General features: G+C 42.6%; 1 pseudogene; it reads right to left on the reverse strand.

Annotated features, from left to right (window-relative positions):
• Window positions 1–14,384: 14,384 nt before the first annotated feature.
• Window positions 14,385–46,051, reverse strand: LOC139558918 (low-density lipoprotein receptor-related protein 12-like; annotated as a pseudogene).
• Between the last annotated feature and the right edge of the window lie 26,038 nt (window positions 46,052–72,089).

Genomic DNA, 72,089 nt, shown 5'->3' on the forward strand with positions numbered 1-72,089 from the left:
CATGAAATACAGGTATAAACAGTTTTCTATAAACAAGGTCTAAATCATGTTTGATGAACTTTGTAAGTAAAAATGTGTATAGTAGTGGGTAGTCGAGATAATAGGAACGCTGTGGACAACTTTCAGCAAGTTGCAACCATGAAATACAGTTATAAACAGTTTTCAACAAACAAGGTCTTTAAAATGTTTAATGCACTTTCTAAATAAAAATGTGTGCAGTACTGGATAGTCGAGATGATAGGAACGCTGTGGACAATTGTCAGCAAGTTGCAACCATGAAATACAGTTAGAAACAGTTTTCTATAAACAAGGTCTAAAACATGTTCGATGCACTTTGTAAGTACAAATGTGTGCAGTACTGGTTAGTCGAGATGATAGGAACACTGTGGACAATTTTCAGCAAGTTGCAACCATGAAATACAGGTATAAACAGTTTTCTATAAACAAGGTCTAAATCATGTTTGATGAACTTTGTAAGTAAAAATGTGTATAGTAGTGGGTAGTCGAGATAATAGGAACGCTGTGGACAACTTTCAGCAAGTTGCAACCATGAAATACAGTTATAAACAGTTTTCAACAAACAAGGTCTTTAAAATGTTTAATGCACTTTCTAAATAAAAATGTGTGCAGTACTGGATAGTCGAGATGATAGGAACGCTGTGGACAATTGTCAGCAAGTTGCAAACATGAAAAACAGTTAGAAACAGTTTTCTATAAACAAGGTCCTAAACATGTTCGATGCACTTTGTAAGTACAAATGTGTGCAGTACTGGTTAGTCGAGATGATAGGAACACTGTGGACAATTTTCAGCAAGTTGCAACCATGAAATACAGTTATAAACAGTTTTGCATAAACAAGGCCTAAATCATGTTTGAAAGTAAAAATGTGTGTAGTACTGGGTAGTCGAGATGATAGGAACACTGTGGACAATTTTCAGCAAGTTGCAACCATGAAATACAGTTAAAAACAGTTCTTATAAAACAAGGTCTAAATCATGTTTGATGAACTTTGTAAGTAAACATGTGTGCAGTACTGGTTAGTTGAGATGATACGAACACTGCGGACAATTTTCAGCAAGTTGCAACCATGAAATACAGTTACAAACAGTTTTCTATAAACATGGCCTAAATCATGTTTGATGCACTTTGTAAGTAAAAATGTGTGTAATACTGGGTAGTCGAGATGATAGGAAAACTGTCGACAATTTTCAGCAAGTTGCAACCGTGAAATACAGTTATAAACGTTTTTCCATAAACAAGGTCTAAAACATGTTTGATGCACTCTGTAAGTAAAAATGTGTGCAGTACTGGGTAGTCGAGATGATAGGAACACTGTGGACAATTTTCAGCAAGTTGCAACCATGAAATACAGTTCTAAACAGTTTTCTATAAACAAGGTCTAAAACGTGTTTGATGCACTTTGTAAGTAAAAATGTGTGCAGTACTGGGTAGTCGAGATAAGAGAAACGCTGTGGACCATTTCAGCAAGTTGCAACCATGAAATGCAGTGATAAACAGTTTTCAATAAACAAGGTCTAAATCATGTTTGAAAGTAAAAATGTGTGCAGTACTGGGTAGTCGAGATGATAGGAACACTGTGGACAATTTTCAGCAAGCTGCAACCATGAAATACAGTTATAATTTTTTTTCCATAAACAAAGTCTAAAACATGTTTGATGCACTCTGTAAGTAAACATGTGTGCAGTACTGGGTAGTCGAGGTGATAGCAACACTGTGGACAATTTTCAGCAAGTTGCAAACAAGAAATACTGTTATAAACATGTTTCCATAAAAAAGGTCTAAAACATGTTTGATACACTCTGTAAGTAAAAATGTCTGCAGTACTGGGTAGTCGAGATGATAGGAAAACTGTCGACAATTTTCAGCAAGTTGCAACCATGAAATACAGTTATAAACAGTTTTCTATTAACAAGGTCTAAAACGTGTTTGATGCACTTTGTAAGTAAAAATGTGTGCAGTACTGGGTAATCGAGATAATAGGAACACTGTGGACAATTTTCAGCAAGTTGCAACCATGAAATAAAGTTATAAACATTTTTCCGAAAACAAGGTCTAAAACATGTTTGATGCACTCTGTAAGTAAAAATGTGTGCAGTACTGGGTAGTCGAGGTGATAGAAACACCGTGGACAATTTTCAGCAAGTTGCGAACATGAAATACAGTTATAAACATGTTTCCATAAACAAGGTCTAAAACATGTTTGCTGCACTCTGTAATTAAAAATGTGTGAAGTACTGGGTAGTCGAGATGATAGCAACATTGTGGACAATTTTCAGCAAGTTGTATCCATGAAATACAGTTATAAACTGTTTTTAAAAAACAAGGCCTAAATCATGTTTGAAAGTAAAAATGTGTGTAGTACTGATTAGTCGAGATGATAGGAACACTGTGGACAATTTTCAGCAAGTTGCAACCATGAAATACAGGTATAAACAGTTTTCTATAAACAAGGTCTAAATCATGTTTGATGAACTTTGTAAGTAAAAATGTGTATAGTAGTGGGTAGTCGAGATAATAGGAACGCTGTGGACAACTTTCAGCAAGTTGCAACCATGAAATACAGTTATAAACAGTTTTCAACAAACAAGGTCTTTAAAATGTTTAATGCACTTTCTAAATAAAAATGTGTGCAGTACTGGATAGTCGAGATGATAGGAACGCTGTGGACAATTGTCAGCAAGTTGCAACCATGAAATACAGTTATAAACAGTTTTCAACAAACAAGGTCTTTAAAATGTTTAATGCACTTTCTAAATAAAAATGTGTGCAGTACTGGATAGTCGAGATGATAGGAACGCTGTGGACAATTGTCAGCAAGTTGCAACCATGAAATACAGTTAGAAACAGTTTTCTATAAACAAGGTCTAAAACATGTTCGATGCACTTTGTAAGTACAAATGTGTGCAGTACTGGTTAGTCGAGATGATAGGAACACTGTGGACAATTTTCAGCAAGTTGCAACCATGAAATACAGTTATAAACAGTTTTGCATAAACAAGGCCTAAATCATGTTTGAAAGTAAAAATGTGTGTAGTACTGGGTAGTCGAGATAATAGGAACGCTGTGGACAACTTTCAGCAAGTTGCCACCATGAAATACAGTTACAAACAGTTTTCTATAAACATGGCCTAAATCATGTTTGATGCACTTTGTAAGTAAAAATGTGTGTAATACTGGGTAGTCGAGATGATAGGAAAACTGTCGACAATTTTCTGCAAGTTGCAACCGTGATATACAGTTATTAAAGTTTTTTTAAAAACAAGGTCTAAAACATGTTTGATGCACTTTGTAAGTGAACATGTGTGCAGTACTGGTTAGTCGAGATGATAGGAACACTGTGGACAATTTTCAGCAAGTTGCAACCATGAAATACAGGTATAAACAGTTTTCTATAAACAAGGTCTAAATCATGTTTGATGAACTTTGTAAGTAAAAATGTGTATAGTAGTGGGTAGTCGAGATAATAGGAACGCTGTGGACAACTTTCAGCAAGTTGCAACCATGAAATACAGTTATAAACAGTTTTCAACAAACAAGGTCTTTAAAATGTTTAATGCACTTTCTAAATAAAAATGTGTGCAGTACTGGATAGTCGAGATGATAGGAACGCTGTGGACAATTGTCAGCAAGTTGCAACCATGAAATACAGTTATAAACAGTTTTCAACAAACAAGGTCTTTAAAATGTTTAATGCACTTTCTAAATAAAAATGTGTGCAGTACTGGATAGTCGAGATGATAGGAACGCTGTGGACAATTGTCAGCAAGTTGCAACCATGAAATACAGTTAGAAACAGTTTTCTATAAACAAGGTCTAAAACATGTTCGATGCACTTTGTAAGTACAAATGTGTGCAGTACTGGTTAGTCGAGATGATAGGAACACTGTGGACAATTTTCAGCAAGTTGCAACCATGAAATACAGTTATAAACAGTTTTGCATAAACAAGGCCTAAATCATGTTTGAAAGTAAAAATGTGTGTAGTACTGGGTAGTCGAGATAATAGGAACGCTGTGGACAACTTTCAGCAAGTTGCCACCATGAAATACAGTTACAAACAGTTTTCTATAAACATGGCCTAAATCATGTTTGATGCACTTTGTAAGTAAAAATGTGTGTAATACTGGGTAGTCGAGATGATAGGAAAACTGTCGACAATTTTCTGCAAGTTGCAACCGTGATATACAGTTATTAAAGTTTTTTTTAAAACAAGGTCTAAAACATGTTTGATGCACTTTGTAAGTGAACATGTGTGCAGTACTGGTTAGTCGAGATGATAGGAACACTGTGGACAATTTTCAGCAAGTTGCAACCATGAAATACAGGTATAAACAGTTTTCTATAAACAAGGTCTAAATCATGTTTGATGAACTTTGTAAGTAAAAATGTGTATAGTACTGGGTAGTCGAGATAATAGGAACGCTGTGGACAACTTTCAGCAAGTTGCAACCATGAAATAAAGTTATAAACATTTTTCCGAAAACAAGGTCTAAAACATGTTTGATGCACTCTGTAAGTAAAAATGTGTGCAGTACTGGGTAGTCGAGGTGATAGAAACACCGTGGACAATTTTCAGCAAGTTGCGAACATGAAATACAGTTATAAACATGTTTCCATAAACAAGGTCTAAAACATGTTTGCTGCACTCTGTAATTAAAAATGTGTGAAGTACTGGGTAGTCGAGATGATAGCAACATTGTGGACAATTTTCAGCAAGTTGTATCCATGAAATACAGTTATAAACTGTTTTTAAAAAACAAGGCCTAAATCATGTTTGAAAGTAAAAATGTGTGTAGTACTGATTAGTCGAGATGATAGGAACACTGTGGACAATTTTCAGCAAGTTGCAACCATGAAATACAGGTATAAACAGTTTTCTATAAACAAGGTCTAAATCATGTTTGATGAACTTTGTAAGTAAAAATGTGTATAGTAGTGGGTAGTCGAGATAATAGGAACGCTGTGGACAACTTTCAGCAAGTTGCAACCATGAAATACAGTTATAAACAGTTTTCAACAAACAAGGTCTTTAAAATGTTTAATGCACTTTCTAAATAAAAATGTGTGCAGTACTGGATAGTCGAGATGATAGGAACGCTGTGGACAATTGTCAGCAAGTTGCAACCATGAAATACAGTTATAAACAGTTTTCAACAAACAAGGTCTTTAAAATGTTTAATGCACTTTCTAAATAAAAATGTGTGCAGTACTGGATAGTCGAGATGATAGGAACGCTGTGGACAATTGTCAGCAAGTTGCAACCATGAAATACAGTTAGAAACAGTTTTCTATAAACAAGGTCTAAAACATGTTCGATGCACTTTGTAAGTACAAATGTGTGCAGTACTGGTTAGTCGAGATGATAGGAACACTGTGGACAATTTTCAGCAAGTTGCAACCATGAAATACAGTTATAAACAGTTTTGCATAAACAAGGCCTAAATCATGTTTGAAAGTAAAAATGTGTGTAGTACTGGGTAGTCGAGATAATAGGAACGCTGTGGACAACTTTCAGCAAGTTGCCACCATGAAATACAGTTACAAACAGTTTTCTATAAACATGGCCTAAATCATGTTTGATGCACTTTGTAAGTAAAAATGTGTGTAATACTGGGTAGTCGAGATGATAGGAAAACTGTCGACAATTTTCTGCAAGTTGCAACCGTGATATACAGTTATTAAAGTTTTTTTTAAAACAAGGTCTAAAACATGTTTGATGCACTTTGTAAGTGAACATGTGTGCAGTACTGGTTAGTCGAGATGATAGGAACACTGTGGACAATTTTCAGCAAGTTGCAACCATGAAATACAGGTATAAACAGTTTTCTATAAACAAGGTCTAAATCATGTTTGATGAACTTTGTAAGTAAAAATGTGTATAGTACTGGGTAGTCGAGATAATAGGAACGCTGTGGACAACTTTCAGCAAGTTGCAACCATGAAATACAGTTATAAACAGTTTTAAACAAACAAGGTCTTTAAAATGTTTAATGCACTTTCTAAATAAAAATGTGTGCAGTACTGGGTAGTCGAGGTGATAGGAACACTGTGGACAATTTTCAGCAAGTTGCAACCATGAAATACAGTTATAAACAGTTCTTAAAAAACAAGGTCTAAATCATGTTTGATGAACTTTGTAAGTAAACATGTGTGCAGTACTGGTTAGTCGAGATGATAGGAACACTGTGGACAATTTTCAGCAAGTTGCAACCATGAAATACAGTTATAAACAGTTTTCTATAAACAAGGTCTAAATCATGTTTGATGAACTTTGTAAGTAAAAATGTGTATAGTACTGGGTAGTCGAGATAATAGGAACGCTGTGGACAACTTTCAGCAAGTTGCAACCATGAAATACAGTTATAAACAGTTTTCAACAAACAAGGTCTTTAAAATGTTTAATGCACTTTCTAAATAAAAATGTGTGCAGTACTGGGTAGTCGAGATGATAGGAACACTGTGGACAATTTTCAGCAAGTTGCAACCATGAAATACAGTTATAAACAGTTTTCCATAAACAAGGTCAAAAACATGTTTAGTGCACTTTGTAAGTAAAAATGTGTGCAGTTCTGGGTTGTCAAGATGATAGGAACACTGTGGAAAATTTTCAGCAAGTTGCAACCATGAAATACGGTTATAAATATTTTTCTATAAACAAAGTCTAAAACGTGTTTGTTGCACTCTGTAAGTAAAAATGTGTGTAGTACTGGGTAGTCGAGATAATAGGACCACTGTGGACAATTTTCAGCAAGTTGGATCCATGAAATAAAGTTATAAACAGTTTTCCATAAACAAGGTCAATAACATGTTTAATGCACTTTGTAAGTAAAAATGTGTGCAGTTCTGGGTAGTAAAGATGATAGGAAAACTGTGGACAATTTTCAGCAAGTTGCAACCATGAAATACAGTTATAAACAGTTTTCCATAAACAAGGTCTAAAACATGTTTAATAAAATAGCTTCTGAAAACACTGATCCCAGTAATCAGTAATCAGTACCTTATTGAATATTGATGTAAAAAATCCACTGGGGCGGCCTCACTTGATCCCTTTTTGCTTTCTGCCCCACTCATTGCAGAATCATAAACCAATATTTTTCACTCAACACTTGTTTATTGGGTTATCCCTAAGATCTGGAAAATGGCACAAGTCCTCCCCTACACAAAGGCGGAGATCCTTCTGACATGGATAACTATTGTCCAATTTCCAAGCTATTTTGTTGCCAAAGTTTGAGACCCTGGCCAACTCTCACCTTAGTAGTTGTTTAACTTCTCATTCTATTCTTAATGAGAACCAATCTGGTTTTATACCTGGACATAGCACTGTTTCAACTGCTACACCTGTCTTAGATGATGTGCTATCTTGTTTAGAACATAACAATTATTGTGTTTCCTTATTTATTGACCTGTCGAAGGCGCTTGATACAGTTGGCCATTTCTTACTTGTTCAAAAGTCTGAGATAGGACTAGATCAGGCATCTTGCAATTGGTTCAAAAACTATTTAATGGACAGAACACAATGTGTGCTTACTGATGGTATCAAATGTATGTTTCTCAATAATATGAAAGGTATGCCGCAGGTGTCGATTTGGCGCGCTGTTCTCTTTCTCTGTTTATATACATTTCATTTTTTATATTTTTTTATTTCACCATGTAAGCTAGTTGAGAACAAGTTCTCATTTACAACTGCGACCTGGGCAAGATAAAGCAAAGCAGTGCAACACAAACAACAACACAGAGTTACACATGGAATAAACAAGCGTACAGTCAATAACACAATAGAAAAAATATATAAAGTCTATATACAGTGTGTGCAAATGGTGTGAGGAGGTAAGGCATAAAATAGGCCATAGTAGCGAAGTAATTACAATTTAACAGATTAACACTGGGGTGATAGATGAGCAGATGGTGATGTGCAAGTAGAAATACTAGTGTGCAAAAGAGCAGAAAAGTAAATAATAACAATATGGGGATGAGGTAGGTAGATTGGGTGGGCTATTTACAGATGGGCTATCTACAGCTGCAGCGATCGGTTAGCTGCTCAGAGTGCTGATGTTTAAAGTTAATGAGGGAAATATAAGTCTCCAGCTTCAGCGATTTTTGCAATTCGTTCCAGTCATAAATAATATTGGTCTCTGTCAAAACCTGTAACATTCATCTCTACGCGGATGATACATTATTTACTTCTGTGCCTCCCTCAGTACAGCAGGCCATTCACGACCTTCAACATGGTTTTGACTCAATTCATAAATTGCTTACTGATCTTAAACTAGTGCTCAATGCAAATAAAGCCACATTTATTTTGTTCTCTTTGTCTCATAATATTGACCCTGAGGACCTGTGTATTTGCAGATTAAAGAAAGCCCAAATTGAGCAAGTTCCCCATTATAAATACTTGGGTATTTGGATTGACGATAAAATATTTTAAAACACACATTAAAAACGGACAAAAAAAATGAGAATTAAGATTGGTTTCTCTTATAGAAATACATCTTGCCTCACTTTGGAAAGTAGAAAGAAGATTGTTCGAGCAATGCTTCTCCCAGTACTTGATTACGGTGAGATAATCTACATGTATGCTGAAGCCTCCATTTTAAAACCTTTTGACTCAGTCTATAGCTCAGCACTGTATTTTATCACTTGGGACAAAGTTCGTACACATCGCCCAGCATTGGCAACTTTTTGTATATAAAGCAGTTCTTCAGACCTATTTCAGGTCACGTATTATTTGGAGCTCCAGCAATTTTCAGACCCGTTCTCTGGACTGTCTGGTTCTAGAGGTCCCGCTGGTCTCCACTGAGCTGGGCAAAAATACTTTTAGTTTTAGTGTTGTACATACTGTATTGTGTTGTTATTTTTCTTAATGTTGTATTGAATTGCGTGTTCATGTTCACAGGGCTCCCTTGAGAATGAGACCCTGGTCTCAATGGGGACAGTTTTAAAGTTAATTTCCTGCAATTCTACACATTTTGCCATGTGTTGTCCATATGAAACCTGATTGACTCAACAAAATCAATGGGGGCTCCTGGGCATACATCTCGGTTTCAAAATGCTAATTTTTTAACATATCAGAATGTATCCTTCAACTCCTGTTCATATGATAGATCTGCTGATTCTGAGGTCCCTCGATTCCCTCCATAAGAGAGCATAGTATTGATCTTCCTCTGATTTGTATTCAACAAACTCAGTGTTTTTTGTGTCCTACCACTAGAGAGCAGTAGATATCTTCCCACAGTATGCATGCATCATGACCAGGCTAACGTACAGAGTACTCAAATGCCAGATGTACGAGTCTGTTCTGTCGTACAATATTAAGGTTGTACAGCAACAACAAAAAATTCCCTCAATACACTGTGTTGGCAGCATATCAAAGGGACAGGAACTAGAGGTTCATCTACCCAAGCCTTGCTTTTTTAACAGAGGACAAACATAGCAGGTTATGTCCCAGAGTCAGGGGCGTTCTGGCCATAGGGAAATTCTGGCAAATGCCAGATGGGTTGGTTCATCTTTAACCCTGTGGGCCTGTCTAAATACGGGGGTTTGCATAAAATGATAATTACTTGGCTAATAATGGCAGCCTCGAGGAAAAACATTTACCGGTCTGGGGGCCTTAAGGGGGAAAAAAGGGCCGGGGTGTTAAAAATGCCTGGGCAGATTTTTGGTCCCTGCCCATAGTTGGAACTAGACATGGACTTTTCCCTAAGATTGTTTTTTGCTGTTGTTGTTAAATTGACTACATTTAGATAGATGTGGCCCCAACTTTATTATGCACCAGTATACTAGCTTGTAGGCCTATGACATGTCATATGGAACATTGGCTAAACAAAGCATACACCAAACCAAAGTTTACTTATTGGCTCACATCCAAAGCAACTTACAGTACAGGCAGTGCATAAGGCCTACATTTTCAGTATGTGATCCCTGCGGGAATTAAACCCACAACCTTGCCAATGCTAGCAGTCTTACCGACAGAGCCATACATTAAGACCAGTTAACTTCTTCTTAATAGGGGGGCACTGTTTTCACTTTGGGAAAGAATCGTGCCCAAATTAAACGGCCTCGTACTCTGTTCTAGATCATACAATATGCATATTATTATTACTACTGGGTAGAAAACACTCTGAAGTTTCTAAAACTGTTTGAATTATATCTGTGAGTAAAACAGAACTCATTTGGCAGCAAACTTCCAGATTAGAAGTGAAAATTCTGAAAAAGGGGCTCTGTGTCAGGGCCTGCCTATTCAACTGGCTTATATTTATGGATCTATATGCACTTCATACGCCTTCCACAAGATGACAACAGGCAGTAGAAGGTTGAATGTGGTGATGTGAGGCCGAATGAGAGCTTTTGGAGTGACAGGTCCGCTCTTTTGTCAGTAGTCAGCTGCGCACAAGGGAACCTAACATTGTCTTCTGAAATGCGTTCGGTTTACACGACGAAATGCTCCGGCTCTGATTTTATTGGATACATATGAGAAAAACATCATAAAGTAGGATTTTTCAACCGAGTTTGACCAGTTTATTCAACGTTTATTGGGACTTTTGGAATTTTTCGTTCCAGGCGCAAACATTTCTTGGACACGTGAGCTCCACATGGCTAGCCAAAGTTGCTAATTCGACAGAAGAAATGGACATTCTAAAACCAAACAACGATTTATTCTGGAACTAGGACTCCTTCAACATTCTGATGGAAGAACATCAAAAGTAAGAGAATATTTATGATGTTATTTCGTATTTTTGTATTTTATGTTGGCTCCAACAAGGCGGAGAATTGTAGGGCGCTGTCTCACAATATTGCATGCTGTATGTTGTACTAAAGTTATTTTTTTAAATCTAACACAGCGGTTGCATTAAGAACCAGTGTATCTTTCATTTGCTGTACAACATGTATTTTTTAGTAAAGTTTATGATGAGTTCTTTGGTTAGATTAGGTGACTGTCCAAAATATCTCCAGACATTTTGGTGCTATTTGTGAGGATGGCTGCGTTGTAAAAGCCAGATTTGTAGCTCTAAATATGCACATTTTCGAACAAAACATAAATGTATTTCTGGGTTTTGTGAAAGCTATGTTGGCGGTGAATAAATGGCGTTGTGTGTTTGGCTATTGTGGTGAGCTAATAGAAATATATTACATTTACATTTAAGTCATTTAGCAGACGATCTTATCCAGAGCGACTTACAAATTGGAAAGTTCATACATATTCATCCTGGTCCCCCCGTGGGAATTGAACCCTGGTCCCCCCGTGGGAATTGAACCCACAACCCTGGCGTTGCAAGCGCCATGCTCTACCAACTGAGCCACACGTATTGTGTTTTCGCTGTAAAACACTTAAAAAAATCAGAAATATTGGCTGGATTCACAAGATGTTTATCTTTCATTTGCTGTACACCATGTATTTTTCATAAATGTTTTATGATGAGTATTTATGTATTTCACGTTGCTCTCTGTAATTATTCTGGCTGTTTTGGTGCTATTTGTGATGATGGCTGCAATGTAAAACTACGATTTATACCTCAAATATGCACATTTTCGAACAAAACATAAATGTATTGTATAACATGATGTTATAAGACTGTCATCTGATGAAGTTGTTCAAGGTTAGTGATGAATTTTATCTCTATTTGTGGGTTTTGTGAAAGCTACCTATGCGGTGGAAACATGGTGAAAACATGGCGTTGTGTGTTTGGCTATTGTGGTGAGCTAATATAAATACATATTGTGTTTTCGCTGTAAAACATTTTAAAAAATCGGAAATGATGGCTGGATTTACAAGATGTTTATCTTTCATTTGCTGTATTGGACTTGTGATTTCATGAAATTATATGATATCCCTGTCCCGTTAGGCTAGGCTATGCTAGTCAGCTTTTTTGATGAGGAGGATCCCGGATCCGGGAGGGTGACTCGTTAGAGAGATAAGTCCCCGATTTCTTTTCCACATTTTGTTACATTACAGCCTTATTCTAAAATGTATTAAATTGTTTTGTTTTTCTCATCAATCTACACACAATACCCCATAATGACAAAGCAAAAACAGTTTTTTAGAAATGTTTGCAAATTCCTGACCAAGGCCCTGCTCCCCTTTTTTGCTCAGTTTGGCCGGGTGGCCAGCTCTAGGAAGAGCCTTGGTGGTTCCAAACTTCTTCCATTTAAGAATGATGGAGGCCACTGTGTTCTTTGGGAGCTTCAATACTGCTGAACATTTTTTGGTAGCCTTCCCCAGAGCTAAGCAGACAATCCTGTCTCGGGGCGCTACGGACAATTCCTTCGACCTCATGGCTTGGTTTTTTCTGACATACACTGTCAACTGTCGGACCTTATATAAACAGGTGTGTACCTTTCCAAATCATGTCCAATCATTTGAATTTACCACAGATGGACTCCAATCGAGTTGTAGAAACATCTCAAGGATGATCAATGGAAACAGGATGCACCTGAGCTCAATTTCAATTCTCATAGCAGAGTCAAAATACTTATGTAAATAAGATATTTTAAATGTTTAATAAATTATTAACAAAATGTGGAAAAAGGGAAAGGGTCGGAATACGTTCCGAATGCACTGTATCTACAGCCATCGGAGGCTGAGATGTTCCGCCTAAACTTTTAATTCGCTGGTCGAACTGACAGTCAATTTGTGGCAGAAGGATACGTCACACCCGCATATGCAGCACAGTGTTGGAAAGCTAAGAACCTTCCGCAACTAGTCCCATCTATGAAAAACACATGGTTTTATATCTAATTTAATGGAAAAAAAATTGTAGATGTGAAACAATTTTTTTAGTCATTAGCCAACTGTGTGGTTCAGGAGGTAAGGAAGACAAGAACAAATGCAATCAGTGCCCCTGAAAAGAAAAGATACCTTTCCCTACAAACTAGTTAGATGATGAATTATTACAGTAAGGATGTCATTTGTAAAGTTGATTGTAAATATATGTAGATTATATAAAAATAAGACATGCCGTATTCACCAATTTTCACAAATAGGTTGTTTGTGGCATATAAAATCATATTTTCACTTTCAAAATGTGAAAAGTGAATAGAAATAAAAATCACCTGAAAGCTGAAGATTTGAGCTTTCTAGTAGTATACAGCATTACTAGGTACTGTTGATGGCCCTTATAATAATAGTTTTATTCTGGCATAGCGCTACAGGTGCAAAAATAAATCCTGAATTGTTTAACCACAATTTTTTGTTGACTTTGAGCATTATAAATTTCACCTCATATCCCAAAGAAGAAACAAGCAAGTTAGCAGGATGAATGCTTTATATTTTCTTCGTGCAGTAAACAGTTATGTTTATATACTTTTTCCCCCAACACCACTTTTCCCCCAACACAACACTTTTACAAAAAATAGCAATTTTTTACATACATTTTTTATTGACCCTTTATTGAACTAGGCAAGTCAGTTAAGAACAAATTCTTATTTACAATGATGGCCTACATGCATCTTCTCAAGTAACAGCTAGTGGAATTAAAATAAATATACAGTCACAAGTATTCTCAGTACCAAAACATTGAGGTTACCAATACAATAAATACAACAAACATCTGTAGCATTTTACAATGTTTTGTTTTTAGAAAGAGGTTATTTGCAATTAACTTTTCCTTTTTATAAATAAAATGCTCTTGCCATGATGACGCGTTGAGAACACATCAGTACCTTTCAATAGGAAAGGAGCTCCACTGCCTCCCACTGAACTGAAATAAACATACCATCACATGATAAGCCACAGATACTCAGAGCCCTCACCCTCAGATTCCCTATGCTGAAGGAGAAGGAACTGACATTAAATAAATCTGACAGACATCTTTAAATCTCATCCATCTTTTCACAGGCTCTAGATCTTAATTTCGTCTGTACTCATCTGTACTCTATAGTTGTCTCTCGTAAGATTATTCTTAAACATAAAAAGGCATCTTATTTATTCTGCTTAATGCCAAATTAGTGAGAAGAAGAACAGAATGGCAGCTGCTGTGGCTGCATTGTATGGAAGCCATTCAACTTTTCCTAGACAAAGTTAAGGTTGAGTAGTTCGAGCCGCTGTTACCGCTGGCATAAACTCTGATGGTGCTCCTTCCCAGTCCCCAGGCTGAGTTGGAACTCCCAAGGGAAAAGTCGAACTGGAAGAGGGTGGGCGAAATCGTGCCATCTGATGAATACAGAAAGAAGACAAATACAGTACGAACTACAGGCTTTTCAAAAACAGACTTGACTTAAACATCTTAAAAAAGGGAATAAAAATTACATTGTCTCCCCTTCGGGAACCCCTGTTCTTCCAGAGAAAAGAAATGGCAAGCTTTGACAGGGAAGGTCCATGTTGACAGTCAGTTGAGTCATACTGTAACTTCCTTTAGGTCCAGAGACTACTTAGCAGAGCAGCAGTAACTCGTCATCACTATTGGCTCTCCGTCTTGCCTGTGGCCTCCAGACAGGCGTCTGGGATATGTGCAGTGTGAACTATGCTACAGTGTTCACAGGGCCCGGCCAGGGCCAGGGATACCCAGCCTGACCCGAGGGCGGTTGGGGATGATAAGTGGCGGGCAGCCTGATCCGGGACTACCTCCAGGTTGAGGAGCCTGGAGGTCTCGCTGGTGGAGTCCGTGTCCGAGGCAGCATCCGACAAGGGGATGAGCAGCTCCACGTCGTCTTCGTCCTCCCTTGTCCCTGCTCCATGCTCTAGGTGCCTAAGAGGGCTGTGGTTGTGGGTCGCCCCACCTGAGGAGTCTCCGGAGCGGCCCAAGGGAGAAACGTACCCAGCGCAGGGTGCGGGCGACCCGGTTCAGAGCACTGCTCAGCTGGCTCCTCCCGACCAAAGCACACTGAGGCTCTGCTGCATCTCCCCCCTGGGGTGTCCATGGTGTGGGTCTCCACCACTCCTGGGGCTGGCCCTGTGCCTGGCCCGGTGGCTGTTCCTGCTGCTGGGCAGAGGGGCTGGGGTGGTGGAGCTCGTCGACACCGAGATGATGGCCTCCACTGCGGATGCTGGAGGGGTCTTTGCGGGGAGGGGGGCTGCCAGGCCCCCCATGGCCCCGGGGACGTCCCGGCGCTCGTTCTCCGTATCCGTGTCGTCCAAATCGAGGGGCAGCAGACCCCGGTGGGGTGCCAGTCCTTTCGGGGTTCGCGGACCGAACTACCGCCGTTACCGCTGCTGGTGTTCTGATCCTCGGCGTCAGCAGACACTAGGGCCAGCGAGCCAGAGCGCCGTGAGCGTGTGAAGTTGAAGAGGCGTCGCCAGATGTTGCTGTGGCGACCGGAGGTGGGCAGGCAGATGGAGGTGAAACCCAGCTGGGAGCGAACCGCCAACCTCAGGCTCTCCAACACAGACACCTGAACCACACACACACACACACAGAGAGAACAGCAAAACTTTTAGTATCATCAATCAATCAAATAATAAAGCCCTTTTAAAAATCATCAGTTGTGACAAAGTTCTTTACAGTAACCCAGCCTATTACAGATGACAATAAACATCATACTCCTCAAGGGCTGACCCCGACAAAAAATAAAAATATTGGTTGACTGTTCTTTCGACCAATTGATTGAAATTTTAAAGCGCACTGTTTGTTTAAATAATTAAGGACACACAAATGACTCAAGAGGGAGCCCGATGGCCATGCTGTTTTGAAAAAAAAAAATCCTGTGTGAATGTTACACAGCAAGTGTTTATCGCGCTGTCCGTTTTGAAGCTACAACATAATTTCAGCCATTTTGTTTCTTACATGTTTCTCTGACTGAAAAGCTATTTTACCGAAATCCCTCATTTGTTTAGGAAAAACATTCTCTATTCCCTCAACCCTTGCTCTCTTTAAGTGAAACATTGCATGCATGTGACCAACAGGGCCTGACCTATGGCCCATAATCACATCAATAAATTGGTTATAACAAATTCCGAACATCGTAAAAACATGACAGCGACGTGGATGTGGAGGACGTGAAAAATATACTTGAGAAACGGGCGAATATTTACAAGTTGCTCAGGAGGGAAAGGGGAAGTCAGATCTGTGGAAGACATTTTACTTAGTTGTGGAAACTACTGGAGATTAAGAAAAAGGAGGGTATAGGAGCAAGCGGTGCAGTTCCTAACTACTTTAATCAACTCTTAATTTTCGCCTAAAATCTTACTTTTCTTTTGGTCTATATACTGTAATTCAGCTTTCAGCTGTGAATGTGTACAAGCTAAAAAAAAACTTACTATACAGTGCATTCGGAAAGTATTCAGACACCTTGACTTTTCCCACTTTGTAACAGCCTTATTCTAAAATTGATTAAATAGTTTCCCCCCCTCATCAATCTACATATCATACCCCATAACAACGAAGCAAATTTTATTTTGATTTTTTTTTCTTTTTGCAAATATTTTCCTAATAAAGAACTGAAATATCACGTTTACAAGAGTATTCAGACCCTTTTACTCAGTACTTTGTTGAAGTACCTTTGCCACTGATTACAGCAGAGTTTTTTTGGGTATCGCGTCACAAGTTTCTGCCAATCTGCAGAGTCTCTTAAGATCTGTCAGATTGGATGGGGAGACGCTCCCCGCAGAGTTTTTTGGGTCTCGATGTCACAAGTTTCTGCCAATCTCATCTGCAGAGTCTCTTAAGCTCTGTCAGATTGGATGGGGAACGCTCCCCCCCCCCGCTGCCAGTTATTTTTAGGTGTCTCCAGAGATGTTGAGATGGGTTCAGAGCTTGGGCGACTCAAGGACATTGAGAAACTTGTCCCGAAGCCACTCTGTGTTGTCTTGGTTGTGTGCTTAGGGTCGTTGTCCTGTTGGAAGGTGAATCTTGGTGGCATCCAGACTCCATTCCAGTTAGGATTGATGGAGGCCACTGTGTTCAATGCTGCAGAAATGTTTTGGTACCCTCCCAGATCTGTGCCTCGACACAATCCTGTCTCGGCGCTCTGCGAAAGTCCTTCGACCTCATGGCTTGGTTTTTGCTCTGACATGCAATGTCAACTGTGGTACCTTATATAGACAGGTGTGTGCCTTTCCAAATCATGTCCAATAAATTGAATTTACCACAGGTGGACTCCAATCAAGCTGTAGAAACATCAAGGATGATCAACGAAAATAGGATGAACCTGAGCTCAATTTTAAGTCTCATAGCAAAGGGTCTGAATACTTATTTACAAAAGGTATGTGCTTTGTTTTTTTTAAATAGATTTGCAAACATTTCTAAAAACCTGTTTTCACTTAGTCATTTGGGGGTAGATTGATGAGGAAAACATTTAATACATTTTTAGAATAAGGCTGTAAAGTAACTAAATGTGGAAAAAGAGAAGGGTTCTCCAATCAAAATCAATTAGTTACATACACATAGTTAGCAGATGTTATTGAGAGTGTAGCGAAATGCTTGTGCTTCTAGCTCCGACAGTGCAGCAATATCTAACAAGTAATATCTAACAATTCCACAACAATTACCTAATACAAATCTAAGTGAAGGAATGGAATAAGAATATAAAAATATATGAATGAGCAATGACAGAGCGGCATAGGCTAAGATGCAATAGATAGTATAGAATACAGTATATACATATGAGATGAGTAATGCAAGACATGTAAACATTATTAAAGTGACTAGTGTTCCATTTATTAAAGTGGCCAATGATTTCAAGTCTGAATATTTTCCAAATGCACTGTATAAACCTTACTATATACTGTAAAAGTCCATAATGGTCCCCATGAAGCAGTTAGTGTTTAACTATACAATCACAGTCACTGAGTAACTCATTCACAGTGCTTCAGAAGGAAGTTAAAAATAACTTCCTCACAATGAATCACAGTTTAACTTCTTCAACATCTCTTTTGTTACAGAGGTCCGGTTGTTAGATATTACACAGTTGATCCTTGGTGTCAAGAATCCTATGTCAAAGATAGGCATTCATGGCCTTACTTGAAATGTGCACTCTTAACAGAGAATTAAGCGCAAGTCATGCATGGATAAGAGGATAACATCTTCTGAGGAGAACAAGAGAGGGCAGTGTGATCTAGATGTAGACTTGCCTGGTTGCCAGAGCAGACAGGGAAGTCCTCCACCGGGGGTATAAGGCCCTGGGAGATTAGCTGGCCATACGATGGGGGAGCCTCCCTCCTCAGGAGCTCAGCCTCAACCCTGGACAGCTGGGTCTCAAATGACCTGGGGAAACACAACCAGTTAGAGGGACTCAAAGGACTGGAGTAAACTCACACACACACCAGATCAGTTAGAGGAACTCGAGAAATGGCATTTCAAAGTTATTTCAGTGTCTTTTTTGATGAAGATCAAAGACAGAAATTAGAGAGCTAACTAGCTACATGAATCCAAAGAAAGCATTTATAAAGGCCTAAGGACTAGTCTGGATTACCAATCATCTCTCAAAGTATGTGTGAGACATACTAAAGCTGTCATAGCAAACCACACAGACAGAAACAGTCTTATGACTTATGTGGGATTGTATAGTTGTTTAATAACAAGAGTAATAGCATGGGGTCTAAGTTTCTTACCTGCGCTCAAACATCCGGAGGGAGTAGAGTTGCAGGTGCAGCCCAGGGCGATAACCAGCAGCAGGCCACAAATAAGACTTCCTATAACTGCCGCCGTGATGACCCGTGTGGGCACGATGACCGGACAACTCTCCTCGTCGCTCCCGTCGCCGCAGTCGTCCTGCGCATCGCACACCCAGCTCTCGAACACACCAGCGGTTGTTCTTGCAATGGAAGTTGCCCGGCTGGCAGAAGAAGCAGTTCTTCTCATCCGAGCCGTTGGGGCAGCGGTTCTGGTAGTTGCAGCGGTCCGAGCGCGGGTAGCAGGCATCGTTCCTGGAGCAGGGGAACTCATCCTCCTGGCAGATGCTGCAGTTGACCTCGTCGCGGCCATTGGGGCAGTGCCAGTAACCGTCACAGCGCTGCTGCTCCGTGTAGCAGCCCCAGTTGCCCCCACACGGGATCTCCCAAGGCAGACAGAAACCGTCCACCTGGCAGGAGAGATGAGGTAGATTTCATTCATTAGTCGATCGAGGGTGTCCGTAACGATTCCAAAATCAAGAAACCGAAAAAGCAAAGAAAGCTTAGTGATATTTTCAAGGGAGAGCTTAAAAGGTAAATTTCATGAACATATGACTCTGGGTTTGTTTTGATCTTGTCCGAAGAACTTCTAAGTCAGTGAGATGTGTTTTACACATAACTGACCACACAGGCAGCGAGTCTGGGTTTTGTGCACCGAACGATACACCCGACGACACCAATACGGTGTATTGATGGGGTGGACGAGATCAGAAAATGAAAGTAGTCCTGCTTTATGGCATTTCACGAGGCCTATGTTATACTGATCACACTACACATTTGCGTGTGTGCAGATATGGTTGTTCTCGTTCAATAGAGCCATTAGACGTCTTTCAGCGATGTTCCTATCTGCTACAGTGTCTTGCGAAAGTATTCACCCCCTTGGCATTTTTCCTATTTTGTTTTCTTACAACGTGGCATGAAAATCGATTTTTGGGGGGTTTGTATCATTTGATTTACACAGCATGCCTATCACTTTGAAGATGCAAAATATTTTTTCTTGTGAAACAAACAAAGAAATAAGACAAAAAAACTGAAAACTTGTGTGCATAACTATTCACCCCCCCAAGGTCAATACTTTGTAGTGCCACCTTTTGCAGCGATTACAGCTGCAAGTCTATTGGGAGTATGCCTCTATAAGTCTGGCACATCTAGCCACCGGGATTTTTGGCCATTCTTCAAGGCAAAACTGCTCCAGCTCCTACAAGTAGGATGGGTTCCGCTGGTGTACAGCAATCTTTAGGTCATACCACAGATTCTCAATTGGATTCATGTCTGGGCTTAGACTAGGCCATTCCAAGACATTTAAATGTTTTCCCTTAACTTCTTGTGAATAGGGGGCGCTGTTTTCACTTTGGGAAAAAATCGTGCCCAATTTAAACGGCCTCGTACTCTATTCTCAGTCGTCGTACAATATGCATATTATTATTACTATTGGATAGAAAACACTAAAGTTTCTAAAACTGTTTGAATTATATCTGTGAGTAAAACAGAACTCATTTGCAGCAAACTTCCAGACAGGAAGTGAAAAATCTGAAAACGATGCTCTGTTCCAGGGCCTGCCTATTCAATTGCCTAATTTCTATGGATTTGCATGCACTGCATACGCCTTCCACTAGATTTCAACAGGCAGTGGAAGGTGGATGGGGGTCTCTAGCTTGATCTGAGGTCGAACAAGAGCTCTTGGAATGACGTGACCAGAATTTCCTTTCTCTACCTAGGCGCGGGAAGGACATCGAACATTGGCTTTTCTGAAAATCGTTCGGCGTATACACGGTAGATATCTCGGGCTCTGATTTTATTTGATAGATGTGATAAAAACATCATAAAGTATGTTTTTCAACCGAGTTGCATCAGTTTATTCAACGTTTATTGCAGAAGTTTTGGAATTTTCCTTTCTTTTGCGTACAGGAGAATTTGCGGGCATGTTCGCGCCACATGGCTAGCTAAGGTTGCTAATTCGACAGGAGAAGAGGACATTCTAAAACCAAACAATGATTTTATTATTCTGGACCTCAGGACTCCTTGTACAAGATTCTGATGGAGGCTCAGCAAAAGTAAGAACCATTTATGATGTTATTTCGTATTTCTGTGGAAAATGTTTAGGTCCTGTTTTCCGCCCTTTCTGCGGGCGCATGTTCTCGCTATCACGTAAGCTGTTTGTTATGGTAAAGTTATTTTTAAAAATCGTAACACGGCGATTGCATTAAGAACTAGTGTATCTTTCATTTGCTGTCCAACATGTATTTTTTTGTAAAGTTTATGATCGAGTTGTTCTTTGGTCAGATTAGGTGACTGTCCAAACTATCTCCGGACAATTTGGTGAATCGATGCTACATATTCACAAACGTATAACCACGGTTTGCAGCTTCAAAAATATTAGCAAATTTTCAGCAACAAAACATGAGTGTATTGTATAACCTGATGTTATAAGACTGTCATCTGATGAAGTTGGTCAAGGTTAGTGATTAATTTTATATCTTTTGCTAGTTTTTGCGAATGCTATCTATGCAGGTGAATAAATGCGGTTGTGTGTTTGGCTATTGTGGTCAGCTTAATATAATGCTACACTGTGCTTTCGCTGTAAAACACTTAAAAAATCTGAAATATTGGCTGGATTTCACAAGATGTTTATCTTTGATTTGCTGTACACCATGTATTTTTCATAAATGTTTTATGATGAGTCTATTCAGGTATTTCACGTTGCTCTCTGTAATTATTCTGGCTGCTTTGGTGATATTTTTGATGGTAGCTCTGCAATGCAAAAGCTATCGATTTATACGCTGCAAATATGCACATTTTCGAACAAAACATACATTTATTGTATAACATGTTATAAGACTGTTTCATACTGATGAAGTTGTTTCTTGGTTAGTGACTTAGTACTATTATTCTCTATTTGGTCGGTTTTGTGATAGCTACCTATGCGGTAGAAAAATGGTGAAAATATGCTGAGTCGATGTCTTTTGCTATTGTGGTTCAGCCTCATAGGAATCCATCAGTGTTTTCGCTGTAAAACATTTAAAAAATCGGAAATGATGGCTGGATTCACAAGATGTTTATCTTTCATTTGCTGTATTGGACTTTGTGATTTCATGAAAATTATGTTATATGATATCCCTGTCGCGTCAGGCTCGCCGGGATCCCGGGGTTCCCGAGTGCGTGAGAGAGAAGCGGTAGAGGTTCAACCCACTCGAGTGTTGCTTCCAGCAGTATGCTCAGGGTCATTGTCCTGCTGGAAGGTGAACCTCAGTCCCAGTCTCAAATCTCAAAGACTGAAACAGGTTTCCCTCAAGAATTTTCCCTTGTATTTAAAGCCATCTACCAGTCATTCCTTCAATTCTGACCAGTTTCCCAGTCCCCAGCCGATGAAAACCATCCCCACAACATGATGCTGCCACCACCATGCTTCACTGTGGGGATGGTGTTCTCGGGGTGATGAGAGGTGTTGGGTTTGCGCCAGACATAGCGTTTACCCTGATGGCCAAAAAGTTACATTTTTGTTTCATCTGACCAGAGTACCTTCTTCCATATGTTTGGGGAGTCTCCCACACGCCTTATGGCGAACGCCAAACGTGTTTGCTTGTTTTTTTTTTCTTAAGCAATGCCTTTTTTCTGGCCACTCTTCCGTAAAGCCCAGCTCTGTGGAGTGTACGGCTTAAAGTGGTCCTACGGACAGATCTCCAATCTCCGCTGTGGAGCTTTGCAGCTCCTTCAGGGTTATCTTTGGTCTCTTTGTTGCCTCTCTGATTAATGCCCTACTTGCCTTGTCCCCGAGTTTTGGTGGGCAGCCCTCTCTTGGCAGGTTTGTTGTGGTGCCATATTCTTTCCATTTTTTAATAATGGATTTAAATGGTGCTCCGTGGGATGTTCAAAGTTTCGTTAAAAAATAAATAATCCAACCCTGATCTGTACTTCTCCACAACTTTGTCCTTGACCTGTTTGGTGAGCTCCTTGGTCTTCATGGTGCCACTTGCATGGTGGTGCCGCTTGCTTTAGTGGTGTTACAGACTCTGGGGCCTTTCAGAACAGGTGTATATCTGCTGCGATCATGTCACTTAAATAAAGTCCACATTTGTGCAATCTAACTAATTATGTGACTTCTGAAGGTAATTGGTTGCACTAGATCTTATTTAGGGGCTTCAGTAGCAAAGGGGGTGAATACATATGCACGCACCACTTTTCTGTTTAAATTTTTTCCCGCGAATGCGCTTTTGTTAAATCATCACCTGTTTGGGCGAAGGTAGGTTGTGATTCGATGATAAATTAACAGGCACCGATTATATGCAGACACGGGACAAGCTAGTTAGAACTAGCAATATCATAAACCATGTGTAATTAACCAGTGATTATGTGAAGATTGATTGTTTTTTATAAGATAAGTTTAATCCGAAATGTCTTTTTGATACTGTCGCAAAGCTTAACTAAAAAGCAGCATTCCCCAAGTGAGGATGGCTTTCACTTCCAGCGGTGAATACATTCATGAACTTCTTTGAGGGTCAGATCGATGATCATTAGAAAGCAAATTACGGACTCCTCTTTAAATCTGCGTATTCCTCCAAAGCTCAGCTTTCCTGAGTCTGTAACAACTCTGCCAGGACCTAGGATCAAGAGAGACACTCAAGTGTTTTAGTACTATATCTCTTGACACAATGATGAAAATAATCATGGCCTCTAAACTCTTCAGAGCTGCATACTGGACCCTATTCCAACTAAACTACTGAAAGAGCTGCTTCCTGTGCTTGGCCCTGCCTATGTTGAACATAATAAACGTCTCTCTATCCACCGGATGTGTACCAAACTCACTAAAAGTGGCAGTAATAAAGCCTCTCTTGAAAAAGCCAAACCATGACCCAGAAAATATAAAAAACTATCGGCCTATATCGAATCTTCCATTCCTCTCAATCTTTTTTGAAAAAGCTGTTGCGCAGCAACTCACTGCCTTCCTGAAGACAAACAATGTATACGAAAGGCTTCCGTCTGGTTTTAGACCCTATCATAGCACTGGAGACTGCACTTGTGAAGGTGGTAAATGACCTTTTAATGGCGTCAGACCGAGGCTCTGCATCTGTCCTCGTGCTCCTAGACCTTAGTGCTGCCTTTGATACCATCGATCACCACATTCTTTTGGAGAGATTGGAAACTCAAATTGGTCTACACGGACAAGTTCTGGCCTGGTTTAGATCTTATCTGTTGGAAAGATATCAGTTTGTCTCTGTGAATGGTTTGTCCTCTGACAAATCAACTGTACATTTCTGGTGTTCCTGCAAGGTTCCGTTTTAGGACCACTATTGTTTTCACTATATATTTTACCTCTTGGGGATGTCATTTGAAAACCGTAATGTCTAACTTTCACTGCTATGCGGATGACACACAGCTGTACATTTCAATGAAACATGGTGAAGCCCCAAAATTGCCCTCGCTAGAAGCCTGTGTTTCAGACACAAGGAAGTGGATGGCTGAAAACGTTCTACTTTTAAACTCGGACAAAACAGAGATGCTTGTCTTGGTCCCAAGAAACAAAGAGATTCTTCTGTTGAATCTGACAATTAATCTTGATGGTTGTAAAGTCGTCTCAAATAAAACTGTGAAGGACCTCAGCGTTACTCTGGTACCCTGATCTCTCTTTTGACGAACATATCAAGACTGTTTCAAGGACAGCTTTTTTCCATCTACGTAATATTGCAAAAATCTGAAACTTTCTGTCCAAAAATGATGCAGAAAAATGTATCCATGCTTTTGTTACTTCTAGGTTAGACTACTGCAATGCTCTCACTTTTCCGGCTACCCGGATAAAGCACTAAATAAACTTCAGTTAGTGCTAAATACGGCTGCTAGAATCCTGACTAGAACCAAAACATTTGATCATATTACTCCAGTGCTAGTCTCACTACACTGGCTTCCTGTTAAGGCAAGGGCTGATTTCAAGGTTTTACTGCTAACCTACAAAGCATTCTACATGGGCTTGCTCCTACCTATCTTTCCGATTTGGTCCAGCCGTACATACCTACACTTACGCTACGGTCACAAGACGCAGGCCTCCTAATTGTCCCTAGAATTTCTAAGCAAACAGCTGGAGGCAGGGCTTTCTCCTATAGAGCTCCATTTTTATGGAATGATCGGCCTACCCATGTGAGAGACGCAGGACTCGGTCTCAACTTTTAAGTCTTTACTGAAGACTCATCTCTTCAGTGGGTCATATGATTGAGTGTAGTCTGGTCCAGGAGTGTGAAGGTGAACGGAAAGGCTCTGGAGCAACGAACCGCCCTTGCTGTCTCTGCCTTGCCGGTTCCCCTCTCCTCCACTGGGATTCTCTGCCTCTAACCCTATTACAGGGGCTGAGTCACTGGCTTACTGGTGCTCTTTCACGCCGTCCCTAGGAGGGGTGCGTCACTTGAGTGGGTTGAGTCACTGACGTGATCTTCCTGTCTGGGTTGACGCCCCCCCCTTGGGTTGTGCCGTGGCGGAGATCTTTGTGGGCTAGACTCGGCCTTGTCTCAGGATGGTAAGTTGGTGGGTGAAAATATCCCTCTAGTGGTGTGGGGGCTGTGCTTTGGCAAAGTGGGTGGGGTTATATCCTTCCTGTTTGGCCCTGTCCGGGGGTATCATCGGATGGGGCCAGTGTCTCCTGACCCCTCCTGTCTCAGCCTCCAGTATTTATGCTGCAGTAGTTTAGGTGTCGGGGGGGCTAGGGTCAGTTTGTTATATCTGGAGTACTTCTCCTGTCTTATCCGGTGTCCTGTGTGAATTTAAGTATGCTCTCTCTAATTCTGTCTTTCTTTCTCTCTCTCGGAGGACCTGAGCCCTAGGACCATGCCTCAGGACTACCTGGCATGATGACTCCTTGCTGTCCCCAGTCCACCTGGCCGTGCTGCTGCTCCAGTTTCAACTGTTCTGCCTGCGGCTATGGAACCCTGACCTGTTCACCGGATGTGCTACCTGTCCCAGACCTGCTGTTTTCAACTCTCTAGAGACAGCAGGAGCGGTAGAGATACTCTTAATGATCGGCTATGAAAAGCCAACTGACATTTACTCCTGAGGTGCTGACTTGCTGCACCCTCGACAACTACTGTGATTATTATTATTTGACCATGCTGGTCATTTATGAACATTTGAACATCTTGGCCATGTTCTGTTATAATCTCCACCCGGCAGAGCCAGAAGAGGACTGGCCACCCCTCATAGCCTGGTTCCTCTCTAGGTTTCTTCCTCGGTTTTGGCCTTTCTAGGGAGATTTTCCTAGCCACCGTGCTTCTACACCTGCATTGCTTGCTGTTTGGGGTTTTAGGCTGGGTTTCTGTACAGCACTTTGAGATATCAGCTGATGTACGAAGGGCTATATAAATAAATTTGATTTGATGCTAGCTAGCAACTTACCTTGGCTCCTTGCTGCACTCACATAATAGGTGGTCAGCCTGCCACGCAGTCTCCTCGTGGATTGCAAAGTAATCGGCCATAATCGGCGTCCAAAAATGCAGATTACCGATTGTTATGAAAACTTGAAATTGGCCCTAGTTAATCCGCCATGCCGATTAATCGGTCGACCTCTACTCAAAAGACATCCAGCCAACTTGACACAACTGTGGGAAGCATTGGAGTCAACATCCCTGTTCTGTGGAAAAAGAGGGTGCAAAGGTGTTCCTAATGTTTTGTGTATATATAAAGAATTTTTTCCCAGCCTCTGAAATAAACAGCTCCGTGTGGGGCAGTGCTTCCTTCTCTGGCCCATGGTGCATTCGCTATGACTGCGAGATCTTGTGGTACACTATGAGCAGATGAATAGACAGAAAGTCAAAACTTCCTGATTCTATCGGTGAAATGAAAATGCGCTCCTTCTACCTTGGGGTGAGGAGATTATTTGTTTATAACAAAACAATGTTGATAATATTGTTATGACTATATACACTGTGTACAACACATTAGGAACACGTTCCTAATATGGAGTTGCACTCCCTTTTGCCCTCATAACAGCCTCAATTCGTCAGAGCATGGACTATACAAGGTGTCGAAAACGTTCCACAGGGATTCTGTCCCATGTTGACTCCAATGCTTCTCACAGTTGTCAAGCTATGCTGCACCTTAGAAGTGGAACAATTTACAAAAAGCTCTTAGAATGGATGTTATGGTGCCCCATGGGCAATGCAAAAATGTATCTCTAATCTTTAAATTGTTAATTGTGATTGTTCTTAATGTCTATATGTCTTAATGTATATGTCTTAATGTGTCTGTATTTGTGCATATGTATTTTTTTAAATTTGCATTGAAAACAGGGCTCTACTGCAAATGAGACCTTGGTCTGAGTTGATCCCCTGTATAAATAAAAGTATAAAATACTTTTAAAATATATATACACACACACAAAAGTTTGGGGTCACTTAGAAATGTCCTTGTTTTTGAAAGAAAAGCACATTTTTTGTCCATTAAATTAACATCAAATTGATCAGAAATATGTTGTAAATGACTATTGTAGCTGGAAACGGCAGATTTTTTAATGGAATATCTACATAGGCGTAGAGGCCCATTATCAGCAACCATCACTCCTGTGTTCCAATGGCACATTGTTTATTTAAAACATATATATATATATTTCACCTTTATATCCAGAGGCGGCGCTCCTAGTGGCCGAGGACTTCCATGCAGGGAAACTTAAATCCATTTTACCTAATTTCTACCAGCATGGTACATGTGCAAACAGAGGAAAAAAACACTAGACCACCTTTACTCCACACACAGACACGCGTACAAAGCTCTCCCTCGCCCTTTGGCAAATCTGACCATAATTCTATTCTCCTGATTCATGCTTACATGCAAAAACTGAGTTTGAAGGTACACCTCCAATTGAATCAAACTATGTCAATTAGCCTATCAGAAGCTTCTAAAGCCATGACATCACTTTCTGGAAATTCTCCAAGCTATTTAAAGGCACAGTCAACTTCGTGTATGTAAACTTCTGACCCACTGGAATTGTGATACAGTGAATTATAAGTGAGATAATCTGTCTGTTTACAATTGTTGGAAAAATGACTTGTGTCACGCACAAAGTAGATGTCCTAACCGACTTGCCAAAACTAGTTTGTTAACAAGAAATTTGTGGAGTGGTTGAAAAACTAGTTTTTATGACTCCAACCTAAGTGTATGTAAACTTCCGACTTCAACGGTAGATATTTTTAAAAAGCATTAATGATTTGCGTAAATGTAATATACTAACTATTCCTCTTGTTAAAAATATTAAATGGTATTACATTTGGTGAAGAGCACATTATGACTTGTTTAGGACTCGAAACTCAAAGTTAAAGACTCGAGACTTGACGGTCTTGACTCTCCGACTTGCCTGTCTTGACTTGGAACTTGAGTGCTAAGACTTGAGACTTACTTATGACTTGGTCCCACCTCTGTATACTGTTCTGCCAAGGCAGCAGCTACTCTTTCTGGGGTCCAGCAAAATTAAGGCAGTTTATACAATTTTTTAAACATTACAATACATTCACAGATTTCACAACACACTGTATGCCCTCAGGCCCCTACTCGACCACAGTACTAAATCCATGTGCATGTATGCATGTGTCTGTGCCTATGTTTGTGTTGCTTCACAGTCACCGCTGTTCCATAAGGTGTTTTTTTTAATGTTTTTTTTAAATCTAATTTTACTGCTTGTGTCAGTTACTTGATGTGGAATAGAGTTCCATGTAGTCATGGCTCTATGTAGTACTGTGCACCCCCCATAGTCTGTTTTTGACCTGGGGACTAGGAAGGGACCTCTTGTGGCATATACATGGGTGTGTGAGCTCTGTGTGCCAGTAGTTTAGACAGACAGCATTCAACATGTCAATACCTCTCATAAATACAAGTAGTGATGAAGTCAATCTCTCCTCCACTTTGAGCCAGGAGAGACTGACATGCATATTATTAATATTAGCTCTCTGTGTACATCCAAGGGCCAGCTGTGCTGCCCTGTTCTGAGCCAATTGTAATTTTCTTACGTCCTTTTTTGTGGCACCTGACCACACGACTGAATAGTAGTCAAGGTGCAACAAAACTAGGGCCTGTAGGACCTGCCTTGTTGATAGCGTTGGTAAGAAGGCAGAGCGTTGCTTTATTATGGACAGACTTCTCCCCATCTTAGCTACTACTGTATCAATATGTTTTGACCAAGACAGCTTACAATCTAGGGTTACTCCAAGCAGTTTAGTCATTTCAACATGCTCCATTTCCACATTATTTATTACAAAACTTAGTTGAGGTTTAGGGTTTTGTCCCAAACACAATGCTTTTAGTTCTAGAAATATTTAGGGCTAACTTATTCCTTGCCACCCACTCTAACGGCAGCTCTTTGTTAAATAACACCCTCTGTGTTCTGTTAGACAAGTAACTCTTTATCCACATTATAGCAGGGGCTGTAAACACATACGTTTTTCCAACAGCAGACTATGATCGATAATGTCAAAAGCTGCACTGAAGTCTAACAAGACAGCCCCCCAAAATAATTGTATCATCAATTTCTCTCAGCCAATCATCAGTCATTTGTGTAAGTGATGTGCTTGTTGAGTGCCCTTCCCTATAAGCGTGCTGAAAGTCTATTGTCAATTTGTTTACTTTGAAATAGCATTGTATCTGGTCAAACAATTTTTTCCAGAAAATTACTAAGGGTTGGTAACAGGCTGATTAGCTGGCTTTTTGATCCAGTAAAGGGGGCTTTACTATTCCTGGGTAGCGGAATGGCTTTAGCTTCCCTCCAGGCCTGAGGGCACACACTTTCTAGTAGGCTTCAATTGAAAATCTGGCAAATAGGAGTGGCAATATTGTCTGCTATTATCCTCAGTCATTTTCCGTTCAGATTGTCAGACCCTGGTGGCTTGTCATTGTTGATAGACAATTCCACACTGACTTTACGGAATTCACAAGTACAATTCTTGTCTTTCATAATTTGGTCTGATATACTTGGATGTGTCAGCATTTGTTGCTGGCATGTCATGTTTGCTAATCTTGCCAAAGAAAAAAAATCATGCCAGTAGTTGGCAATATCAGTCGGTTTTGTGATGAATGAGCCATCTGATTCAATGAATGGAGCTGAGTTTGCATTTTTCCCCAACATTTCATTGAAGGTGCTCCAAAGATTTTTACTAAATTTTTTTAGGTAATTTCTCTTTGTTTCATAGTGTAGTTTCTTCTTTTTTTAATTCAGTTTAGTCACATGATTTTTCAATTTGTAGTATGCTTGCCAATCGGTTGTCAATCCACAAGGGTTTAACAGTTTTTAAGTCATTTTCTTGATGGGTGCATGCTTATTAGTAACTAGGAAATGCAATCTCATAAATGTGGCAAGTGCAGCGTCTGTTTGCCCCTCATTACAGACCCCGGATCAACAAATTCCTTACATCAAATTTGGAATCGCTACAAAACGTATTGTATGACCTCTTATACAGTATATTAGACCCAGCCTTTAGAACTTTGGTTTTCCTAGATATGGCTACTATATTGTGATCACTACATCCAATGGATCTGGATACTGCTTTCAAGCACATTTCTGCAGCATTTGTAAAGATGCTGCTGTTTGTAACTACCCTGGCAGGTTGACTGATAACCAGATTGCAGGCACTGGTTAGTTTGAAGCTTCTTCAGTGGGCAGCTTGATGAAAGCCAGTCAATATTTAAAAATCACCCATAAATATACCTCTGTTGAAATCATATACATTATCAAGCATTTCACACGTTATCCAGATACTGATTGTTAGCACTTGGTGGTCTATAGCAGCTTCCCACAAGAATGGGCTTTAGGTGAGGCAGATAAACCTGCAGCCATATTACTTCAACAGTATTTAACATGAGATCCTCTCTAAGCTTTACAGGAACGTGGTTCTGAATATAAAAAGCAACACCTCTACCGCTGGCATTTGTCTGTTCTGTAAATGTTATAACCTTGTATTGCTACCACTGTATCAAAGGTATTATCTAAGTGAGTTTCAGAGATAGTCAGAATATGAATGTCATCTATTAATAGCAAGTTATTAATTTCATGAACCTTGTTTCTAAAGCTACATATGTTAACGTGGGCTATTTTGAGCACTTTTCTGGGATGCTTGCTTGTTTTCATTGCTTTACTGGGAAGCCTAGCAGAAGTAGATATTCTCATGTTATTTATGTTAGTGCAGTGTGGGGTGCACACCGTGGAATACCTACTAGGGCACACTGTCTCAGTGCTAACAGCATAAATTTGCAAACAATAGCTGTAGGATCAGCAGAGGCATTCAGGGCAGTTAGAGGGACATAAATTAGGTTACTTATCAATGCCCCTGGTATAATGTACATTTGTTAAAGCATTATGATGACTCAGCAACACAATGGTAGGGATTAACTGAGCTGGGCTTGGGTCATTGACAAGTCATTGTCTCAACACAGCCTTATAATACTGTGAAAGGATCCATGAACCCAAATGATATGGGTGGATCCCATCCTCCTTATAAAACGTGTTTTGTTTCCAAAATATATTGAAATTATCAACAAAAGTTACACCCATTGAGCTGCAATAATCACGTAGCCAGTTGTGTAGAGAAAGAATCCTGCTAAACCGTTCAATGCCATGATTCAGAGGGCACAGGGCCAGATATGATTTCCATGTCCTGATGTAGTATATTCAGGACCAGCTTAGTAATGTAATTTACTCGAGCTCTGGGATAGGACATTGTTTTTATAAAACATTTAATAGCATAGGTGGAGCCAACAGCAGTGGGTACCTTACAGAAGCTGAGAGCTATCAATTGAAATTAATTTAACAGGCACAGAACTACTATTTACAATACCCCTATCAACATGGGAAGCTGTGGCAGAATGAAATCGCTGCAATTGTAATGTTTGGACAGGATCTATCCACCCACATGATTAGGGTGGATCCCATCCTCCTTATAGAGCATCATCTGCTACGAAAATATGTCAAAGTTGTCTACAAAAGTTACACCCAAGGAGTTGGAGAAGTCACGTAGCCAGTTGTGAAGTGCTAGAAGCTTGCTAAAATGTTCACTACCTCGACCCAGCGAGGGCACCGGGACAGAAATAATAGGACGTTTTTTGGTATCCAGCAGAGACCTATCCATTCTTCAAAATCCTGTCATCCGTTCCAAGCTACAATTCCTAATGTCATTAAATCCCCCATGCACTACAACCACATCAATTTCTGTGTGCTGACGTAGAAAGGTGGGGAGCATTCTAGTAATATCCTGTACTCAAGCCCCAGGGTAGAACAGGGTTTTTGCTCCAAAAACCGAGACGTTTCTCACCATAGAGCTGCTTAAGACAACAGCCAGCGAGATGGAATAGGAAATACGCCCATTCCTACACCTTGCATGACTTGAAAGACCCATCAAGGATTTACAAGAGGCGGAACCTCGCAAGCCAGCATGTTCCGGGCATGCGAGATGCCAAAGCACCCAGTTTGATCATCCTATAACCAACGAAGACTCTTTCACCAGGGATGAAGGCGCCAGAACATCTAGATCCAGGGCGGCGAAGCTGTTTGAAGTCTGGCTTCCCACCACCAAGGAGGCCCCAATTGCCAAAGGCAGCTGGTTTTGACCTTTCACGTTGAGTGTCTTGACTCCATGGCTGGTTGGCAGGGTCAAGAATAGGAACATCCACTAAGTCCTCCAGAAGCATCGGACTAACTCCACCTTCCTGGGAAGTGGAGACCCCTTCTGGGAGGGATCCCTGCGGAGCACCAGCCAGTTGGTTATGGCGAGACTAAACAGTGGCAACACTCCCATCAAGTCAGAATGGCGTCCAGCTACTGGAGTAGAAGAGAAATTTGGGCGGACGTGGATTCCCCAGTAGCTTGTGTAAGTTTGCTACTTGTTCGCTAAGAGTAGCAACTTCGCTTCTGTAGTCCTCAGCGGGCAAACAGCTGCTACATTGAAAGTCCGGGTGGTCCGCATTGTCCCCTGAATAGAGCAAAATAAACACAGCACCTGCAGCGTTGAAACCGTTTGTTAGCGACCTCCACTTGAAACGCCAGGCTAGCTAGGCTAACTGGGCTTCCGTGTCGCTCTTCTTGACAGGAATTTACTAAAAGTTTGCTGTAAGCTACAGTGGGTTTGCAAATACAGGCTGCACCACACCTCCTGAAACAAACACAGCCTGTGAAATGGCAAAACCCCAAGCAATCACACATGAGTCACACACATACACTATTTGAGCGGGAGATGTCCAACTCGCAAGTTGGTGCTGTAGAAGCAAGCAATAAATTGCAGGGCATTGAGCCAAAACACCAGTCAACAAGTTAAGGAGAGACAGGTAGCAGGAGCATTCGCTTACCAATGAGCAGTGTGGTGTGAGCGAGCAGCATGGCGCGGAAATATATGTATAGGGAAATATAAGGATAGGATATCATTTTAGACAAATAGGATTTCATTTTAGACAAAAGATAGTTGTCTCAGCCATGTGAATACAGTACAACAATACACAAACAAAATACAATTAACAGTCCTGGCCACATCCATTTTGGTCAGTCCTCGTTCTCAAACAGGCAAAAGAATCAGTACCAACCTTGCGGTGGTCGCCCGTGTCGATGAGCCAGGTGCAGTTGCTGCCTGGTGGGTAAAAGTCAGGGTAGTTGGGCGAGCTGAAGGTGCCATAGAAGTTCCGCAGCCAGTCGCCGCAGGTCGGCACGTCGCAGTCAATCTCGTCACCAAGGTCCTGGCAGTCGATGCTGCCGTCACATTTGAGTGACTCGGGCAGGCAAGTGTAGACACGGGTATAGCGGGACAGGCAGGGAAACTGAATAAATAAAGACATTTTATTTGACAAATTTAAACATATATACACTGCTCAAAAAAATAAAGGGAACACTAAAATAACACATCCTAGATCTGAATGAATGAAATATTCTTATTAAATATTTTTTTCTATACATAGTTGAATGTGCTGACAAAATCACACAAAAATTATCAATGGAAATCAAATTTATCAACCCATGGAGGTCTGGATTTGGAGTCACACTCAAAATTAAAGTGGAAAACCACACTACAGGCTGATCCAACTTTGATGTAATGTCCTTAAAACAAGTCAAAATGATGCTCAGTAGTGTGTGTGGCCTCCACGTGCCTGTATGACCTCCCTACAACGCCTGGGCATGCTCCTGATGAGGTGGCGGATGGTCTCCTGAGGGATCTCCTCCCAGACCTGGACTAAAGCATCCACCAACTCCTGGACAGTCTGTGGTGCAACGTGGCGTTGGTGGATGGAGCGAGACATGATGTCCCAGATGTGCTCAATTGGATTCAGGTCTGGGGAGCGGGCGGGCCAGTCCATAGCATCAATGCCTTCCTCTTGCAGGAACTGCTGACACACTCCAGCCACATGAGGTCTAGCATTGTCTTGCATTAGGAGGAACCCAGGGCCAACCGCACCAGCATATGGTCTCACAAGGGGTCTGAGGATCTCATCTCGGTACCTAATTGCAGTCAGGCTACCTCTGGCGAGCACATGGAGGGCTGTGCGGCCCCCCAAAGAAATGCCACCCCACACCATGACTGACCCACCGCCAAACCGGTCATGCTGGAGGATGTTGCAGGCAGCAGAACGTTCTCCACGGCGTCTCCAGACTCTGTCACGTCTGTCACATGTACTCAGTGTGAACCTGCTTTCATCTGTGAAGAGCACAGGGCGCCAGTGACGAATTTGCCAATCTTGGTGTTCTCTGGCAAATGCCAAACGGCCTGCACGGTGTTGGGCTATAAGCACAACCCCCACCTGTGGACGTCGGGCCCTCATACCACCCTCATGGAGTCTGTTTCTGACCGTTTGAGCAGACACATGCACATTTGTGGCCTGCTGGAGGTCATTTTGCAGGGCTCTGGTAGTGCTCCTCCTGCTCCTCCTTGCACAGAGGCGGAGGTAGCGGTCCTGCAGCTGGGTTGTTCCCCTCCTACGGCCTCCTCCACGTCTCCTGATGTACTGGCCTGTCTCCTGGTAGCGCCTCCATGCTCTGGACACTACGCTGACAGACACAGCAAACATTCTTGCCACAGCTCGCATTGATGTGCCATCCTGGATGAGCTGCACTACCTGAGCCACTTGTGTGGGTTGTAGACTCCGTCTCATTCTACCACTAGAGTTGAAGCACCGCCAGCATTCAAAAGTGACCAAAACATCAGCCAGGAAGCATAGGAACTGAGAAGTGGTCTGTGGTCACCACCTGCAGAACCACTCCTTTATTGTGGGTGTCTTGCTAATTGCCTATAATTTCCACCTGTTGTCTATTCCATTTGCACAACAGCATGTGAAATGTATTGTCAATCAGTGTTGCTTCCTAAGTGGACAGTTTGATTTCACAGAAGTGTGATTGACTTGGAGTTACATTGTGATGTTTAAGTGTTCCCTTTATTTTTTTGAGCAGTGTATAATAATAAAAAATCTGCGCCTAAAAATACTGATTTCTGATTGTTATGAAAACTTGAAAATCGGCCCTAATTAAATCAGCCATTCCGATTAATCGGTCGACCTCTAAAACATACCCTCGTAAAACTGACTATCCTACCGATCCTCGACTTTGGGCGATGTCATTTACAAAATAGCCTCCAACACTCTACTCAACAAATTGGATGTAGTCTATCACAGTGCCATGCGTTTTGTCACCAAAGCCCCATATACTACCCACCACTGCGACCTGTACGCTCTCGTTGGCTGGCCCTCGCTTCATACTCGTAGCCAAACCCACTGGCTCCAGGTCATCAACAAGTCTTTGCTAGGTAAAGCCCTGCCTTATCTCAGTTCACTGGTCACCATAGCAGCACCCACCCGCAGCACGCGCTCCAGCAGATATATTTCACTGGTTACCCTCAAAGCCAATTCCTCCTTTGGCTGCCTTTCCTTGTCCTATATTATTATTGTATTTATTTATTTAAATCGCAGGCCCCCGTAGGAGGCCTTTTGGTAGGCCGTCATTGTCAATAAGAATTTGTTCTTAACTGACTTGCCTAGTTAAACAAAGGTTAAATAAATACAAATACAAATTCACAATCCCCTTGACCTAGACTACACAAAGTCAGTAATCTCTACCTGACTGAAGGCACAGGGCTGGAAGGAGAAGGCTGTGGAGGGGTTGGACTGGACGCACAGCTCCTCGTCAGAGTTGTCACCACACTCGTCCATGGTGTTGCACTTCCACGACTCTGGGATGCACTTTCCGTTGGAGCAATGGAACTGGTCCGAGTCACAGCTGATCATCGCCGGTTTTCCTGAAATTGAGAATATTAGGAAATACCGCCATTTAATGCACTTTGTGACCACTTACAAATATTTTACCATTAGTGACAATCGAGGGAAAATAATGTGGGATCATTTAGTTTAATTATGTACAGTGCTTATGCTTATTGATCAAGCTGTGCACCATCAACATTATATAAGCAGTGCCTGATAGTCATTTATAGACGTTCAGTCCATGAGCCTCTGTCACATTTGAAAAGCCAATGCTTGGAGACAACAGAGAGAGAAAGGCATAGCGAGAGAGAGGAGGACAAAAAACTAAAGGCTGCTTCAAGTGCATAAAGTGCCAAGCAAGCCAATTACTGACTTTCAGTTTTTCCAGAGGACGCAGCGTTCGAGAAGAGGCTCACACTGCAGCTGTAAGCCATTTACAACCCGACCCGTCATCATTCTCTCCTCCGAGCTAGTTAGGATACAAATGTCTATTTGTGTCCAGTTAAAATGTGCATGTGGGACAAATACGTGACTAATTAAATTATTTGATCAATAGCATGACTCTGCGAGCGGTGCTACCTGTTATATAAGACAGCCTGAAGCCCTTGCCGGTCATGATGTCGTCCGAGTGGAACTTGATCCACACGTGGTCCTGGGAAGAAATGTAGGGGGCTGGGATGGACGAGCCACATGCGCGGTAGCCATCTAGGTTCTTGTAGGTGCCGATGGAAACCCAGTCCAGCCCGCAACGGTGAGAGTTCTGGATCTCAAAGTCCTGGAAGCTGGGGGGAGAAATGGCAAAGGGGTAAAAGAGGTTTCCTGACAGTAAACATTATTAATGTACTGTATATTTGACATTTTTGTAAGTTACAGGCTGAATACGCATTTGGATAAACAGCACCACTGTTTGCCCCAGCTCCTTTGTTTTTCAGTACATATTCTGCTGTTTTATGGTACATGCATTGATGTTCGAGAGAAAAAAAGTGTTTGACGTTTGCAGTAACTTCTTGTAATATCCAAAACTAGCTTTTGGACACTCTTATCCAGAGTGAATTACAATAAGTGCATTCAACTAAAGTAGGTAAGAAAACTACATATCACATTCATTGCTAGTCGAAGTCTGTAAATGGGATGTCATCGATATGAGCTTCTTTCATAGGGTACATACTGCAAAAAAGCAAACAGTTGAAACAAGTTTCCAAACAATAAAGATGATCACTGGTAATACTGAGTGACTTTCCTCCAGGGTTAAAGTACATTGGATGAGACTCAGTGATAACAGTTAAATCAATGACATAGCCAATAACTCAACTACTTTTACTTAAATAAAGCTTGATTATAACCACAACTTACTTAAACATTAGGGGAGGCAGGTAGCCTAGTGGTTAGAGCGTTGGGCCAGTAACTGAAACGTTGCTATATCGAATTCCCGAGCTGACAAGGTAAAAATCTGTCGTTCTGCCCCTGAACAGGTTAACCCACTGTTCCTAGGCCGTCATCGTAAATAAAAAATGTGTTCTTAACTAGCCTAGTTAAATAAAAGGTTAAATAAAAATAATCAAATAAAGCATGACTATAACATATTATTAATGTGCATAACCACCACTTGAGTATAAACACTTACTACTAACATATTACTTACACATTCACTAATTTAGTGAATTTATCAAGTGTTGTTTGCATGCAAGCTCTGTTGCCCATTTATGGTCATTGATAGATTACATTTTCGGTTTGTTCTTGCCACTAAATCACATCCTGTAGAAAAAACAACACTGAAACACAGAGGGTCTATTTCTGAGCTGGTAAACATGGACACAGTACTGGAAAAAATAAAAGGCAGGTTCCTTTCAGCGCTCTGGTCCAGACAGAAAACACAATACTTGAGCTGATGCTTCACGAACAAACAGGACACTACAAGCACAATTGAGAGCACATCGGAAGAGCATCATCAAAATTAATAAAAAACACATTACTTCAAATGGACACACCGAGATATATAAATTGAATAAAGCAAGCAATGAGTGGGAGAAAGGGCATTGTCATGTGCCTTATACAGCACCTGAGGAAAATCTCTCTGCACACTGACATTTCATGAGAGAAGCATTCAGTCTAAACAGACCTTCATCAGAGCATTACACAGCAGCACCTAGGCCTACCACCTACAGTACAGCAAAGCCATGCACTAACAGTTTCCACTGAGCTAGTATGCTGAGGAGAAGCTAGCACACAGGGCCGGATTAACAAATCATAGGCCCCAGGGCTTTTTTTCTTTCTTAGCACTTTAACGGAAAACCAATAGAAAAGGGGATTTTAAATGTTAAGAAAAATTGACAATTTTTCACATCCCTACCAGTAATCTAAACTTGTAGAAATGATGGCCGAATACCGACTGGGCACGTTTCCAGGGGCCTGGACTAGAGGTCGACCGATTATGATTTTTCAATGCAGATACCGATACCGATTATTGGAGGACCCAAAAAAGCCGATACAGATTAATCGGCCGATTTTTTTTTACATTTATTTGTAATAATGACAATTACAACAATACTGAATGAACACTTATTTTAACATAATATAATACATCAATAAAATATATTTAGCCTCCAATACATAAAACATGTTCAATTTGGTTTAAATAATGCAAAAACAAAGTGTTGGTGAAGAAAGTAAAAGTGCAATATGTGCCATGTAAAAAAGCTAACGTTTAAGTTCTTTGCTCAGAACATGAGAACATATGAAAGCTGGTGGTTCCTTTTAACATGAGTCTTCAATATTCCCAGGTAAGAAGTTTTAGGTTGTAGTTATTATAGGAATTATAGGACTATTTCTCTCTATACGATTTGTATTTCATATACCTTCGACTATTGAATGTTTATATAGGCACTTTAGTATTGCCAGTGTAACAGTATAGCTTTCCATCTCTCTCCTCGCCGCTACCTGGGCTCGAACCAGGAACACATCGACAACAGCCACCCTCGAAGCAGCGTTACCCATGCAGAGCAAGGGGAACAACTACTCCAAGTTTCAGAGCGAGTGACGTTTGAAACGCTATTAGCGCACACCCCGCTAACTAGCTAGCCATTTCACATCGGTTACACCAGCCTAATCTCAGGAGTTGATAGGCTTGAAGTCATAAACAGCACAATGCTTGGATCATTGCGAAGAGCTGCTGGCAAAACGCACGAAAGTGCTGTTTGAATGAATGCTTATGAGCCTGCTGGTGCCTACCATCGCTCAGTCAGACTGCTCTATCAAATCATAGACTTAATAACATAACACACAGAAATACGAGCCTTTGGTCATTAATATGGTCGAATCCAGAAACTATCATTTCGAAAACAAAACGTTTATTATTTCAGTGAAATACGGAACCGTTCTGTATTTTATCTAACGGGTGGCATCCCTAAGTCGAAATATTCTTGTTACATTGCACAACCTTCAATGTTATGTCATAATTCAGGCAAATTAGTTCGCAATGAGCCAGGCTGCCCAAACTGTTGCATATACCCTGACTCTGCGTGCAATGACCGCAAGAGAAGTGACAATTTCACCTGGTTAATATTGCCTGCTAACCTGGATTTCTTTTAGCTAAACATGCAGGTTTAAACATATATACTTCTGTGTATTGATTTTAAGAAAGGCATTGATGTTTATGGTTAGGTACACATTGGAGCAACAACAGTTCTTTTTCGCGAATGCGCACTGCATCGATTATATGCAACACAGGACTCGCTAGATAAACTAGTAATATCATCAACCATGTGTAGTTATAACTAGTGATTATGATTGATTGTTTTTTATAAGATAAGTTTAATGCTAGCTAGCAACTTACCTTGGCTTCTGTTAAAATATTTTATCAAGGTTTAAGATAAATGATTAAATAATTCTACTCAGAAACTTAACCATTAGGATTAGAGGTTATGTAGCATGGAAAAGAGGTAATTAAAAATAACCCTTGGGGAAGGAATGTATGTGTGTGCCGAAAGAAAGGAAAGAGACTCCTTAACCTATGTTTAAACCGACCCAGCTATAACTCTGTGGAGATAAGACAGGGAGAGAGCCCCTCCAGGTTTTCCGTATCTGGGGGGGACTGGAACTGTCAGCTGAGTGGTAATAAACTGTGGTGAGACTTCAGGGGATAATCCAAATATAGTGTGTATGTATGTGCATAGTTTAAGAGAAGGTATAAAAGGAAAGTTTTTGTATATGCACGTCAGAGGTCTCTAAATAAACATTCCTGACAATTGTAGCTGGGCCTCCGCCTGATTCATTCCAACCAGTTTCCCACAAATTCTGGGTATCAGGCTGAGTAATCAATGAATTGGGTTTATGAACACTGAGAACATAATTCTCGTGACAGCTTTACTGCATTCGCGTAACAGGTGGGCTCCTCGTGAGGCAGGTGGTTAGAGCGTTGGACTAGTTAACCGTAAGGTTGCAAGATTGAATCCCTGAGCTGCCAAGGTAAAAATCGGTCGTTCTGCACCTAAACAAGGCAGTTAACCCACCGTTCCTAGGCCGTCATTGAAAATAAGAATGTGTTCTTAACTGACTTGCCTAGATAAATAAAGGTGTAAAACAATATATATTTTTAAAAATCTGCAAAATCGGCGTCCAAAATTACCGATTTCCGATTGTTATGAAAACTTGAAATTGCCCCTAATTAATCGGCCATTCCGATTAATCGGTCGACCTCTAGCCTGGACCTCCAGTGGGCCCCCATTAATTTGGTTAATCACTCTCATTCAGATATCATTAACATGGCACGTCATGGCAAAACGTGTAGAATTGCAGGTGTTTAGCTTTAAAACTGCAAAAATTACTCCCAAACCTCCTCCCCCATCTGATGATTTGGAGAGCGGCAGCAGGCTATCTACACTCATTGAGCAGGCTTCTGTTTTTGGTGGTTATATATAAAAAATATAAAAAAACGTATTTCTCTGCTCCAGGGCACCCTACTGGCTTGGACCCCAGGACTTCAGCCCCTGCATTAATCAGACCCTTTTAGTGTGTGGGAAGTGTTTGCAGCCAGCCAGGCTGATGAGGGTATAGACTGAGTGAGGGAGATACTGAGGGAGGAGAGGAGGAAGAGGAAGGGGAGAGGTATAGATTGTGGAGAGGAGATGGTGTTCAGCTGCACCTGATGGTGATGATTTCCCCAGGGTTGGTCCTGATGTTCCAGCTGCAGTTGATCCTGGAGGGGTACTGGAAGGGCCAGCCAGGGCTGGTTATCACTCCACTGGAAGCTCTGACCTGCTCTGCCACATCTCCACAGGCTGGACAGAGACACACACACGGACACAGACAGTCGCGCACACACACAAATGAGCATTTTTTTGCGTATTTTTTATAATTTCGGCTGGTAGTTTCTAAAGTAGTGCTCACAAGCCAAACGGGTCGCTGATTGTGTACCACCTGACACATGTGTATCAAGTCATTGTTCGAGCCCTGCAACATGTGCACAAAGAGTAAAAAAATGTACTCTGCATGAGCTCGGGCCCACCCTGCAACCTCATTGGACAATACTGGGCTGATCCAATCCTGCCTACCGCTTTTACCTTTGACAAGAGAAAAAGGACAATATGGAATCAGGAAGGTAGGCCATAATTGTCTTATCAATAGTGTGTGACGCGGGCCTCCCGAGTGGCGCAGTGGTCTAAGGCACTGCATCACAGCGTTGAGGAGTCACTACAGCCTGGGGTTCGATCCCAGGCTGTGTCACAGCCGGCTGTGAACTGGAGAACCATAGGGCGGCGCACAATTGGCTCAGCGTCTTCCGGATTAGGGGAGGGTTTGGCTGGGGTGCTTTCCTTGGCTCATCGCGCTCTAACGACTCCTTATGGCGGGCAGGTGCCTGCAAGCTGACTTCAGTTGACAGTTGAACGTTGTTTCCTGGCTTCCGGGTTAAGAAGCAGCGCGGCATGGTGGGTCATGTTTCGGAGGACGCATGGCTCGACCTTCGCCTCTCCCGAGCCCATTGGGGAGTTGCAGCGATGAGACAAGATTGGATCGCAATTGGATATCACGAAACTGGGGAGAAAAAGGGGGTCAAAAATAAAATACATATAAAGCGTGTGTCGCGAACTGGATATTTAAATGGATGTAAGTAAGCTTAAATCCTTATGAAATAGTCCCCAAACTCAACAAGGCACATCGGTTACACCATTTAGGAAATAAGATTGTGACCAATGTTTCTGATCCAGTTGAAAATGTTCTAATGTATTTGTGGCTGAAATGCCCACACATTTCACTTTGATTGTTATTTATGGTCCAGTCTCGGGATGTGACAAATGGACAATTGTTCTTAGCGTTTAAACAGACCATTTTTTATTTTAAAATCGGTTTTCCATTAAAACACTAAGAAAAATGTATAAAATACGACACAACGAAAACGGTAGGTTTAAAAAATATAATACATAAGTCATTTTCAGGCTTCCGTAATGTGCATTGGAAGAGTGCACAGCAAGCTAAGAGAGTAGGCCTATCCCACTCTCCTGGCTAAAAACACAGTAGTAACTCACAAACACACAATGCTATGTGTCAATGTATTCCATTTCTAGTGTCCCGGTGGTATAGGAAATTAACAGTGTTCTGTTCATGCAACAATGCTATTCTGAAAGTCTGCTGTGGGCAACAAATGTACAGTTTGCTTCTTCGCAGACAAAAACATGGGCTGAGTTGTAGTTCCTGCCAACATTACGAGCTGAGAGATCAGATTATTTTTGATGAAACCAACTTACCATTAGAAATCCCTGATACGTAAACATTGTCATTTCGCTGGGAGAAAACTGCATTTCCTAGAAAAGATGAGACAAAAAAAAACATTTTGTTTCTTATGAATGATCTTTTTCCAGCAAAAAAAAATGTAGCTATGCTAAAGGCTTCGGAAGAAAACAATGGTAAACGGCTAGTTACCGTTTTAAATCGGGAGCTCAATCGTAAAGCAAGTGTCAATCCAAGATACACGCACACTTTGTTTTCTAGGTGTTAAAGTCACCGACTACATTGGAATTTTGGTCAGTAGTCAAGAAGCAGACTCCCGACCTGACAACAGTTGTGTTGCACGTTGGTTCGAATGACATTATGGGAGTGAAGTCTGAGAGACCCAGAAACAACTTCTTGTTGCTCTTGGATATAGGGCTAGTCGCAGTATTGCTATAGCAAGCATTGTATCAGACTATCGTTTAACCACGTTTTCATAAACGTAGGGGTCATGTACTTAGTAATGTTGTCCCCATTCTCTTGGTTCACACTGGCGATTATACTTGTGTAAACACCACAAGTACCCCGGTTGATATCAACAATCCACGTTTTTTTTTTTAAACTGTAAGGGACTTAGATTTTTACATTTGTCAAACTTTGATTTTGTTAAGATTTTAGTTTCTCAGGCTAGTCCTGATTTCTTTGTTTTATCTGAAACTTGGTTATCAAGGAATTCTAATGATGCAGATATTGGACTGGATGGGTACAATGTCTTTAGAGCTGACAGGATGAGTAGAGGGGGAGGAGTGGTTATCTATGCAAAGAAATTACCTCCCCATTGCACAAATTAAATCTGTCTCCATTCCAAATCAATGTGAAGTGTTAGCCCTAAGTCTAACATTAGGTTACAACTGTAAAGTTACAACTGTTGGAATATATCTCCCACCTTCTGCTATATTGCCCACACACCGTCTGGAGCAGAGTTGGCATTAGAAAAATGTACTAGTGTTTTAATTTCCATTGCTGATAAACACGCTCCATACACTAAGGTTAGAGTAAAGAATAGATCAAACCCATGGTTTAATTCTGACATTTCTGATGCTATTCGTAAAAGAGATGTAGCATGGGCTAAGGCTAGAGAAACTTCTAGCTCTGACTGGCTGACTTTTAGGCAGCTGAGAAACCTGTGCATCAGACTTGTTAGAAGAACAAAATTGGATTACTATGTGACGAGTTTAAATGACTGTTAAGGGAATCCAGCCAAATTCTGGAAAGTAGTTAAAGCATTAAAGAACAATATGCACTCCACACTTCCAAATCAGATAGGGCTGGATACTGGACTCATTACTGATAAGAACACCATTGCTAATGCCTTTAACAATCACTTCATTGAGGCAGGCAATCTTTTTGAGAAAAGGGTCAACCACAAATGAAGGAAGAAAAGATATATATGAAGTGATTATCCATGAGTATGCTGATGGTCAGGGTTTCTCACTAAGCCTCTTCAGAGGAGAAAGTTATTGATTCATTGCTAGCCATAGACACTAAGAAAGCTACAGGGACTGACAAACTTGACCCAGGGTTGCTGGCTAGAGCTGCACCACTCATCTCTGGTGCTCTTACTCATATTTTTAACCTCACGCTGACCTCTGGGGTCATACCTAAGATTTGAAAAACTGCCTATGTGCTGCCTCTGCACAACGGTGGGGATACTGGTGACCTTGATACTTATCGACCAATCTCTAAGCTGTCTTGTCTTGCAAAAATGCGCTCTTTCTTGTCTTGACAACTGCATACTGAACACATTTCAGTCTGGTTTAAGACCGGGGCACAGTACTATCACAGCCACCACCCTGGTTGTAAATGATATTGTAAGAGCCTTGGATAAGAAGTTGAACTGTGTTGCTTTGTGTGTTGATCTATCGAAGGCTTTCGATACAGTTTGATCATTCTCTTCTGCTGAAGAAACTGACCTCATTGGGGTTGGCCTCAGATACATGTTTGTGGTTTCAGAATTATCTCAGTGATAGATCTCAGGCTATTATTGCAGATGGGTTAAAATCAGATTTTGTCACTGTTAACAAAGGAGTCTCACTAGGTTCGATTTTAGGTCCTTTATTATTCACTATATACATAAATGACATCTGTAACTCAGTGAAAAAAATGCAACTTCCATTTCTATGCTGATGACACAGTACTATATGCCACAGCCCCATCACTCGCTGAAGCATTCCTGCAGTTTGACTTTCAATTGCTTCAAGATGCACTTGTAGATCTTAGGCTGGCGCTTAATTCAAGTAAAACTAAGTATACATTGTATTTTCACAATCCAAAGACATACAATTGGAAAATCTGAACATTGCTACCCATGATGTCTCTCTTTTGGAATGTGTTCCCACCTATAAATAGCTTGGAATTTGGTTAGATGATAACATCTCTTTAAACTCGTAAAGAAGCTGAAACTGAGAATTATTTGTTTATAGAAATAAATCTTGTCTGTCATCACAGCACAAAAAGGAAATTGTAAAGGACACCTTTATGTCAGTGCTTGATAATGGTGATATTTTATATATGCATGGATCAGCATCAGTACTGAAGAAATTGGATGCAGTGTATCATGCAGCGTTGCGCTGTTACTGCTTGCCTTTTTCATTGCCTTTTGTACACTTCGGTTGGCTGGGACTCCCTGATTTTTAGAAGGGCCAAACACTGGTTGATATTTGTTTATAAAGCTGTCTTACAGAAACTTCCTAATTATCTTAATTCAAAAATCCAGTGGTCAAACAGTATTTATCATACTCAGTCACAGGACATGCTAGTGCTAGAGATACCCCGGATTCACTCTGAGTTAGGCAAAACGGCACTTGAATATCATGCTCCACACTCATGGAATGAATTGCAGAGAACTCCAGTTAGATGTTTTGGTGCCTGTAAGACAATGGCTTGTCTATCTGCAGCAGACATATAGTGAGCAATATGTTTGGAACATCAAATGGCAATAAAATAGAAATATCGACACAGTTACATGTTGCAATATTATTTTGGATGATATATTGATATCGGGACTCCAAATATCTAGTTGTAAAAAATAAATAAAAACATTTTGGCAAATTACATTAGCTAGCGCTAGTCGGCTGTCCCTGCGTCAAAACTCTAGTAGTTTTCATCCTATAGCTTGTTCTCCATCTTCTTTGTAAATAGTGAGCCAACATGTTTTTAGCACTTTTATTTCCATGACTTGATACAAAACTAATTTTCTCATGCTCTTTCGTCTCTCTGCAGCAGACAGAGTGAGCAATATGTTTGGAACATCAAATCACAATATCAAATCGCAATACAAAAATATAGACTCAGCTTTCATTTGACACCAAATGTTATATGCTCCTATAAACTTCATGTTGGTGCTCATGGGAACTTTTAGATGGAAATGACCATATCTTGCTGTGTGCCTGAGTGTGTTCGAGTTGCTGTGGTATAGATTGTCTGTGAGTTGAAACAAATATTTATCCATTACCAAATACTTACCAGTGAATATGAGGAGAACCATGTGTAGAGATATCCATGATGAGATCCCATTTGAGCCCAAAGTGTAGTAGTAGGCCATTATCGCCAATGAACTAGCCCTAATTATATATTTGTTGCTACTTGGTTACTCGCTTCAGATTGTTACACTGTTCCCAAAAATGTAACTAAACATGCGCTCGTTGGTGTCCCAAAAACACATTAGCAGTGTTAAAAACAAAAAACAACAAAAGAGATGTATATGGATTTAAAAAGTTATTCTAGCTAACTTTAGCCAATTCCTTTCTGGCCAGACAACTGACAGTGATTGACAATCAATTATAGAGCCAACCAGAGATCAAGTTATCATGCTAGCTAGATGACAATGAAGAAGCAATAGCTGTCTTGGCAAATTACTACAATCAAACGGTTAAACAAAACAGTGCGTTGAAACTGTCTGGCTAGTTACCTAACAAAACAACAAATGAGCTAAATTGAATTCTCGCTAACCAAAATGCTAGCTAAATATTACGCTAACGTAAGCCATCTATCTATTCATAGTCACTATTAATATATATACACATGTGTATATATTAGTTTGAGTGGATCTCCATCTCCTAGTATGAGATGAACCTTCGTGTTAAGCATTGTGCCAGAACAAAGGCATTGCTAGCAATAGTCAACTTCCCGGTTTAGCTAACCAGCTAGAAGTCCCCTTTGTGTTAGCTAGATACCGTTAGTGATCAACGCAACGTTAGGCATCGTTAACAAAGTTAGCTAGCTAGCTGCGTTAACACAATTACGTTTCATTACCAACATTGACATCGAAAATAAATATGTCACCAAATATAAACTAAATAAATACAATATAACCGAAAGAAAACGGTGAACAAAAAAAAAACTAAACGAGCGTTGCAAGCGTCTCTTCTCTCGTTATAACGCCGAAAACAACCTCTGGTCTCGCTAATGCTAGCTACAAGCTAGCCTGCTACCGTTAACTAGCTTCCAAAGCAATGGCAGAACAGAACGAAAATATGCCTGTGGTATCCTTGAAATGTCACTTCACTGGCTTCTTCTAATGAAAGTGGCTAAAATGTTCTAAAGCATAAGTCCGTAATACATACTCCAGGTCTAAACTGTATGTACACTGTTGATAATTGGATATGGAGAAGGGTGAGCCGGTCAAGGATCGATTCAGACAAGGTGGTAAATTGTATGACAAGTGACAGTTTTATTTAAGAGTAAAGATATCTGGTACAAGCGTGCACGGACTTATTAATTTAGCTCATATGGAACTTGCAGAAATAAGCCCAGATAACAGAGTGCATAGACATTTTATACAGTACAGAAAGTAGGTTGAGTCTGGAAGTTCTGGTCCTCTGGTTGGTTCTGATGAGTTGGGCGAGGTCTCCTTCAGGCTAGTATCACTGTCCCATTGGCTCTGAGTAGAGTTCTTTGTCTTCAGAAATGTTCAGCTAAAACAGGAGATTAGGTGTGTGCGTAGATGTTCCTATTTTGACATTTCTGTGTGTCTCTGTAAAATGTTCAGACTGAAGAGGAGATTTTGTGTGTGCGTAGATGTTCCTGTCTTATCTGTGTTTATGAAAGGTTTACGTCAGCCCTCTGTCCTTGGGTATGTGTATGTCTCAGTATCTCGTGAAATGCAGTACCAAGCACCCTTTTCTTGTCAGTGTTTATGAAAGGTCAGTGTCAGCCATCTGTCTCTGGGTATGTGTGTGGGTCTCTGTATCTGTTTATGAGTTTGTGAGAAACCCTGTTTTGAAAGAAGTTAGTTATAACAATGTAATAGCAATATGCTTGTGTTATTTTAAATGGTATTTATTACAAATCCCCCTCTTCACGTCTCATAAGAGACGTGACAAAACTAGGTAAAAGTAAGAAAAGCAAAAGTAAACAACCAGGGAAACTTTCTCAGAGAGAAAGTTTTGATTCCCTCTCTTCACGTCTCCAAAGAGACGTGACATAAACTAGGAAAAAGGTAAGAAAAACAAAAGTAAACAACCAGGGAAACTTTCTCAGAGAGAAAGTTTTGATTCCCTCTCTTCACGTCTCCTAAGAGACGTGACATAAACATGGGATCAAGCAGGAGTAGTATATGCAGAAACTTTCTTGAAGAGAAAGTTTCATATGCCCTCTCTTCACGTCTCCTAAGAGACGTGACATAAACATGGGATCAAGCAGGAGTAGTATATGCAGAAACTTTCTTGAAGAGAAAGTTTCATATGCCCTCTCTTCACGTCTCCTAAGAGACGTGACATAAACTAGAAAAAGGTAAAAGCAGCAGGCATGTTGTTGTCCTCAAAAGATGGAGGGCCTTCATCCCCTAAAAGAGGAAACATCTGGGAAGGGCTTGTTGGGTCAATGGCTTTAGATATGACCCTAGTGGTGAGTGAACGAATGCATGGTATGCAACAGCAACCACACAAAACCAAAATGGCTGCAAACACTGAGATAGAATCAAAACTATTGAGGACACCAGGGTTTTATATTTCCCAAAAGCATCCATCCAGGAATCCCACATGGAGGTGTCTACACCAGAATGGGATTTCATCTTACCATTAAGAGTCCTCAAGCCTTCTAAGGCAATGGTCAGGCTACCATCAGTGGCGGTGTTGTTAGGTATAAAGGTGCAACACTGTTCACCAAACATAGAGCATACACCTCCCTTCTCAGAGAGTAGCATGTCTACTGCAATGCGGTTTTGGAAGGCCATCAAGCTGGTAGCCGCCAATTGGCCATGTACCGCCTCAAAGCCTTGCTGGGTCCAATTGCCTAGTTTTTGGACATTAAAATGGATATAGTTGATCCTGTCAACATTTTTATTAATGGTGCACCACCAGCACACTGATGATTCAAAACCGGCTGCAACCTGGTCTACGAGTTTATACTTATCTGGCACCCCCCTAGGGACTCCTATGGCGTCAATATAGGTGGGGTCTCCAGGATCCACTCCTGTTGATCTTTTGGACCGGGATAAATCCCCGTCCCTCTCTACACGGGCCATCAGGTCCTCTACTTCCATAGGATACACTGAAACAGGAAGAAGCAGAGAGACAAGAGCACAAAGACCAGTGGCATTCCCTGGCAGGCGGTCATATAGATGATTTCCTCTACACCACCACCAGACATCAGCTCTAGACACAGGTTGGAAAGGGGCATTAGGATTATGGGTGTTATTGCACCATTCATAAGGTAGTGCTCCCAGCATTGGAGGGCCAAGGGACATATTTATACAAGTAAAATTAGCCCTGGCAACCCGAGAAGAAAACATCGGGGCCCGTCTGGTGCTTTTAACAATAGGATAAACCTTGTCCCATATAGAGCAGTTGGCAGTTGGGTTGTCATGCTTCATAACAGGAAGCAGACATACATCAGGTAGGGTAGCCGGTACAATGCGTAGGAGTGGACGGGCTCCCATACATACCACACAGCTCTGGTGGGTGGCCTTGCCCGCCTCCTCAGCCAATAATAGCCAATTATTCGTAAGTCCCGAGACCCCTGTAGCTGTAAGGATAGCACCGTCGAGAGTGGGCGGTGCAAGTTTGCCCACGATAAGGATGAGCAAGGACCAAAAGGAGACCACTCCAAGAACTACCCCTGGACACATTAGTAACCAAAAACCGAGAATATGTTAAACCCTGAGGTCCATCCCTCTATACAACCTGTACCAGGTGGGCTCGTCGCCACCCGGGAACTTCAAACCTTCACAACAGGGAGGACAAACATCACTTTTTATTCATTCGACATCCTCTACTACAGCAAACCAAGGGTCCTCCTCTGTCAGGCCCACTCTCCTGCGAAAGCTTGATTCCGTATCAGCCTCTCCAACTGGAGCATCAAGCAACGGCATCATACCAGAGGTCCTTGCCACATCTGTAACAGACTTCTTCAAACTGTCAGGACCCGGTGCGAGAAACAGTCACTAATAATCGTCAGAACCCAGAAGATGAGGCAGACACAGCAGTACTAGAGATGGTGGTTTAATTAAAGAACAAAATCTTCAGGCAAAGAAACTAAATCCACAATGTCCAAAAATAAAGCCAAGAGGCACAAAAAATGGAAATCCTCCAAAATACAAAAGAAACTCCACAAAGTGGTAAAAAACAGCAGGGAAAAACAAACCTCAAAAGACTACTCAAATAATACACAAGAACTAAACCAGAGAACCTCTGGAAATTCCAACAAGAGAAATATCTATATAAAACAAGGCTTGGGCTGGGGCTGGGTGCAAACTTACAAACACTGAGCAAGGAACTGAGGAACACACAGGGTATAAATACTAACAAGGGAATGACCTACAGGTGCAAACAATAATTAGAGCAAGAAAAACAAAAGGTACAAAAAAGGTGCAATGGGGACATCTAGTGACCAAAACCCGAACAGTCTTGGCCAAAACCTGACAGAATCCCCCTCCTAGGAACGGCTCCTGACGTTCCTACCAGCCTTCTCAGGGTGGAGGGTCCTGAACTGACGAATGAGGTCAGGGTCCAGTATGTCCTTGGCAGGAACCCAGGAGCGCTCCTCGGGACCTTAGCCTTCCCAGTCCACCAGATACTGCCAGGACCGCTGCACCCGGCGGGAATCCAGTATCCGGTGGACGGTATAAGCCGACTGGCCACCGATGACACGGGGCGGAGGGGGAGGTCTGCCTGCCGGGATAAGGGGAGAAAAAACAACAGGTTTTAATAAAGAAATGTGAAATGTTGGATTGATCTTAAGGGATCTGGGTAAGTGCAGGCGAAAAGTAACGGGATTGACTCTCCTGGCAATCTTAAAGGGACCGATGAACCTCTGGGACAGCTTGCGAGACTCCACCCGTAGTGGTAAGTTCTTGGTTGAGAGCCATACTCTCTGGCCGGGGTACAGGGTAGGACCGGGACGGCGACGTCTGTTGGCTTGTCGTTGGTACTGCTGAGAGGAACGCAGAAGATTAAGACGTGCCTTCTTCCACGTAAGCCGACAGCGTCTGATGAACCTCGAGGCTGAAGGCACTCTGACTTCTGCCTCCTGGTCCGGGAACAATAGAGGCGCATAGCCAAACTGACACTCATGCGGGGATATACCAGTGGAGGAGGAGCACAAGGTGTTGTGCGCGTACTCGGCCCAAACAATGAAGGATGACCATGTGGACGGGTTGTTGGAAACCATGCATCTGAGGGTGGTTTCCAGCTCCTGATTCATCCTCTCAGTTTGGCCATTGGACTCCGGATGGTACCCTGAAGATAAACTGGCCGTGGCCCCTATGAGTTGGCAGAAGGCCTTCCAAAACCTAGAGGCGAACTGGGGACCTCTGTCGGAAACCATATCTTGCGGAATCCCAAAGACTCGGAACACATGGTTAATCACCAACTCAGCTGTTTCCTTGGCAGAAGGTAATTTGGTCAAGGGAACAAACCTGGCCGCCTTAGAAAACCTGTCGATGATGACTAGGATCGTAGTATTACCATGGGACGGAGGAAGGCCAGTAATAAAGTCCAACGAGATATGGGACCAGGGTCGGTGGGGAATAGATAGAGGGTGAAGGAGTCCTTGAGGGCGGAGGTGAGAAGATTTGCCCTGGCAGCACACGGAACAGGCCTTGACGAAAGTGGCAACGTCTTCTTTTATGGTGGGCCACCAGAACTTACGCTGGATGAACTCCAAGGTGCGACCTACGCCCGGGTGACAGGTGAGGAGAGAGGAGTGCCCCCACAGAAGGACTTGGGACCTTGCTGCCTTGGGAACAAACAACCGATTAGCAGGACCTCCTCCAGGGCCCGGTTCGATGGCTTGAGCTTGTTTCACGGTATCCTCCACTTGCCACGAGATCGGAGCCACGATCTTAGCGGCCGGAAGGACAGTCATGTCAGTATCGTCTCGAATGGCAGGAGAGTAGATTCGTGACAAGGCGTCCGGTTTGAGATTCTTCGACCCGGGTCTATAGGTGAGGATAAACTGAAAACGGCTGAAGAAAAGAGACCATCGAGCTTGTCTGGAGTTCAACCGCTTCGCCTGCTGGATATACTCCAGATTTTTGTGGTCCGTAAGCACTTGAAACGGTTGAGAAGCCCCCTCGAGCCAGTGTCTCCATTCCTTCAATGCCATCTTAACCGCTAGGAGTTCACGATCCCCCACATCGTAATTCCTCTCGGCCGGGGTAAGCCGGTGAGAGAAGAAGGCGCAAGGATGAAGCTTCTTGTCTTCACCCCTCTGAGACAGGACAGCTCCAACCCCAACCTCTGATGCGTCTACCTCCACCACAAAAGGTTCATCCGCCGTTGGTAGTGTCAGGATGGGAGCAGAGAGGATGCGCTGCTTGAGTCCTTGGAAGGCCGTCTCAGCCTCTCTTCCCCACAGAAACCTTGTGTTGCCACCCTTGGTTACAGCTGAGAGAGGGGCTGCCACCGAGCTGAAGTTCTTGATGAACTTGCGGTAAAAGTTGGTGAAGCCCAGGAAACGCTGAACTTCCTTAACGGACTTGGGGGTGGGCCAATCCGCTACCGCCCCTACCTTCTTGGGATCCATCTGGACTCGACCGGGTTCCACTATAAATCCCAGGAATTGTACTCGAGAGGAATGGAATTCACACTTTTCCGGCTTAACGTACAAATGGCTGTCTAGGAGGCGTTTGAGCACTTGTCTGACATGCTTAGTGTGTTCTTGAAGGGAGCTCGAAAAGATGAGGATGTCATCCAAGTAAACAAACACAAAGATGTTAAGCATATCCCTAAGCACATCGTTTATGAGCGCTTGGAACACAGCCGGAGCGTTGGTCAGGCCGAAGGGCATCACCGAGTATTCGTAGTGACCAGTAGGCGTGTTGAAAGCGGTCTTCCACTCGTCCCCGGGTTTGATCCGCACAAGATGGTATGCGTTCCGCAGGTCAAGCTTAGTGAAGACAACTGCTTCCTGGAGCAGCTCAAAGGCTGTGGCCATAAGGGGTAGCGGGTAGCGGTTACGGACGGTTATGGCATTGAGTCCCCGGTAGTCGATGCAAGGTCGTAATCCACCGTCTTTCTTGGCCACAAAGAAAAACCCTGCTCCCGCCGGCGAGGTAGATGGACGCATGAGGCCTGCTGCCAGAGCGTCCTTGATGTAGGTATCCATAGCAGCTCGTTCGGGAGGAGAAAGGGAAAAGATCCGACCCCTGGGAGGGCAGGTCCCCGGCAACAGGTCGATGGTGCAATCGTAAGGTCTATGGGGTGGTAGTTTGGTGGCCCTCTGTTTGCTAAATACCAGTTTGAGGTCATGGTAACACTCGGGAACTCGGGACAGGTCGATGGATTCTAGAGACTCGGAAGGGGAACTCTGGGAACTCGGGAAGATACAAGTGGCTTGGCACGTAGGACCCCACTGCTTGATAGTGCCCACAGACCAGTCGATGTGAGGGTTATGGCTGTGAAGCCAGGGATAACCAAGGACGAGAGGGAACTCGGAACAGGAGATCAGATGAAAGTTCATCACTTCCTGGTGTTGGGAAACTGAAAGTCGCAAGGGGGTAGTGGCACGAGTGACAAGTCCAGATCCCAAAGGGCTTCTATCCAACGTAGTAACCCTTATGGGGTCACTTAGAGGTTCAGAAGGAACGCCATTCTCCTTCGCCCAGACCCTATCCATGAAGTTACCTGCGGCTCCAGAGTCTACCAAGGCTTGAAGAGAAAACTCGTGGTCGTCCCAGGAAAGGGTAACTGGAATGAGCAGGCGGGAGTTGGATGGATGGGAGGAGGTTATGTTTCCCGTTACAGTCCTCCCAGGCCTGCACGGGAGAGTGCGTTTCCCTGGAGCCCGGGACACGTGGAGCGGAAATGGCCCGGTTTGCCGCAATATAGACAGCATCGCTCCCTCATTCGGCGGTCTCTCTCAGCCTGGGAGATGCGTCCAACCTGCATGGGTTCTGGTGGAGCCAGCGAGGATAAAGGTGGAGACTCGGAGCTGGAACCGATAGGAGCTAGGGTGAGCGGTCTACGGTTGAGTTCTCTCTCTCTCAGACGCTGGTCTATGCGTGAAGCCAACTTGATAAGGGACTCGAGGTTGTCCGGTGGTTCCCGAGTGGCCAGTTCATCTTGGATGGTGTCAGAAAGACCCTTCAAAAAACACACTGTGAGCGCCTCGTCGTTCCAGCCACTTGCTGCTGCCACAGTGCGGAATTGGATGGCATAGTCCGTCACGCTGCGCCGACCTTGGCGGAGAGTCAGGAGCTGTTTGGCTGAGTCAGGGCCGTTGGTAGGACCTTGAAACACTCGCTTGAATTCTTCAGCAAAGGTAGAGTAGCTGGCACAGCAGGGACTTTGGGCATCCCACACAGCAGTAGCCCAAGCTAGGGCTTTTTCCGACAGCAGGGTGATGATATATGCTATCTTGGACCGGTCGGTGGGAAACAACGATGGTTGCAGCTCAAAGGAGAGAGAACATTGGGTGAAAAACCCCTTACAAACACTCGGATCCCCTGAGAACCGTTGGGGAGGCGGCAGACGAGGTTCAGCCAGGGGGTTAACTGCCAGGGGCACTTGAATCGGATGAACTGGAGCAGAAGCGGTTGCCGGGGAAAGTCGATCCGAAATCTGCTTTATGGAAGTCAGCATCTCTGACAGAAGTTGAGAATGTCTAGCCATTAAGGCCTCTTGCTGAACCAGAGCAGCTTCGTGGCGTTGGACAGTCCCCTCGTGATGGAACAGCATGGAAAAAAGATCCTGGGTACTGGCTGCCTCTGGGTTCATTATAATGGCTCAGTGTTTCTGTCAGGACCCGGTGCGAGAAACAGTCACTAATAATCGTCAGAACCCAGAAGATGAGGCAGACACAGCAGTACTAGAGATGGTGGTTTAATTAAAGAACAAAATCTTCAGGCAAAGAAACTAAATCCACAATGTCCAAAAATAAAGCCAAGAGGCACAAAAAATGGAAATCCTCCAAAATACAAAAGAAACTCCACAAAGTGGTAAAAAACAGCAGGGAAAAACAAACCTCAAAAGACTACTCAAATAATACACAAGAACTAAACCAGAGAACCTCTGGAAATTCCAACAAGAGAAATATCTATATAAAACAAGGCTTGGGCTGGGGCTGGGTGCAAACTTACAAACACTGAGCAAGGAACTGAGGAACACACAGGGTATAAATACTAACAAGGGAATGACCTACAGGTGCAAACAATAATTAGAGCAAGAAAAACAAAAGGTACAAAAAAGGTGCAATGGGGACATCTAGTGAACAAAACCCGAACAGTATTGGCCAAAACCTGACACAAACAAGGTATGATACAGGTAGCACAGCACATGAGCATAAGAAAAACAACAACTAGAGTCAGAAATCCAGCAACCATCATTGTAGTGCCAGTAACCACCATTGTAGTGTACTTACCAAACCAACCACCCAGCCAGGGGAACAGTCCATTCTCCTCCACACCTGCAAGACCCTCCATCTCCACCAATAACCTTGCCAACCCACTCAGAGCTTTTTGAAATGCTCCCATCCGGACTAGTATTGTTAGGGACAAACGTGCAACACTGTTCTCCAATCATTTTACATACACCTCCCTGGTTGGCCAGTATCATGTCTAGTGCTAGCCTATTCTGTCTAGCAGTTCGAGAGGTGGCATCCAATTGTTCAGCCATCCCCCTAAGTGCAGTGTGGGTGTAGTTGACAAATCATTGTTGATTATATTAAAGATAATTGATCCAGGCATTTTGTTTAGTATCACCAATAGCTGGGCCAATGGTGGGCATCAGATGCCACAGACCATCATTTCTGTTTAATGCCTGGAATTCGTGGGGGGACCCCTATTGGGACCCCCAACAGGTTGGTGTGGATGTTATCTGTACCCTCGGACCAAGGAGCGTCACGGCTCTGCCGTCTCCTGGGTTGGTTCCGAGCCTCTGTGTCATGTGCAGCTCCCAGAAGTTGGTCAGCTGTAACCTCAATAATAGGCAATGGTGTTATCAGACTGGCCAAAGCACATGTGCCCTGACAATCTCCTTTCAAAATGGGGTCAACCGCCTGGCAGGTCCACACATCCACCATACATCAGCAACACCTCTAGTTAATAGTGACATTGGTGATGCAGGCAGTAGTAGGGAGCCTCCCATAGTCTATACCTCTACCTGTACCAGTGATACAGCTGTAATATCCCCCATATGCCTTGACTCCCCACGGTACCTTCTGGGGAGGGACTTCTGGGAACACAAGACTCAGAGTTTTACACAGGTTTGAATTTGGCTTAAACTTTCCAATATGCACATCCAACCTTCCCCATTACTTAAGGCAAATGGGTGAGCAGCCAGAATAGGTCTGGCATGTCCACATACGACACAGTCCTTTCTATTAAGAATTTTGTAGGCCAACCACATATTCTCCCTTTCCTCATAACCAGTTTCAGTCCCCAATTGTTCACTATCTGAGATGTCTTTCACATTTATTACCTGTACCGGATTGGAGAGCTTAGGTGGTGGTGTGGGACTTGGTCTTGAAGTGGTGGAGGAGGCCGGCTGAATCCCTGGTCCGTTGGAACTGGTGGTGGTTCTGGCAGTACCGTGATGGCAACATCCCCATCGTATCCTCATCAGACAGCTCAGGACCACAAGCAGTCCTGTAAAGCCCCATCCTCTCCCAGAGAACACATCATCAGCCAGAGATCAAGCAACACTTTCACTTCTATGAACGTTCACAGTGATGAAAGGACGGGGTCAGGGATTTTTCATTAAGGAGTTGACCCCCGAGCTTTATTAGCAACAGTTCTTCTCCTTAACTCTGTGATCATTCGGCAGTGTCAGTGTGTCTCACCCTCCAAGTGCGATATGCCCCCAGGTCGAGTGAATCACCTTCTCCTTTAATTCACCTGCAACGCATAGAATCCTGGACATACAGGTTTGGTTAACCACCAGTTTCTCATTTGTTTTATCTGATTATATATTTAACTTCTATACCCATTTGTTAGCTAGTAATTTTTAATTGGTTTATTTTCCAATAGGCCCCATCCTATCCTAGACCACAATGTACCCCTCCCCCCTCTGATACCTGGCTCTGGCCAGGTATCAACCTTACCTACTCTGAATAATGACTTAGGTAAGATTGTTAATATATGTTTTACAGTGTGGATACCTTATCAACAGTAAAGTACCACTCCTAAGAACTGAAACTTCTTTCTTTTCATTAATGATTTAAATGCTTCTGTATTTTCCTGCCCTATAGGCGTAAAATATCTCCCGTTCAACCCTCAATGTATCATTTCTTCTCTCATTTATTATTGATGACAAATGGGATTTTTCTCTTGTATTACCAAATCAATAACAGCCCATTCAAAACCGTCATAGCCAATGTTTAAAAACAGGAACCTGACTCCTTTGTGGTTAAAACTACAATTATGGTCAAGAGTTATAAACTCTATTATAATCAATTTACCTCAAAATTAGTATTCCAAATGACCACAATTTCATTATCCTCACTACATTCTCCTGTGGGTGATCAAACCACATGAAAATGCAATGTCGACAGGTCAAGAGGTTACATCACTTCCTTACATTCGTGTTCCATACCATATCTAGGCATACCAAAAGAACCCTTTATCTTCTCAAAGTCCCTTGCCTAAATATAACTCAGAAAGTAAAACTCCTATTCCAATATGAGTGTATTCTTCGAAGATATCTTGTCTCTGGGAACACGGAAAACCCCTTAACCCAAACGTTTACCACAAAAACAAAACCTAATAATTATGATAATACCCTTAAATCATTCGTTTTAAATTTCCCCGATGTTTCATGTAACACAACTGTGATAAACGTGTACTGTCCCTTTAAAAACTCCCTGCCAGCCATACCAGGTTGCGAGTCGTTCATTGTTCCCCATAATGAAAACAGATCACGTTTAGAATACGTTTTACTTATTGTTCGAATTCTCTGGTGTTACCTAAACAAAAACCAATAACTTTCAGCAACTTTTGAAAAGTATCTCAAAGCTATAATGTACACATTTTCCCTCTAAATATTTACATTACATTTAAGTCATTTAGCAGACGCTCTTATCCAGAGCGACTTACAAATTGGAAAGTTCATACATATTCATCCTGGTCCCCCCGTGGGGAATGAACCCACAACCCTGGCGTTGCAAGCGCCATGCTCTACCAACTGAGCCACACGGGACCACAACCAATTTTCTCTAGCATAATTTAATACGGCCACACCCGGTGGGGAAAGTACACATTTTTTCCCGTTCCTCCTATAATACTCAATGCTAAATTCAAAGTTGTGGTTAAATATATGGATTTGCCAATCATTATCAAATGTTAAATATACAGGTTTAGTACTTTTATCAAATAGATTAGTATAGTTCAAATAAAGATATGCGTTTACTAGCGCTCAACCTGTGTTCAGAACGCAGCAACTAGCCAATATAATACCAAAAATGACTGTCTTATTCATGCCTCTAGGCAAAACATCTAGTTACCCCAACTAAGTTTTGGCAGCAAAACTATCGTATAAGTAAAATCAACTTCTCAACTTTCTCCATTCCAAAGTGTAAACTTACCATATACTTCGCTAAATTTATATCGCATGTCAGCCAATCCATAACAATAATATCATTAGTCTGTAAATTTAACCTAAATAAGTTATTAAATGTATTCTCTCTACTCCGAATTGGTTTTAAGTTTTTCTCTGTCACCAGCATTCAAACAGGCTCCCCGTTTGCTGGGAGACCGTTGAGTGCTGCAATACTGCCATCTTCTGTCCATTCTCTGTACAGCTCTCCACTCCCATACTATTCTAAGAGTTATGAGTGTGTGAAGGAATATCACAAATAAGGGGCCAGATATCCCTAGCCTTGCCCAGGGAGGGAGAAATGTCCCTCTAACTGGGTGAGGTTCCTTTTTCAGGGGAGGCGGAGTTTGATGCCGCATATACATCAGTACTCTTCTCTCCCCCTCTTGTTTCTGAAAAAGGACCGAAGAAGTAAAGCCTTCCTTTTCAGAAACATCCAAGTGAATATCGTGTATTTTATGCTTATTTATATTTTACTTTATTAGCTTAAATTCTATCACAAATTTAACACTGTAATTAGACTATCTGAATATATTTAGCCCGTCACCGGTTAGTACCAGCAATGTATTCCTGGAGACACGTACTCTGTCTTATCTCAGAGCTTCTCCCTCGTACACTCAGAATTTATATGTATTGTTTATTTATCAGGCGTTGTGGAATGCGCAACCAACAGTTTACAACAGTACATTTATACTCATCATTTATCACATAAATTTTCACATTAACACATATGCATTCAACCCTTACATAGTATTTTATACATTTACAGGTTCTGAACTTATTCCTTACCGAACTCAGTCGGACCGGTCTCAGCCGGACTTAGAATAGTTACCACTTTATCATTTACCACTGTTCACCTTAAATACATCCTTCACCGAATGAATATTCAGACTTTTGGATGAGGCTTTTACACTTTAAGACTTCCTTACCGGTCTCTGCCGGACCGGTCGCTGCCGGACTATCGGATGAGTCTTTTATCAATCAAACTATTCCTTACCGGACTCTGCCGGACCGGTCTCTGCCGGACTATCGGAATCACAATCAAACTAGCAATGTTCATCATTAAACAACATCCATTAAACAGTTGACATTTACACATCCGACCCTATTGGTACATGGAGCGTTTGTCATTAAACAATACACATTAATCAGTTGACATTTACACATCCGACCCTATTGGTACATGGAGCGTTTGTCATTTAACTATACCTTACCGGACTCTGCCGGACCGGTCGCCGCCGGACTGTCGGAATAGATTTCCCTACCGAATCTAATCGGACCGGTCTCTGCCGGACTTAGGACTAAGACTTCCTTACCGGTCTCTGCCGGACCGGTCGCCGCCGGACTATCGGATAAGTCTTCTTAATTAACTTTTAACTATTCCTTACCGGACTCTGCCGGACCGGTCTCTGCCGGACTATCGGAATATAACACAATTTTATCCCTTACCGGACTCTGCCGGACCGGTCGCCGCCGGACTATCGGAACAAAATTATGGCCACATACAGTGGGGAGAACAAGTATTTGATACACTGCCGATTTTGCAGGTTTTCCTACTTACAAAGCATGTAGAGGTCTGTAATTTTTATCATAGGTACACTTCAACTATGAGAGACGGAATCTAAAACAAAAATCCAGAAAATCACATTGTATGATTTTTAAGTAATTAATTTGCATTTTATTGCATGACATAAGTATTTGATACATCAGAAAAGCAGAACTTAATATTTGGTACAGAAACCTTTGTTTGCAATTACAGAGATCATACGTTTCCTGTAGTTCTTGACTAGGTTTGCACACACTGCAGCAGGGATTTTGGCCCACTCCTCCCTACAGATCTTCTCCAGATCCTTCAGGTTTCGGGGCTGTCGCTGGGCAATACGGAGTTTCAGCTCCCTCCAAAGATTTTCTATTGGGTTCAGGTCTGGAGACTGGCTAGGCCACTCCAGGACCTTGAGATGCTTCTTACGGAGCCACTCCTTAGTTGCCATGGCTGTGTACTTCGTGTCGTTGTCATGCTGGAAGACCCAGCCACGACCCATCTTCAATGCTGTTACTGAGGGAAGGAGGTTGTTGGCCAAGATCTCGCGATACATGGCCCCATCCATCCTCCCCTCAATACGGTGCAGTCGTCCTGTCCCCTTTGCAGAAAAGCATCCCCAAAGAATGATGTTTCCACCTCCATGCTTCACGGTTGGGATGGTGTTCTTGGGGTTGTACTCATACTTCTTCTTCCTCCAAACACGGCGAGTGGAGTTAGACCAAAAAGCTCTATTTTTGTCTAATCAGACCACATGACCTTCTCCCATTCCTCCTCTGGATCATCCAGATGGTCATTGGCAAACTTCAGACAGGCCTGGACATGCACTGGCTTAAGCAGGGGGACCTTGCGTGCGCTGCAGGATTTTAATCCATGACGGCGTAGTGTGTTACTAATGGTTTTCTTTGAGACTGTGGTCCCAGCTCTCTTCAGGTCATTGACCAGGTCCTGCCGTGTAGTTCTGGGCTGATCCCTCACCTTCCTCATGATCATTGATGCTCCACGAGGTGAGATCTTGCATGGAGCCCCAGACCGAGGGTGATTGACCGTCATCTTGAACTTCTTCCATTTTCTAATAATTGCGCCAACAGTTGTTTCCTTCTCACCAAGCTGCTTGCCTATTGTCCTGCAGCCCATCCCAGCCTTGTGCAGGTCTACAATTTTATCCCTGATGTCCTTACACAGCTCTCTGGTCTTTTGCCATTGTGGAGAGGTTGGAATCTGTTTGATTGAGTGTGTGGACAGGTGTATTTTATACAGGTAACGAGTTCAAACAGGTGCAGTTAATACAGGTAATGAGTGGAGAACAGGAGGGCTTCTTAAAGAAAAACTAACAGGTCTGTGAGAGCCGGAATTCTTACTGGTTGGTAGGTGATCAAATACTTATGTCATGCAATAAAATGCAAATTAATTATTTAAAAATCATACAATGTGATTTTCTGGATTTTTGTTTTAGATTCCGTCTCTCACAGTTGAAGTGTACCTATGATGAAAATTACAGACCTCTACATGCTTTGTAAGTAGGAAAACCTGCAAAATCGGCAGTGTATCAAATACTTGTTCTCCCCACTGTATGTTTACTTCACTGTCTTTCACATGTCATCTATACACATAAATTTAAACAAGAATTCTTACCCAGACTCGGTAATACTGATCGAAATTTGGATAGACTATACGACAATATGCAAAGTTTGATTTAACAGGTCTTGCTTACCTTGTTTATGGTCGACCAGGAGATCAGTTTCCCGAGCTGAGCAGAACTGTTGTCCTCCCCCCCAAAAGATTTCACCTGTCCTCCGTGAACCGTCCTTTCACCAACTCGCCCCCTCACATCCACATCAACCACTCTGGACCGGGTATCTAGACAACCATCCTCTGCTTACCAAGTTTCTGTTGATAATTGGATATGGAGAAGGGTGAGCCGGTCAAGGATCGATTCAGACAAGGTGGTAAATTGTATGACAAGTGACAGTTTTATTTAAGAGTAAAGATATCTGGTACAAGCGTGCACGGACTTATTCATTTAGCTCATATGGAACTTGCAGAAATAAGCCCAGATAACAGACATAGACATTTTATACAGTACAGAAAGTAGGTTGAGTCTGGAAGTTCTGGTCCTCTGGTTGGTTCTGATGAGTTGGGCGAGGTCTCCTTCAGGCTAGTATCACTGTCCCATTGGCTCTGAGTAGAGTTCTTTGTCTTCAGAAATGTTCAGCTAAAACAGGAGATTAGGTGTGTGCGTAGATGTTCCTATTTTGACATTTCTGTGTGTCTCTGTAAAATGTTCAGACTGAAGAGGAGATTTTGTGTGTGCGTAGATGTTCCTGTCTTATCTGTGTTTATGAAAGGTTTACGTCAGCCCTCTGTCCTTGGGTATGTGTATGTCTCAGTATCTCGTGAAATGCAGTACCAAGCACCCTTTTCTTGTCAGTGTTTATGAAAGAACAGTGTCAGCCATCTGTCTCTGGGTATGTGTGTGGGTCTCTGTATCTGTTTATGAGTTTGTGAGAAACCCTGTTTTGAAAGAAGTTAGTTATAACAATGTAATAGCAATATGCTTGTGTTATTTTAAATGGTATTTATTACAACACCACCCGTGTAGTCACAACTAGCTTTACATCGGCTGAATGTTGTTATGGATAGGGTATCATAAACACTCCTTCTTTGATTAGGTTTAACGGCGGTTGGCATCCAATACATTACCGCCACCTACTAGACTGGAGTACAACTCCCATATTCTTTGCTTGAAAAAATAAATAAACAAATACCCTTCCATCTAACACTACACTCAGAATTTTTTACAAAAAATAACACCACCGTACTCCACTATTTAAATCTATTTAGTCCTAACTCAGGCCAACAACCTGAAAGGATGGGACACCACCACTTAACGCACCCTGTAACTCTTCTGCTGTCAAGTCTCGCACACGGAAATACCTCTCTGCATCTGCCACCACAACCTCAATTTTCTGCGACTTACCTTCCATCCCTGCAGTACAGTTGATAACCATTGCTATAAATGCTAAAAAATCCAATCTTACTGAAATGTATGTCACTTGGGCGGCAGGTAGCCTAGTGTTTAGAGTGTTGGGCCAGTAACCAAAAGGTTGCTGGATCGAATTCCCAATTCTGAGCGAGGCAGTTAACCCACTGTTCCCTGGGTGCTGAGACGTGGATGTTGATTATGCACTTCTCTGATTTAGAGTGGTTGGGTTAAAATGTGGAAGACAAATTTCAGTTGAAGGCTGAAATTTGTACAACTGACTCCCTTTCACAACTTGTTGTCCAACTGACTCCCTTTCCCACTTGTTGGCCTATCTCTCTGTACTGGTACAGATCTACTACTCACACCACTCCTCTCAGGATCCTTCCTCTACTTTCTTCACTGCCTCATCATATGACAACGACTGCACTACTCTAACCCTGGAAACCTCAACCTGCCTCTCTCGCATGGGACATTTCTGATCCCCAGTCCCATGGGCACCCCTACAATTAACACATACCACTACTTCCCCAATGCTACACATTCCTTTGTCTCATACACTTCTCACACCTAGGATCCTCCCTCCTACACACTGCTGCCACATGCCCATAAGCTTGACACCTATAACAGGGTGATTCTGCAACTATGGGAACCACTATGTCCTCAGGTTAAATTTGGGAGATTTTATTTAAAAAAAATATATGTATTCATTCTTTATATGTTAAGTTCACACTACAATCACCCCATATTCTTATCAACACCTCTCTGTCAAGTATTTTAGCTACTTTTCATATGCATTTTATACCTCAATGTCATTGTTTTGCCCTTGTCCCATATGCAGACTTTTGAGCGTCTACTATGTTTTTCTATGAGAAAAGATTAAGAATTACACATTATGTAATGTTATCTTCTAGAGAAATAGTCAATTAAATAAAATCTATCAATATTTATTGTATGTCCTTTATATTGTTATTTACACAAAATATACCTGTCCTTTGGTGATGACATTTCCACCACTGAGGGCAAATTCCTCATTAATAAAATTTTGTCAAGAGACTGTTCATTTCGTTACCATGGAAACGTATTGTGACACTAAAGCACATGGCTGCAGAGGACAGTTGTTCCTGAAGTGATGCCCAGAAGTTTAAGAAAAATCTAGGTAATGTCACGTTCCTGACCTATTTCTGTTAGTTTGTTGTATGTGTTAGTTGGTCAGGACGTGAGTTTGGGTGGGCATTCTATGTTGTGTGTTTCTATGTTGGTTTAGGGTTGCCTGGTATGGCTCTTAATTAGAGGCAGGTGTTTTGCGTTCCTCTAATTAAGAGTCATATTTAGGTAGGTTGTTTCACTGTGTTCGTTGTGGGTGGTTGTCTCCTGTGTCAGTGTTTGTCGCACCATACGGGACTGTTCGGTTTGTGTTGTACATCGTCGTTTTTATGTGTAGGCTATTTTCCCTGTTCGTGCGGTCTCGTGTTTAATGTAAGTTCGTCGTTCAGGTCTGTCTACTCCGTTTGTTGTTTTGTTAGTTTATAGTGAAGTTCGTGTTTTCGTCTTGTCTTTAATAAATATTATGTGTTCACAACCCGCTGCGCCTTGGTTCCCTCAATACTCCTCCTTTTCGGTTGAAGAGGAGGAGGACCACCGTTACAGAACCACCCACCTATCCAGAATCAAGCAGCGGTGTAAACGGAGTAAGGGACAGCGCAAGAAGGAGGAATGGACTTGGGACGATGTATTGGACGGTAAAGGTTGCTACACATGGGAGGAGATCCTGGCTGGAAGGGATCGCCTCCCATGGGAACAGCTGGAGGCACTGAGGAGAGCAGAGGCAACCGGAGAAGGGAACCGGAGTTATGAGGGGACGCGTCTAGCACGGAAGCCCGAAAAGCCCGTGAGTACCACCCAAAAATTTCTTGGGGGGGGGCTAAGAGGTAGTGGGCCAAGGGCAGGTAGGAGACCTGCGCCCACTTCCCAGGCTAACCGTGGAGAGCGGGAGTATGGGCAGACACCGTGTTACGCAGTAGAGCGCACGGTGTCTCCTGTACGTGTGCATAGCCCGGTGCGGGTTATTCCACCTCCCCGCACTGGTAGGGCTAGATTGGGCATTGAGCCAGGTGTCATGAGGCCGGCTCAACGCGTCTGGTCTCCAGTGCGTCTCCTCGGGCCGGCTTACATGGCACCTGCCTTACGCATGGTTTCCCCGGTTCGCCTACATAGCCCGGTGCGGGTTATTCCACCTCCCCGCACTGGTCGGGCGACCGGGAGCATTCAACCAGGTAAGGTTGGGCAGGCTCAATGCTCAAGAGAGCCAGTACGCTTGCACGGTCCGGTATTTCCGGCGCTACCTCCCCGCCCCAGCCCAGTACCACCAGTGCCTACACTACGCACCAGGTTTCCAGTGCGTCTCCAGAGCCATGTTCCTCCTCCACGCACTTTTCCTATGGTGCGTGTATCCAGTTCGGTGCCTCCAGTTCCGGCACCACGCACTAAGCCACCTGTGCGTCTCCAGAGCCCTGTACACACTGTTCCTTCTCCCCGTACTCGTCCTGATGTGCGTGCACTCAGCCCGGTGCCACCAGTGCCGGTACCACGCACCAGGAATATAGCACGCTTTGAGAGTCCAGTGTGCCCTGTCCCTGCTCCCCGCACTAGCCTGAAGGTGCGTGTCTCCAGTCCGGTGCCTCCAGTTCCGGCACCACGTACCAGGCCTACAGTGCGTCTCAGCCGGCCAGAGTCTGCTGTCTGCCCAACGGCGCCTGAACTGTCCGTCTGCCAAGCGCCGCATGAACTGCCCGTCTGCCATGAGCCTGCAAAGCCGCCCGTCTGCCATGAGCCTACAGAGCCTTCCCGCCAGACAGGAGCCGCTAGAGCCTTCCGCCAGACAGGAGCAGCCAAAGCCTTCCGCTAGACAGGATCAGTCTGAGCCATCCGTCTCCGCAGCGCCATCTGAGCCATCCGTCTCCGCAGTGCCATCTGAGCCATCCGTCTCCCCAGCGCTGTCTGAGCCATCCGTCTCCCCAGCGCCGTCTGAGCCATCCGTCTCCCCAGCGCCGTCTGAGCCATCCGTCTGTCCCGAGCCATTAGAGCCGCCCGTCTGTCCCGAGCCGTCAGAGCCGATAGTCAGGAGCCGCTAGAGCCAGTCGTCAGTCAGGATCTGCCAGAGCCGCCAACCAGACAGGATCTGCCAGAGCCGCCAACCAGACAGGATCTGCCAGAGCCGCCAACCAGACAGGATCTGCCAGAGCCGCCAACCAGACAGGATCTGCCAGAGCCGTCAGTGAGCCATGAGCGTCCAGAGCCGTCAGCCAGCCATGAGCGTCCAGAGCCGTCAGCCAGCCATGAGCATCCAGAGCCGTCAGTGAGCCATGAGCGTCCAGAGCCGTCAGTGAGCCATGAGCGTCCAGAGCCGTCAGTGAGCCATGAGCGTCCAGAGCCGTCAGTGAGCCATGAGCGTCCAGAGCCGTCAGCCAGCCATGAGCGTCCAGAGCCGTCAGCCAGCCATGAGCGTCCAGAGCCGTCAGCCAGCCATGAGCGTCCAGAGCCGTCAGCCAGCCATGAGCGTCCAGAGCCGTCAGTGAGCCATGAGCGTCCAGAGCCGTCAGCCAGCCATGAGCATCCAGAGTCGTCAGCCAGTCATGAGCTGTCCCTTAGCCCAGAGCGGCTATTTACCCAGAACTGCCCCTCAGTCCAGAGCTGTCTCTCTATCCTGAGCTACCTCTCTATCCTGAGCTATCCCTCTGTCCTGAGCTATCCCTCTGTCCTGAGCTATCCCTCTGTCCTGAGCTATCCCTCTGTCCTGAGCTATCCCTCTGTCCTGAGCTATCCCTCTATCCCGGGGCTGCCCCTTGTATTGATGTTACCCAAAGGATTAAGTGGGTGTAGTATGAGGGTGGTCATTTGTAGGGGGAGAGGGAAGCTGGGATTGACTATGGTGGGGTGGGGACCTCGCCCTGATCCTGAGCCACCACCGTGGTCAGATGCCCACCCAGACCCTCCCCTAGGCTTTGTGCTGGTGCGCCCGGAGTTCGCACCTTATGGGGGGGGTTATGTCACGTTCCTGACCTATTTCTGTTAGTTTGTTGTATGTGTTAGTTGGTCAGGACGTGAGTTTGGGTGGGCATTCTATGTTGTGTGTTTCTATGTTGGTTTAGGGTTGCCTGGTATGGCTCTTAATTAGAGGCAGGTGTTTTGCGTTCCTCTAATTAAGAGTCATATTTAGGTAGGTTGTTTCACTGTGTTCGTTGTGGGTGGTTGTCTCCTGTGTCAGTGTTTGTCGCACCATACGGGACTGTTCGGTTTGTGTTGTACATCGTCGTTTTTATGTGTAGGCTATTTTCCCTGTTCGTGCGTTCTCGTGTTTAATGTAAGTTCGTCGTTCAGGTCTGTCTACTCCGTTTGTTGTTTTGTTAGTTTATAGTGAAGTTCGTGTTTTCGTCTTGTCTTTAATAAATATTATGTGTTCACAACCCGCTGCGCCTTGGTTCCCTCAATACTCCTCCTTTTCGGTTGAAGAGGAGGAGGACCACCGTTACAGGTAAATATTGCTTGTGTAGAGAATATTTTTTATTGTCAGTCATTTCCAAACAGGCTAAAATTTCTTTAATTTGTCGTAGAATTAAAAAAATGTAAAATATATTTCATGTATTTTGTATAAACTATATGCTAGCTGTAATACTAGCCAAAGCATGCTAAGCAGTCTGTCATTTTTCTCCAAAAACAGGAGAAGCGTCATTTCCATCACAGTAATTTCCGTCACAAACTTAACCATGGTGGAAATGACAAATATCCTTTATGTTACTACTTGTATCTTTTTTTCAAAGTTAGGCTTATTTAAATCATGTTTTAAATTAATTTCATCTAGAAAATGCTCAAGGTGTGCACAATTGGAACACTTAAGTAGTATTTTTCTTTGTTTTTAGAAGATGCCACATTAAACAGCACAGAGGTCACAGACATAGAAACAAAATAAAAAATTATCCTATACGATACCAGGAACATCTGCAAAAAGACAGGGAGAGATACTGGAAGAAAAAAGAGAAGGGAGAAGTGATATCTATCTCTGAGCTTACAAAGCAAGAACAAAGAAGCGAGAGATGGCAATGGAAATGCAACCAACAGAATAGAAGACAGACTTTAAAGAGAACAGTTGCAATGGAGAGGTACCTATCAGGCAACACAACACCTTGTAGCCAGAACATGAGGCCATCATACCTGCCCCTAACTTACCTGCCCTGATGCATGCCCTGATACCCCTTCCTCATAATCTGCAACAGGATTGAGAAGTCTAATACTTGCTGGAAGGAAAAAGGTTGGAAGAGGTCACTCAAAAAAAAGAGATCTTTGCATGACAAATGTCAAACTTGATAAAGCTTAATGGAAAACTGAAAAATACAAAAAAAGGTATGATCAACTGATGAAGAAAATGGAGAGACAAGATTCCCCAAAGATAAAGACAAAACCCGAAAATGAAGGGAACTCCGAAGAACTTGAGAAGGATTTTAATTGTTTCAAAATGCCATCATTGGAGAGTTAAAGCAAAAGTATTAAAAAATGCATAGTGCCAAGGATAAACAAGTGGCTTCAAAAATGTCAGAGGCAACATCCTGGATTTTCAGCAAAAGCGTTTAGGGCAAATGAAAACAGGTCAACAATTCTTCAATACTCCAGGAAAAAGCAGTGTAACATAATTAGCACCGCCACAGAAGAGAAAATCACTAGATTCTATTAACATGATGTCAACAGTAGAGCAACAACAGGGAAAAAGGACACACTAACGAGGAAAAAAATGCAGAAGTGCTTCTTGAATGGCACAATTCAGAACCTTGATCAGGATTATAGAGGGAATATTCAGAGATTAAAATGTCCTACTATGAATTCTGAAAAATACGTCTTTTTGGGTTGTCAAGCCAACTGTCCAGGATAGGGACACATGCCTATGCAAAACCCACACTAACCTCCAGTTCATGGCGGACAAACTACAGCATCTCAAAGTGATCAGCTGCAGCAACAATGAGAACCTTATTGAGTCTTGAAAAACAAAACTAAGAGGGAAACATGGTGAAGTTCACTGTACATTTGACTGTATAAGAAAAGGTATGTGGCACACTGCATATTCTACTGGAGGACTTCTACACAGGATTGAAAGAGAAGTTGGGGAAACACATGTACAACATTCGACACCAATACTCCAAACTGAGAGAATTAAAAGAGAATATCGTGCATATTGACCTTGCAGAGAACTCAGGGGTGCAACGTTCACTGGGGACGGGGGGGACATGCCCCCCTTACATTCTGAAATTGCATTTTTGTCCCCTCCAGTTTTATCATTTGAATGTGATACAAAATGAGGCAATGGTTTGCTTTAGGACCATGCAGACACCTCCGAGCGGTCGGGTAGGCTGTTTGGAGTGTTTATCTGACTGGATAAAACAAATCATAATAATTATTTCCCCTTCACTTCTAAAACCAAAGTTGCACCGCTGAGAGAACTACCTGTGTAAATGTTACACCCCTGAAAAAGGGGAGAAAGAATCACGATTGTGATACGGAATGTTTACTCAGTGAACTTTTAGTGCAATGAGAAAAACATTCCGTATCACAATCGTGATTCTACACCAGTGAAATCCAGGCAGTGCACTTTGGTGATTCTCAAATATAGGTGACCCTCCACACCTGTGTTGGACATACCACAAATGATATGCAGATGACCCCTCTGCAATCTAGGCTCATCTCTCAAAAACACTGGCCTACTTCCTTGAGCTCTGCCCACTTTTGGAATCTTAATTTGTCTTAAATTAATTAAATGTTTAATAATGGTTGTTGTTCAAAATGTTTGCAATAAAATATTGTTTTCATAAGTTTTTTTTACATAGATGTAATTTCACCACACCTTGTCTTTTCCACCACACCCATATGTTTTAGCTAAATTAGTATATTATATATAATTTACATTGATTGATTTGTTTTAGGTAGGGAAATAATATGGTTGTTATCATAATCTCACAAAAAGTTTGGGTGGAAATATCTTATTTTTTTATGATAAATAAATATTTTCAGTTGTCACAAAGGCAAATTTAACCTTTATTTAACTAGGTAGGCTAGTTGAGAACAAGTTCTCATTTGCAACTGCGACCTGGCCAAGATAAAGCATAGCAATTCGACACATACAACAACACAGAGTTACACATGGAATTGTCACGAATACCCCTTCCTGTTCGGGTGGCGCTCGGTGGTCGTCGTCGCCGGTCTACTAGCTGCCACCGATCCCTTTTTCCTTTTCGTTTGTTTTTGTCTAATTGTTTTCACATTTTCCTTGTTGGGGTTTTGGGATGGGTGTTATTTAAGTTCGTTTAGCCCGCTGGTGTTTGTACGGGCTTGTTGTTATTTTGACGTACAGTGGGGAGAACAAGTATTTGATACACTGCCGATTTTGCAGGTTTTCCTACTTACAAAGCATGTAGAGGTCTGTAATTTTTATCATAGGTACACTTCAACTGTGAGAGGCGGAATCTAAAACAAAAATCCAGAAAATCACATTGTATGATTTTTAAGTAATTAATTAGCATTTTATTGCATGACATAAGTATTTGATCACCTACCAACCAGTAAGAATTCCGGCTCTCACAGACCTGTTAGTTTTACTTTAAGAAGCCCTCCTGTTCTCCACTCATTACCTGTATAAAAGACACCTGTCCACACACTCAATCAAACAGACTCCAACCTCTCCACAATGGCCAAGACCAGAAAGCTGTGTAAGGACATCAGGGATAAAATTGTAGACCTGGACAAGGCTGGGATGGGCTACAGGACAATAGGCAAGCAGCTTGGTGAGAAGGCAACAACTGTTGGCGCAATTATTAGAAAATGGAAGAAGTTCAAGATGACGGTCAATCACCCTCGGTCTGGGGCTCCATGCAAGATCTCACCTCGTGGGGCATCAATGATCATGAGGAAGGTGAGGGATCAGCCCAGAACTACACGGCAGGACCTGGTCAATGACCTGAAGAGAGCTGGGACCACAGTCTCAAAGAAAACCATTAGTAACACATTACGCCGTCATGGATTAAAATACTGCAGCGCACGCAAGGTCCCCCTGCTCAAGCCAGCGCATGTCCAGGCCCGTCTGAAGTTTGCCAATGACCATCTGGATGATCCAGAGGAGGAATGGGTGAAGGTCATGTGGTCTGATGAGACAAAAATAGAGCTTTTTGGTCTAAACTCCACTCGCCGTGTTTGGAGGAAGAAGAAGGATGAGTACAGCCCCAAGAACACCATCCCAATCGTGAAGCATGGAGGTGGAAACATCATTCTTTGGGGATGCTTTTCTGCAAAGGGGACAGGACGACTGTACCGTATTGAGGGGAGGATGGATGGGGCCATGTATCGCGAGATCTTGGCCAACAACCTCCTTCCCTCAGTAAGAGCATTGAAGATGGGTCGTGGCTGGGTCTTCCAGCATGACAACGACCCGCAACACACAGCCAGGGCAACTAAGGAGTGGCTCCGTAAGAAGCATCTCAAGGTCCCGGAGTGGCCTAGCCAGTCTCCAGACCTGAACCCAATAGAAAATCTTTGGAGGGAGCTGAAAATCCGTATTGCCCAGCGACAGCCCCGAAACCTGAAGGATCTGGAGAAGGTCTGTATGGAGGAGTGGGCCAAAATCCCTGCTGCAGTGTGTGCAAACCTGGTCAAGAACTACAGGAAACGTATGATCTCTGTAATTGCAAACAAAGGTTTCTGTACTAAATATTAAGTTCTGCTTTTCTGATGTATCAAATACTTATGTCATGCAATAAAATGCTAATTAATTACTTAAAAATCATACAATGTGATTTTCTGGATTTTTGTTTTAGATTCCGTCTCTCACAGTTGAAGTGTACCTATGATAAAAATGACAGACCTCTACATGCTTTGTAAGTAGGAAAACCTGCAAAATCGGCAGTGTATCAAATACTTGTTCTCCCCACTGTATGTGGTGTTTGTGTTCTTTTGGGTTTTCGCTGTCTGGTATTTTTGTAACTATGGTTTTGGGTTTGTTGCACCTGTGTTTTGGGCTTCACCCATGTTTGTGACTAGTTACTTTACGAAA

This window comes from Salvelinus alpinus, chromosome 29, assembly GCF_045679555.1.
Source record: "Salvelinus alpinus chromosome 29, SLU_Salpinus.1, whole genome shotgun sequence".
NCBI lineage: Eukaryota > Metazoa > Chordata > Actinopteri > Salmoniformes > Salmonidae > Salvelinus > Salvelinus alpinus.